This window comes from Anabrus simplex, chromosome 14 (assembly GCF_040414725.1).
Source record: "Anabrus simplex isolate iqAnaSimp1 chromosome 14, ASM4041472v1, whole genome shotgun sequence".
Classification (NCBI taxonomy): Eukaryota; Metazoa; Arthropoda; class Insecta; order Orthoptera; family Tettigoniidae; genus Anabrus; species Anabrus simplex.
Genome location: NC_090278.1, coordinates 54590859 through 54662947, shown reverse-complemented (window position 1 = coordinate 54662947; position 72089 = coordinate 54590859). Strand labels below are relative to the sequence as shown.

At 40.3% G+C, this 72089-nt stretch overlaps 1 protein-coding gene across 1 annotated transcript; it reads right to left on the bottom strand.

Moving 5' to 3' along the window:
* Positions 1-18324: 18324 nt before the first annotated feature.
* repo (reversed polarity) lies at positions 18325-47719 on the bottom strand. Its single transcript, XM_067158470.2, has 4 exons — positions 47308-47719; positions 39267-39351; positions 26617-26813; positions 18325-21611 (listed from the first exon to the last, which is right to left on the bottom strand). The coding sequence occupies exons 1-4, from the start codon at positions 47717-47719 to the stop codon at positions 20815-20817; spliced, it is 1491 nt and encodes a 496-aa protein (XP_067014571.2). The 3' UTR covers positions 18325-20814.
* Between the last annotated feature and the right edge of the window lie 24370 nt (positions 47720-72089).

Below are 72089 nucleotides of genomic sequence, written 5' to 3'. Positions count from 1 at the left end.
GGAGCAATTATAGATAATTTCGAGTTCCTGGAAACTGTCGGCTTTCTTCGCTTTATCTCTGTATTCCTTTGATGAGACATCCCACAAACAAGGCCTTTCTGTTATATCATTAATTAAGTCTAGAGTAATCTCCTTGCTCCACCCCATTTCGGGCTATTAATTTTAGTACCAGTATAGTGCAGAGAGAACGACATACGTGCGCGTACTGTATTTGTAGGTTATAACATAATAAAGAGAATGAGTATTGCGGAGTGTTGTAACTATAATCCTACTTCGCAAGAAGTACATTGTTTGTGTCGTTTAGGCTATCTGTTGGGTTGGAAACAGCACGGAAGTTGCTGAAGCTGTGCCGACATCTCACAAACAACAGCATGTTAAAAGTGTTAACCTCAACATTCTGAGTTAACATGCAATGTCAGTTGGAAGAAACAATCACAATATGCATGTCAATTGTAACATTGTTAAATTTAACATGTTGGTGTTAAATGTTAATCAGTGGAGACCGACCTTTTCAGTGTTTGTTGTGAGAAATTATATTGCCAAGGGAATCTAATATACAAAGATAAGCGAGACACTGTGTCATTGCGAGCTGAGCTCGTAATTTGATTCATGCGCCCAGACACAGCGTGTGACCACAGGTTGTCACATGACACGAATGGGGTAATGGGGCAAGAGTGGGTCCACGTATTCAATACACAATTATTATTAGTGACAATATAACTGTATTTTTATTCAAAAATCATTGTCTATATTCTCGTTAAAAAAAATCAATGGGACTAGTTTCGACCTAAAATATGGGATCATCCTCAGCCATTACATTAATTGGCAAACATTTTTAAAAACACTGAAAAAACACAAAATATCTAAAATATGTAATGAAATAAAACACTTTGAATGTTCATAAGTCTTTGATATCAGTGGAAAAGATGTAAAAAAAAATGACACCAATATCTGTCAGTTATTATATAATTTTGAAGATAATATTTTATCAATTTAGATGGTGTTTTGTCATTTTGTAGGCGTAGAATACAACCAGTCGTAATCTTGATGGCAGTAACTTATAATAAGTGTTCATGGGATGTGATATTTAACAGTCTTATGGAGTTAGCGGAGGGGGACACCTACGAATATTAACCCCTCAAGCCGGCAATTTAATCCAGAGCTGCTCACTTCTCAGGCGGTATTTAAATTGAAGCTCAGCAGAGGTTTAGACACCATCAAGTTAAAGAATTCATAATGTTAAATCTACGAAATATAACAATGAAAATTTTAGGACTACTTATCGAGATCAAGTCCAATGTTTCTGAGCAATATATGTGACGGCTGCTGTTCTGGGTTGTCCGTAATCACATGCATTATTTACAAAAATATATAAGGGAATATCACTTTTTATTCTAAGGTTGCCTTTCCAGAGTGTAAGGGACTCATCCACAGAAATATTTTCGGTGGGGATGTAGGCCATCTGAAAATTTCCGTTTATAATTTCCAGGAAAGGCTGAATTTTGAAAAGCTTTTTAGGTCCCATGTATGTATCCCGTGTAGAATTATCAACAAAATGGAAATATCGCAAGATGAGTTCAAACCTGTCCCTTGCCATTGTTTGCGGGAATGTGAAATCATATGAATGCCTTTTTTGTACGATAAGCATTTTAGCTATTTTTTGTCTTCATGCCAATGCCGAACATTGTCTTCAGTTATGCTGCATTTTCTTGCAGGTGCACAATTATTCTTTATTTCTGTGTGGTTTAATAACCATTAGCTTAAATTGGAACCATAATATCGACAAGAACCTGTTGAAAATTTGTCGGCAACACCAGATCCACATGTCTTTACAATACAATGATCCCATTACGAAAACCTATGTGTCAGGTACAGAACGTTGTACCTCTGCCACTGAGTAGCTGTGGCCTTTCTAAGAATTCGAAGGCTCACACGTTTTGATGCCATTCTGTGGATTTGGAAAACATTTTTGTAGAGGCTAATACAGGGACATTTTTATCTATTCAGGGGATTGTCGGACGGCCACGTTGCGAGCCTGTCTCCTGCCAAGTAGAATGTTATTCTCTCTTTGCCATTTCCCGAGAATCAGTGACATCACACAAAGGCACTGTACAACCTGTTGCTGCATGTAACGATGTAGCCTAATAAAGATGTGGATGTTGAAGGTCGAGTTTTATGCTCGTGGTGCGGGTGAAGGGAAGCAATATGATTACCATGGTAGCGGCCAGTGGAGTTCATTACTGTTAGATTGCGAATGCAAGATGACCCTTGATTTTTCACATGAGATTCAGAGAAAAAAGTGTCGTATTGAATTCGGAGAACTACAGTAGATCAGATCGATTTTACTGCAGAGTTATATTGCTAGTACAGTTTCATTTTACGGTATCGTACTGTACAGTACCCTCTCGCCAGGTTTCAGACAAGGTCATGAAGTACTGTTACTTGGTGCAGGCATGCCATAATTAGCTGGAGTTTCCCTCTTATTGTCATTGCCTGAGGCGTATATTGACCCCTAGTCTGCTCTGGAATGTAGCAGACCATACAGTACAATACTGACAGAAATAACTTCCCCAGGTACCGTACCCAAGGTGAACACGAAGTCTCGACTCAAGTATTCAAGCCAACTGTATTTTCAACCGAACTTCCAGATAAAGATAAATATTTTACATGTGAAATATTCCTCGAGTTATCAAAATTTTTGAGTAATAGAACTGCAAATATAACATAAAATAGATACGATACTGCCAGATAATTAAAATTCCATTGAGATATTGAAAATTCAACATTTGAAATTCGATTGTATTACTGCAGATATTTTCACAACTTTCTGAGCTCCTTTTTTTTTCAGTCTTTTGCATTATTTTCCTTTTCCACAGATTCATGTAAACATCAAGGAAAAATAAAGGTAATATGTGATGAACATTCATAAAAGGTTATAGGATTGTTGAAGATAATGCTAGTGTGGTAATTTCTGTTATCAAACCTAACAGTCTGCTTTGTGTTTCTCATTAGCGCTGTAAAAGCAAGCTGCAACACTTGTAAATATGTAATAATGTATAAAACACAATTTGTTACTGGATGTTTTAGAACACGTATGTACATAGTTGTTATATTAAATTAATTTTAATCCATTAGTTAACGTCATCTTTTTCTTCATTATTTCCTGTTTCCAGTCTCGGGGTCGAGTTGTGAAAAAAGGACCTCCGCAGTTTCCTATCTCTCCTCCGCTCCCTTCCTTTCTCCAATGTTTCTTCTACTTTTACCAAGCTTGGTAGTTGCAGTCGCTTAAGTGCGGTCAGTATACAATATTCGGGAGATAGTGGGTTTGAAGCCCACTGTCAGCAATCCTGAAGATGATTTTCCGTGGTTTCCCGTTTTCACATCAGGCAAATGCTGGGGCTGTACCTTAATTAAGGCCACAGCCGCTTCCTTCCCATTCCTAGGCCTTTCCTATCCCATCGTCGCCTGTCTCTGTCAGAGGTAAAGCCAATTGTAATTTACAAGGACAAAAGGTCAATTCAGATCAAAGCTTGCTGATAAAGAATTGTGGAAAAAATGTTAACCTCAAAACCCTTTTAACAAGGCCAGTGCTTTCAGCATAAATCTAGTTCAGAAATTTATGAAGAGGCCTGGAGACAGTTATAATGAAGAATCATGTATTCTAAAGCTCAGATATTTCAGTATTTATAAAAATATGGATAAGAGAAATGACATAATTGAGTAGTGTAATGTGTTCATTATTCTTCAAACTTACGTATTTAATGATGTGTCTTAAAATGGTGGGATATGCCACAAGAAAATCTCCTGATTTTTGGCTTTTGAAAATTGGCAAGCCTGTAATTATTGAATGAAAATGAAAAATTAGAGAGAAGTCCTGCTTGTGAATGGATGAGATTTCCTTCTGGGGACGCAGAGTTAATGAATAACTTGGTCTTTTTTCTTTTTTTTTTTTTTTTTTTTTTTTTTTTGCTAGTGGCTAGGTATATGATGGTAGGAAGGTAGAGGGTGAAACCTGGTTCCAGCACATCGTCTACTCCTGTTGAATAGCATCAAAGGGTTTGCTCAAGGCTTAACGTTCCCATCTGCCGGACGAATCACCATCACTAGCGTCATATGCACTAACTCCATATGAGCACTGCAGAGAGATTCGGGATTTAATCCAGGCTCTTGGCACATAATTTAGTGATTAGAAATTGTATACCACCAGCTCCCCTAACCTGGTGGTCAACATTTTTCTTTTCGATGAACGGGAATTGAACTGGCTAACCATGGTGTCAAGCAATATGGACTTCATACCTTAACAGTTCTGGCCACCAGGTGGGTATTATTATTATTATTATTATTGATAAAAATTTATTGAGGGGATGAACAAATTTAAAGTGTATTAAATAGAATCATTGGATAGTCCAGCAACTGGAGAAAGAAGAAAGAAAGAAAGATACTGGGACCAAAAAGAGGATGTGAAAAATGGGGACGAAGATCAAGGAACGAATCGTACCAAAACATGAGGACGATCTCCGAAGACATACATTTCAAAAGAACAAGATTTGCTGGGCATGTGATCAGGATGGACATCGAGAGAATATTTATAAAATCCTCCTATCAATACAAGTCAAGTCATCTGTTAGATGAAGCAAAGTCTATACATGTTTCAGCCTAATCTCAAGGCCATCTTCAGTAGTAAAACAATGATTACATAATATACAAACATTAAAAATCGTAATGATGTGAAGTGACAGTGATCATGATGACAGATGACTTGACTTGACTTGTATTGATAGGAGGATTTTATAAATATTTTCTTTTGTAAAGTGATAACCGTCAATACGGAATGAGATTCATAACTTGCAATTGAGAGAATGACCAGGAGAGTGTAGGAGACAACAGGGAGTACGAGAGGAAAGATGGGAACTAAGTAGGTTGTCGAACTCCGGAAGGACTGGTCTGAGATGGGGATCAAGGTGGAAGGGAGAGAGAACTTGAGAAATATGCATCAACCAATATACCAGAACTCAATGACAGAGAAGGTACAGGAATGGGTAAAGAAGCACCAGTGGGGGGGACAAGAGAAAAGGATATTGAAAACATCAGCTGAAGAATGGAAGAGAAGGAGAGAGAGGATGAAGAGGTTCTGGGAGGAGAAGGAAACAGCTGCCTGTGGTTCTACAGAGACCATAATGGAAGAAGAAGTTGATTACTTTAGCTTGTGGGTTATTATTTATGTTCATCCCTGCCCTTTCTTCTGTCATCTGCGGCTGTAGCATTTCCATCTGTAATTCTGCCATGTCGAAGTTACACAGTTAGGTTGCTTTGGTACATCCTCCTCCTGGAGAATTGACATAAAGTAGTTTTTCCATAGCCTACTGTGCCAGTTTGTTGAACTGCATGAATTGTTCATCAGATTCTCTCTTCAATTGATACAAAAAAATAAATTTTTTGCAAAGAACCTTCATAACAAGATACCAGAGGAAGTTTGGGAAAATGAATTCCTTCCTCCTTCAAGTCTTAGAGAGGTCTAAGTTAGCTGTTACTTGTTCCACACACTAATTCACAAAATATGCTAACTACTAACTGAAACAGAGAAGAGGCTGCGGACTAGAGAAGAATCAAGCAAACACTCATTGCCATCTTAGGAGCAAACGTTGTAGGCCAGTGGTCTCATAAGTCGTACATTACTCTAAAATATATGTACTATTTTAATCATAATTTATTTTCTTTCTATCTTACTCTTGACATCATATAAACCACGCATGTCCAGGGATTAAAAAAGAAAATGACGCAGATCCAGACTGGAGTCCGCCATTTGAAGTCCCTTGTGCTACATCATGCATTTAAGTGTTATTTAATGTTGTTAACTCTAAACATGTTTTAACATGTGAATAGTTTTAACATTTATTTTTGTGGTGTGGGTAACCCTATGCGAGCAAAAGTGTTTTATGTCCGTATGCGGATCAAAAATATGGCAAATTAAAACTCATCCAGAATTATTGAACACTAGCTATAAACATGCATATGTACTTAATATTAATGACTTACCTTGAATACTGGATGTACTCTGTCGCAGAAGTGTGTAGGAAATTATCTAATTCTTTTGTGGCACCACGTTACTGCTTAAAAGGCATAAGGGTCATTACACGAATAAGTTATTAGGGATTATGCCAATCAAAGCCCTTATATCAGATAGTGCTGGAGATGACCAATCTTTGATTCTAAATGTAGTAGGAGGTGATGCCTGTTGTTTCCGTTTGTTTCCCTGAATTACTGTTGTATGTCAAAAGTTTTGGTATCAAAAAATAGTGAAAAGTACTCTGTAGGCCTAGTTGCCATGTATTCGTTCTTGAATAATAATATTATATATCAGAATGTTACGGTCCTGGGTGTAAGTTACTTACGTCACTCCATTCATCAGCTGTTTCGTTCCCTGGGGCACTTGAGTCGCTCTTTCACTGAGAAGACTCGCTACTTGAATTTCCATCTTTGGACTCTCCAGATGAAAAAACACTTTCATCTTCATCCATGGAGTCCAAAATTAAAGCAGTCTCTTGCTCTCGGACTCTCCGCTTATTAAACCTGTTGCAGAATAACTTTATAAATCACAAAAAGCCGCTCCCAAAACTCATGACGCATGCTTAACTGAAAATGAACTAATTTCACCATTTTTTGGCCTTACATTGGTCTGTATTGGCTGAGATCATCAAATAAACACGACGGGTTGTTTAATGGGTCTGCTTTGTCAATATAGTGGAACCTTGGAATGCGAGCACAATTCGTTCCAGCAACATACTTGTAAACCAAAGCGCTCGTATATCAAAGCATGTTTTCCCATAAGAAACTATTGAAACGTGGATGATTCGTCCACAACACAAAAATATTTATTCGCATACCATTTCTAAAACAAAATATAATATAAAACAAATTAAAGTGCACTTTTCCTTACAATAGAATCATTGCTGGTGTGAGGGAAACGAGAGATGACATGAGAAGAGTTACTGTGTAGCACGAATTTCACTAACGGAATCACTGCTATCTGTTGGCTCACTGGAATTTTGTTCTTTTCGTGCAACTTTAACGACGAACATGTCCAATGACTTGCATTTGCCTCTTTTTGAGGATTTCACGAAAATGAGACATTGCATTGTCATTGAACTGATTCATCGCTCGCACTGCTACAACCTTATTCGGGTGGTGTTTTCTAAAGAAATTTGCATCGTTTCCCAATTTGCACTTCTCCCGAATATCAGTTAAAGTGAGAGATTCCATTTACTCCTCCTCTTCCCCGGACGAGATCTCCATAACCTCCTCCTGTTGTTCGCGAAGCAGGTCCATCAGTTCCTGGCTATGTTGTTCCACCAACTCTGGAATGTCGATGTCATTCACTTCCAGCCCCATAGTCTTCTCTAAGGACACAATTTCATAGACAATCGGCGACGCATTTTCACCGATAATCCCCTCAAAGTCATGTTGAAGAATAAAGTCAGGTCACAGCTTTCCCCAAGCAGAAGTGAGAGTTCCCTTGGTGACTCCATCCCAGGCTTTATTGATGATCTTCAGGCAGTTCACGTTGGGAAAATGATTCCTCATAAACTCTCGGAGGATAAGGTTTGTTCCTTCGGTCACGTTGAAGCATCGTTGAAATAATGCTTTGGTGTATAGTTTCTTGATGTTCGAAATGACTTGCTGATTCATAGGCTGGAGTAGTGTTGAGAGGAAGCAACTTAACCTTAACGAACTTGAATTCCTCCAGTAAGTCGTCCTCAAGGCCTCAAGGCCTGGATGATGAGCAGGAGCATTGTCCATAACCAGCAAGACTTTGAGCGGCAGATTATTTTCTGAAAGGTATTTCTTTACTACAGGACCAAAGACCTTGTTCATCCATTCAATAAATGAAAAGGGGAGGGGAAAACGTAGGCACACGTGACGTATTGCGGAACTTCACTCGCTTATCAAGTTACAATTTATTTAAAATCTTTGCTCGTCTTGCGAAGCACTCGTAGACGAAGTTACTCGCATTCCGAGGTTTCACTGTATTTATTAAAACATAGTTGGTCTAATTTATTCATTCTTCGTACATGTTTCGAGAACTGTGCCTTTATCTTCATCAGCGATATTACCAGCATGCAAAAGTTCCTTACGTTCTAAGATCCAATTTAAATAATTACAGTGATTAAACATACACTGTTACAAATCTTTGAAAACTTAGTACTAAAAACTTCTTTATATTGATATTGAAAAAACACACTAAAATGTTTATATAAAGCAGCACTAGTATGACAGGGATGAAGTCAGCAGATATTGAATGTACTAAAATACATGGCAATGATTTCTTTTAGTTATTAAAATCTTATACAGGGTCTTCCTTATAAACCCAGACCGTCCGGCGGCGTTTTTTTACTCTCCCACACCTAAGCAACTGTACGGGAGGTGCGCGCATAGTTCTTGAACTTGCAAGGAATGTGCATGTGTTTGATCTAGCATCAGTTGTCAGTCTAAATCTCAGCTGTTAACATGGTGAGACAGTTATCATTCAGCACCATATTTTCGTGGGTAAAAGTTATGTACAAATGTAAAAGGTCCACCAGTTCAGTACACTTATATTTAGTAATGTCAATATGGAACCAAAATGAAATTTTTAACATGTAATGTAAAAGTTCTTTTTTAGTTAGCTCGACAGGGATGCAATTCATTTGTTCAGCAATTTCCTGGAGAAATGCTACCTTCAAGAGCACAGATTCATGTAATTTTAAATAAATGCGAAACTACTGGCTCAGTGCTTAACAAAAGCATGCAAGCACATGAACAGTTTTAACAGAGGATAAGCTAGATGACATTGGTGCGAATCTTGAACGGTCACCAAATAAATCACTCACAAAATTAACACAAGTAGGGGGTTTCGGTTTCTTCTGCACACAGAGCTACAAAGCTGTTACACTTCAAACCGTACAGGTTTACACGGGCCCGTTGTTTAAAACCTGCTGGTTCAGCCACAAGAGTGAGATATTGAGAGTGGTATCTTGCATCACTGAATGATCGTTTATTCGACCCATAGCTTGTGTTCTTTCCGGATGAGGCCTGGTTTTATCTTAACAGTCATAACTCTCACTATTGGTGTGCAGAAAATCCTAATGGTGTTTATGAAGGATGACACTTCCAGGATCTTTTATAAGGTAAGATTTCATATGAGATTGTATACACGCTTAAAGAAGGGCGGCCGCGTGTGCTCTAAATTGGCCTGTGGCAGCTGCTGTAGCGCAGAGTACAAACACCGTGTGCTCGGTCTGGTTATATAAGAGAAACCCTGTAGCCCTGCTATAATGAGTTAAAACCATTTTTTTCTCCAGAAAAATGCAAGCCTGTATTCAGGCTGTCTATGTTTTATACTGTATGTGCTGCCCCTTTCAACCAGCTTACATATACATTAGTAGAGCGACTTCGCAGAGTGCGTGTCTGGCCGCAGAGCGACGTGAAACTTGCTCCCTTACTAAATAATAAATAACAGAACATCTCCTGGCAGACTCACCATAAATGATATTACAACGGGACTTTTTGGATCCGTACTTTTCTTATATTCGGCTAATAACATCACAGAACAAAGTCGCTCTACTAATGTATGTATAAGCGAGTTAAAAGGGGCAGCATATACAAGTATGGTAAAAAAACATAGATGGCCTGGTTCAGGCTCGAATTTTTGTGGAGAAAAAATTGTTTCATCTCATTATAGCTGGACTATAAAATTTTAATAATATCAAGAAATTGCTGGGGTGATTGGCTCAGACAGTTGAGGTGCTGGCTTTCTGGCCCCAACTTGATAGGCTCGATCCTGGCTCAGTCCGGTGGTATTTGAGGGTGCTCAGATATATCAACCCCGTGTGTGTAGATTAACTGGCACGTAAAAGAACTCCTGCGAGACTAAATTCTGGCACTTCGGCATCTCCAAAATCTGTAAAAGTAGTTCGTGGGACATAAGAGCGATAACAAAATTATTATTTATAACATCAAGAAATCATTACCATGTATTTAAATACGTTCAATATCTGGTGACTTAATGCACATCATATTGGTCCTACTTTATATATAAACATTTTAGTGTGTTTTTCAGTATTAATATTTAGAACAGTCGCAGCAACAATTAAGGAATATCCTAAAAGAATAATTAAGAATAAAATTTTTAGTGTTTAGTTTTTAAGATTTAGAACAATCTTAGAAATTAAGAAAATTTAGCATGCTGGTGATATCGGCACAGTTCTCGAAACATGTGAATGAATAATTGGACTTAATATGTTTTAATACATCTGGACCCATTAAACAACCTGTTGTGTTTATTTGACACTTAACTGAACACAATAGCCTCTCATAGCTTGTAAAATGCTAGCAGGTAGGTAACCCAACTCTATTTGAGGATTTCCCTCTCAGTCAGACCTTAAAAGTGTCATTTATTGCCATCTGTTGAGATTTTTGAGTACCATGTGCAAGAGCATAACGTTAGAGCCTGCAGTGCAGGTGGGCCCGGGCCTTTAAGGATCTCCGCAGACTCCTCACAAATAAATAAAAAATGATAAATATCTAGCCTAATGTCACTCTGCACACAAATGATTAGGGCAGTTTTGTAGAATCAGTTGAATTTTAAAAATTGTACATAGAGGAATTGTCGCTTGGTTGCATCTAGCTGCAATTTATTGTACTAACTGTAACACAGCACAGTACATCTCTCGAAAACTGCGACAAAAGACCTGTACCACATTATTGGAAAATAATTTCAGCAATGAAAATTGACATCCAAATATCATATTTTAGTTAGAACATTATACTTTGTGGATGTGTAGTGCATCTGGCATTGTATTATGCACAAATTTTGCTGAACATTTAACCTTTGACACACATTTATTAGACAAAATATAAATGTCAATAAGAAGTTGGTGTAGCAACAGTCGACTCAGTTTCGAACGAGCTCTCTCTGCACAAAGTTAATAATAGTCTAGACTTATCATTTGTACATTTTGATATCTCCACAAACTTTATTTGAACAGCTTTTTTTAAATTGAATTTTGTTCTGTTTTTTTTAATCAAATAAACGTTTATAACCAAGACTTCAGTATTATCAGCTACAGAGATTAGTTTTATAGTTACTAAAAAAAGAAACTAATTAAAGATAAGTACGAATATATTACGTGGCGCATGGTTGGTAGTTCAGCAACTTAGCCGTTAAACCGCAGAGACAGTCAAATAATAGTACATTATGCAACAAACCTATAATGGCAATAATTAAGACACGGGTATGTTTATAAAACGAGTGAAGCGAGTTTTATAATTTCCATACAAGTGTCTTAATTACCATTCTAGGCGAGTTGCATACGACTGTTTGTGCTCAACGATAATTGAGGAGCTAGATGCAATAACAGCGTAAGTCTACTTACTCTGTTATTGCATGAATACTATTTTCGAATTTCCTGGTCCCTTTACTACAACCCAGTCCTGGTCTTATTTCGCTAGGGTGCCGCTAGAGGTCAGGAGCTCACTATAACCGGTACAATGCGCTACGCTGTTATTGCATGAGGCATGCTTCACGAGCGGCACGTTCAGTTGCCACCAGTTCTTTGGCTGGAGAAGATGTCACCGAGTGGAAGAGAAGGTTTTGTGGCTGGTGCAGACAAAAGGGTTGATGTTCTTTTGCTAATGAAATACTTAAAACCTGAAAATGTTGAGTGGTATGTGAAAGTCATGTCTGTGTGTAATGATTCCTTAGAGTCTGCTAATGCAGCATGTGAAGATGAATCATCCTTATTTTAGTCAATGATGCGGTATTTGAGTATTTCAAGAAAGTCAGACACAAATGTCTAAATCCAAATTATATACTTTGTGATCTGTTTTTTGTTTCTTTTCTTTTCTTTTCTTTTCTTTTCTTTTCTTTTCTTTTAGGTTTAGAGGATCACTTTGTAAATGAAAACAGGAATAAAAGTTGTTCAGAAAGGAATGTTTCTAATTTTATATCATTTCAAATATTTGTTGGGGAGGGGGGGGAGGGCAATTACCTTAGCCTAATACCATAGTTGGGGAGAGCACTGTAACAAACATCTCTCGGCCTTTTACGCAATAAAGAACGAAAAAGGTGAATATAAAATAAAGAATAAACTTAATTTTTTTACCTTTCTTAGTTGAATTTTTTTTTTTTTTTTTTTACGAGTTTGTTCTTAATTTTAGTAAGTTTAGACATTTTGGAGAACTGAGGTGGGATAACCTGCCATTTTTATTCCTCTATAGTGGGCGATCATGCTTTCCTAACTCCTTGATCAATACTAGTGTATGGCAAAATATAATATTCCTGCTCTTCATGCAATAACAGCGTATAAAACGAAATTTTAAATCACTCTGTCTTTCTTATTAGCTAACAGATCAATACAATTCTTTGGGGAATACATTTCCTGGCTCTTTTAAATGTCTTTAAATGAAGTTCAGATTGATTCCTAATATTGCTTTTAACTCAGAACATTTATAAACTTCAAGCTCCTGTTTCTCAAAATAACGTAAATCTACTTGCGCTGTTATTGCATCCAACTCCTCAATTGTAACTCGATTTTTTAAATGTTCATAAATTTCTGTCGAGATGTCGCCTGACAGTTGAGTTGCTGAACAGAGCGCATGCGCTGGGTTATTGATTTTGCATGAGTGGATCAGAGACCTTCATGATTTCATATGTTTTCAAAGCTTTGATAGAAGATTATCATAACCTAGCTTTATTTCGAATCCAAATTGTTTATTGTACAGTTGGTGAAGTGAATCTGCGGGAATGTGCTGGGTGGTTGTGCATTGATGTTAATATGTGTGTCCGACATGTTTGATTTTGCTATCCTTACCTAATTATTATTACAAGATATTAGAATCATTCCGTATTGACGGTTTTCACTTTACAATGGCGAAAAATGAAAGTATCCTCCTATTCAATACATCATGTATTCCGTCATTAGACGGAGTAAACAAGTTCAGACATGTTTCGGCTCGTTTGAGCCATCTTCAGTGAAAAAATTAGGGGGGTTGGAAAAATTTACATAATATGAGTTGAAAAAATGCTATAAAACATAATGAAAGCGCAAATGAAAAAACAAACAAAAGAGAGCCTAGACGGAAACAAAATAGTACAAATATACAATATTTACATCAATATGCAGAGCAAAAAACAACTTAATGCGACAAAATTCAGTGAAACAGGTGTTAATTTGAAATAATAATTGATACTAAAAACTGCGTTAACCTAAGAAACAAGGGAATGAGAAAACAAATGATGCAGATGGAAATGAATAATAGTAGCACATGGTGAGGTTGTGGACCTCATAGTTTACAAATTATTAGTTTATAAAAACGACAAAACAGTTTGAAATCGCTGTCAAAATCCTAGTGGAAACCCATCACATAAAATTGGTCAGGAGGAGAGCGGGAGCAAACATTTTGAGAGAAACCAAGCCTGAATTAACCTGCAGGCGAAAAGCCTGTGATAAGGAGAAAAAACACCTTAAATTTAAGGCTTCAGAAATAGCAGCATTCTTAATATCTTCTCAATCTAGCGGTCCCTTTCTTCATTATTGTTTCATAATGTTGGCTGGTGTTTTGCCTTATTATAGAGGGGTCGGAAGGGCCGCATATAAAAATATGAGAAGCTGTGTTAGGTAGAAGACAGATGCATAGTAAATTGTAGTAATCTAGTGGAAACCGTCAATGAAGTTCTAATGGTGTGCAGTAGGTGGTTGTCCTCTCTAGTGGCCTGGCTTTCTCAAAGTAACAGTTTTTAGTATCAATTATTATTTCAAATTAACACCTGTTTCACTGAATTTTGTCGCATTAAGTTGTTTTTTGCTCTGCATATTGATGTAAATATTGTATATTTGTACTATTTTGTTTCCGTCTAGGCTCTCTTTTGTTTGTTTTTTCATTTGCGCTTTCATTATGTTTTATAGCATTTTTTCAACTCATATTATGTAAATTTTTCCAACCCCCCTAATTTTTTCACTGAAGATGGCTCAAACGAGCCGAAACATGTCTGAACTTGTTTACTCCGTCTAATGACGGAATACATGATGTATTGAATAGGAGGATACTTTCATTTTTCGCCATTGTAAAGTGATCCTTACCTAATTCATCAAACAGTTGAATCATAATGGAAATCTGAACTCCGATTGGTGGCGAACCTGTATCATAATGAAAAACTGAACTCCGATTGGTGGAGAACCTGTATCATCATGAAACTTGAATTGTAATGAGTCTCATTAAGATTCAGTTTTCTGGCATATAATATTTATATTTCAGCATCATTGAGCACAAAACCTATTAAACATTAATTTTTATTAATCTTAAAATAACTAATAATTCCTCTGTTTGTATAACATGACAATTACTTCTGCCTGCTGTAATTAAATTTATATTAGTTATTTGGAGATTTTTACACTTAATTGAGGGGGACTTGAATTTTTATTTTAGTAGGCGGGCCCGTATCGCATTCATTACGCCCCTGACTACATGCACCGGTAATGCTAGATTTCTGATCATTTAATATATTAAATTCTACCCTATAAGAGTTAAGTTGCAGCCTAGTCAAAAATCCTCCCCTTTGGAGAAGTAGCATAAAGGCACAAACTTGGCTAAAGCCAGACGAGGGGAAATGATGGAGGTGTTTAACATACTGGCAAAATAAATGACAAATATACAGGATGGTCAGAAACAACATGAACCAGGTATATGAGCATTAGAGCGTTGGTCATACGGATAAGTAATTTGAAAAAAATATGTCTATAACTTGCGTCATTATAATTTTATCTGCTACTGAAGCTAGACAATCAGATTGCTTTGCGGGCGATTTCAGATGGGCTTTGCAAGGCATTGTTGCTAAACCTGAGCATGGCTTATGACCGGCTTAAGAGCACCAATAGAAGAAATAAACTTCTCCAGGGGAGGGACTTCAACAACGACCTCCTTCTCGGCATGGCTCTCAAGCCATGTGCTGATTTAGCAACACCGCCTTGTAAAGCCCATTTGAATTTGCCCGCAAAGCGACCTGATCAACCAACTTCAACAGCTGTTAAAATGGCAACGGCGCAAGATATTACTTATCAGCACGACCAACGCTTTAATGCTCATATACTCGGTTCACGTTGTTTCCGACCAGCCTGTATGTTCATTCTTGAGTATGTATTATTCATTTCTTATTCTTTTTCAAGATTTTAAAAAATATTCAGAACATGGTTTGTGTTATAATGAATGCTCATGTTATATTTACATGGAATGCTGCAGTAGTACAATTACACACATAAACTTCTCTCTGTGTATGCAGTATTGCATATTATGTCACTGCTGCTATAAAAATATTTCTTTTAAAAATATAGAACAAATATAAAAGAAGAGCTTACAATTACAATATTTTATATAAAATAGTAAGGCACAAAGAATGCAACACACATACATAGTACACGAGGAAACGGAAAGTGTTTCCTTTAAAATATACAGTACAAGTATTCCAGTATAATCTTGGATAAAATACACATTAAATTATACCTTTAGTTTCTAATATCCATATCAGTTGAAAGTTGTGTGGTAGTGGTCGTTGTTTTAAGAGGGAAGGTACATTAACTCTTTCTCTAATTGTTTTTTGAAAATTAAATCATTCATGAACATATTCATGTAAATAAGGTTTGTACACTATTACATAGAAAGGTATTTAATACTATTTGCATTATGTTGAAAACTATGTGCAAAAATGAAAGTTACTAATTGTTTTTTCCCACCGCATTAAAGACGAAAGTACATTCTATAAAGAAAAATAGAAAAATGCAAATTTCTGACCCATAAAGGTGTACCTTCCCTCTTAAGGGATTATCAGCCCGTTCTGAAGAAAGGGAGAGCAGTAGGGTGAAGGTATCAGTTAAAGAAAGAGAAGGGCCTTGTTAAGCATGAAAATGAAGAGAATAACAGTTGGCCAATGAAGGTCAGGAAAGTCAAATAAAAGTATGAATGGAGACAATGCCAGAATTTGCTTGCATTATGTCTCGCAAGATTGCTTTACTCTACCTGAATTTTCAACTGATATGCAGTTTGGTGTTCTTAATTGACTTTGTAAGGATTTGAGAAATACAGCTTAGAGAAAATGCAATTATTTACAATATAAGGAAATATTTCTATGTAATATACAGTTTGATTCAAAAATAAACTGACAACTTCACTGTGCTCATTGTCATCCATAGAAATATGAAGCAGTGGGAGACGTTCGGTACTGCCTTGAATTTTTTCGGAGGTCGAATTTGGAATAATCTCTTAATCAAGGAATGATATACATTTTGTAATCTAGAAAGGCATTCCCTATAGTCTGATTCTTCTGCTCAAAATTTCTGCCTTACACTTATGAAAAACATAAGTGTGACTGAAGCAGTATGCCATATTTCATCTTGGGAGTGTGCTGTCATCTGATCAACTGGTCTGATTGTTAAAGACCAGCACATTCACCAGATTTTAATTTTTTTTTTTTTTTCTCTCTGGGGTCTTATATAGACAGTATGAAAATGTAGAGGACCATTTGAAACAATTTGTGAAACATTTCCATTTGGTAACACCTGATAAGACGTTAATGTCAACTGCGCTGCAAAGTTGGAGACAAACTTTTGTTGAACAACCCAGACTGGAGACACCAACCCGTTGCATAACCAGAAATAATGTTTAATATGTAGTTTGAAGACAATTTGAATTAAGTGCATAGAACATTTTACATTTGTGTTTTACTGGAATAAAGAACATTACAAATAATTGGGTCAGTTTGGTTTTGAATCACCTGTATAAGTCAGTTTGGCACTTAATATAAATGGCACAAGTTTATCAAACTTTTTACAGAAGTACAGTTTATAACATTCTAGAAAAAGGCCCTATAATTTAGCAAATTACAACTATAATTTTTAAAAATGAGTACATAGAATTGTCTCTTATCCATTAGATTTTTAGGTGAATATAAAATACATTTAGTATATCACCATACAACAAATGAATAATAATAGGCTCTTGTAAGAAGTGTACATCAATGCTGGGATCTAATTTCTTTTCCTAGCAAGTTAAGGAACACAAACACAACTCCATCAAATAATATTTCTTATTAGGCCATGTCCTGTTCTCAGTAGGAAGATTAGGACTTTCTGTGATCTTATTTTATACCCTTCTAGGTGACCTGTCCCAACCCTTCAGGGTGGGGAATGGAAACGTCTTTACTAATCCTCTGACTCAGGGTCTAGGTGTTTTGTGTTCATCTTAATAATCATCTCTTCAGCAACACAACCCACACTACCAACCATTAAAGACAGACACAAAAGTGAATACTGGGTCATATCCAAATCAATAGAGACTCCAGTAAATTGGGGAAAGAGCCAAGAGGATAAAGTAATTTATAAACACATTGATGTTCATATGTTACAAAACAAAAAAAATATATACAGTAGAGTCTCGCTTATCCGACATTCCGTGTTATCCGACACTGTTAGACTTACTTTCAACTTTTGGTGGAGACTAAATTCAGGCACACCCGCTGTGGAGGGTGCGACCATGAGACAAGCACTGGCCTGAACGCTGGCGGTAGGAGTGGGTATTTCTCAAGGACAGGTGCAGTGAGTCTTCAGTCATTGTAGTATTGGTTGGGTGCGGATGTTATAGTTTTCATATCCTCTGTGAGTATGGCGAGTAAATGGAAGAAAGTGACTGTTTCTATGGAACACAAATTGAGTGCATTAAAGAGACTGGACAAAGGGGAAATTCTTCAAAATGTGGCTTCAGATTATGGTACTGGACGTGTTACAGTGGGAGACTGGGAAAAAACAGAGGGAAGAAATTGAAAAGTTGTGCTCTACCAGAGCAGAGAAAAACAATGAAAAAATGTCAGTACGAAAAAAAGTGAAGCACTATTTCTTTGGTATCTGAACACCGGGAAAAGGGCCTGCCAATATCTGGCACCATTCTGCAGGAAAAGGCTGTGTATTTACAGAAGGAGTTTAATGAAGGGGACCCTAATTTTCCTGCCAGTGCTGGGTGGCGTGATCGGTGGCAAAAACGGTACGGTATTAGGTAGCTTAATATCTGTGGAGAAAAGTTTCTTTTCTTAAGACATCTGGGATGTTTTCGTTTAATACTGCATGTACTGTACAATTGAATTGGTAATTCAATAAATAGAGCACCGTAAAACATGTCATTATTTTAGCCTTCCTGTTGGTTTCAGTTCATTTTCAAAGTTATTCTGTATTATCCGACATTTTCGGTGATCCGACGCACTCCAGGTCCCGTTTACGTCGGATAATCGAGACTCTACTGTATACAGAAAAGCATAGAATCATGGCTATGTTTTTGGGCTTAAAATGGGGGGAAACCGAGTACAGATTCTTTGGTTGTTTCCCTCTTAACAGCCTCTTATGACATGCAGGGGGTAGAGATAATGCATCCTTTCACTCCACCCACAGGGGAGATAAAGAAATATGTAGCATCATACTGAACCAGCACACAACATTCCCATACCATGTCACAGCCCCACCTATCAAGATCTACGTCCAACAAAATGGTCCCTAATTTAACGTAACGCACGTATTATGAAAAATGAAAAGAAAAAAAAAATCTGCAGCCTTGAGTGACGTTACTGCGTGTAAAGCAACGACCTATATTATACTACATAGACTGGCGGATGACCTACCATATTTGATGAAGGTTGAAAGCTGTTCCGCCATATTTCCTGGGGGCAGAAAAAAGGATGTGCAGGGGCAACGTAATGTAGAACATAGGTCGTTGAATGCGTTACCACCTGCATCGCCAACATTTACGTGTGGTATTACTGTCGTATGTTTATGTATGTTTATTTCCCGCGTACGACGACTTGAGGCATCTTTCTATTTTTTTTGACAGCTAACAGCTGACGAGTGTCCCCAGGAAACATGGCGGACGTGTTGCAACTTTCCTCAGCTAGGAGCGTTGTATGAGCCCGTTCAGCCAGTCTGTGTAGTAAAATATAGGTCGTTGGTGTAAGGGGCTTTGCTGTGACCGAGGCGGAACGCCAGTCAAAGACAGTGGAAACTCGTTTAAAAGACGTTGCTAGTTATACCTGCTGTATATAGAAGGCGGAGTTCTGGCACACGGTAGTAACGTGAGGAAGATGATGACGAAGACTTAGTATAGATAGATGACGAACTGTTTTCCTGGATAGGACCACGGTGTCGGTTTTCAGTCCACGTACAATTGTCTATGCTAATTCCTGACAGACACTTAGTCCAAAAAATATCCATATTAATAATGATTTGCACTTGATTTCTCTTTTGGTTACATACCGAGAAATCTGGAGAATATTGAGAACTAACGGAGTACCCATAACTGACGAGCAAGGATGGGAAACAAGAACGCTGTCTCACTTCCAACTTTTTCCCCACAGCTACTTATGGCTGCGAAATATAACTTATCCGGGATCAAGCTGACAAGAGAAAGATCGATACATTTTAGGTTCGGTATTCGCGGCGTCTGCCGGCCCCGTGGTGTAGGGGTAGCGTGCCTGCCTCTCGCCCGGAGGCACCGGGTTTCTATTCCCGGCCAAGTCAGGGATTTTTACCTGGACCTGAGGGTTGGTTCGAGGTCCACTCAGCCTACGTGATTAGAATTGAGGAGCTATCTGACGGTGAGATAGCGGCCCCGGTCTAGAAAGCCAAGAATAACGGCCGAGAGGATTTGTCGTCCTGACCACACGACACCTCGTAATCTGCAGGCCTTCGGTCTGACCAGCGGTCGCTTGGTAGGCCAAGGCCCTTCAAGGGCTGTAGTGTCATGGGGTTTAGTTTGGTTTTATTCGCGGCGTCTGATGAGAATACAGTGGGCAGCCAGAAATAGTAATAAGAAAATCTTCGATCACATCGAGCCAAAATTTTCCTTGGAAGACAGTATTGTGAGACAAAGGATGCCCTACACAATGAGAAGTACTTCCCTCGGAAAGGTTGTAATGTTCGGAATTGGAATTCCAAGATCATGTTGGTTGGATTACGGCAGAGTAGACCATGGCATGACGATCGCTGAACTGGAAGAAGTTGCCTGGAATAGGGGTACAGTAATTGGAGGCACATGTTCCATGGAATGGCCGAGAACCGTTCTGGACTGAATGGCTGAAATCAGGGAGAGAGATCATTTAACGTGAAATGGATACTAAAGAAAACATGTTTTGCTGAAATAGGCCATTTGTTGTGTTCGGCTGACTAACGTCCTCGTTGTATACTGTATGGTCAGTGTCGGTTAGGTAGCTGTTTCTATTGCAATCGTACTTATCAAATAAACATATTTGGGCGCAAGGGATATTTAACACAGTTAAATTGCTGTAGGCCTACAAAGCACAACGCATTCAGTGGATGGAATAACACGACAGTATAACAGTTGCTTGTTTGGACAATTCTGAGTAGCCTTTCGGGGACAAAACATTTCCCATTTGACACAGGCTATAGTGGACATTCAAAAGTATTCTGCAGTAAGGGAGAATTACAAACGAACGTTCGCCACCACAAAGTGAGAACAGCTTTGGCCTCTACAATGCGGGAATCAGGTTGGCAAAGCCATGAAGAACTTCGCTATCTTCTACTAGTTCTATAAGAAGAGTAGACGTCGTTGCAGGAAAGTTTGCTACGCTACTGCTTATGATGTTCCCATTTCTCTACGTTGTATGATCATTTGTCGTTCTATGCTTTCCCTTAATCATCCTCAAGAGAACCTGTATATTCTTTACGATGTCATGCATTAGGTGAAAACTATGTCTCTAATTGATTTCCCAGCATTGATGCGTGCTTCAAGTCAGCCGAGGAAAGGCGGTAATGTTACAAAATTTTGATTTGGTTCTGTTTTAATGTTATCTCCTTTCCTACTACCACCGTTGTTGGCGCCGTTGGTCGGTGGTCCTACGGAATACTCTCGTTTATCGTGTACGAGAATATCATCTTGATACTTCTGCGGGGACATATCTCCGACATCGATGTATTCCATCTTGCCGCCTTGACCCTCTGCAGCCATGGCCGCTAGCTGCTGCTGCTGTGTCGGGGAATGTGAGGTTACTATGGTTTGATATTCTCTCATTGGTGGGCTGTGGGGGTTGGTAACGTATTCTTGGTGGGTACGCATTGATGTTGGAGGACTGTTGCTGCCAGCAGTGACGTAATCTGGATGAGCACGCATGCTCGGCGGACTGTTTGTGTTTGTAACATATTCATTATGCGCACGCATCGATGTGGGAGGACTGTTACTTCCGGTAGTGACGTAGTCTTGGTGGCGCATGCTGGATGGAGGACTATTACTCCCGTAATCTTGATGCGAACGCAGGGTTGCTGTTGGCTGGAATAGTGATGCTCCTGTCGTCGTGTCGTGTTGAGGAAGCATCGTTGCATATGCTGGTGAATAACTATTGTTAGGTGCACTGAAAGATGTCGAATAAGGACTGTTTGAAGGCGTCAAAAGGTTCAGGTGAGGCGACAAGTCGTAAGCTGTGGAATACGCCCAAGTATCCGGAGTTTGTGTTGATGGTGCTGGACTAGCGAAGGGGCTTAGACTGTTGTTGAGAGCGCTGAATGTTGAACCGAGAGCAGAGCTTGGTGAACCTGGAAAAGAAAATCAACGATATATTCAAAAGACTTGTATAAAAGGAGACAACAGTTTACAATTTCCTTGATTAAAAATTTGAAATATGCACAGCAATTAATATTAAACATTGACTTGTATCCCCTACAGAAAAAGATACGAATACAGTTGTATAACACGATAAACCCGCATTAAGTGATATTTTAGTACGGTGCAGCAAATTTCCTATCTTAAAATGGTGATTATTATTCATTACAGCGATGGAGTCGTTTCAAAAATACTATATTGTAATCAATGGTGGCACATAACAAGATTTTCAGGGCGTTCACAATAACCTTTTTGTTCACGTCTCAGATGTACCGAGGTATTGTATAACGCAAATCAGAAAGAAAAAAAATAACACAGTCTACTTCAATCATTTCACTAAAAGTTCCTCGCGCAGTTTCTTCTCCACTCATACACTGGCGGAAAATGAAATCCCAACACTAGGAAGACGTTATTGTAGAGGGATGCAATGAATAAGCAATTGTTTAGGTAACATATTTATTTGATTAAAGTTCCCAGGCCACAGGTGGGCGAAAGATCTGGTGGTCTTGCAGGCCAAGGCAGCTGGTCGAAACTCTAGAGTACGTTGGGTAACAGCAGCGGCATGAGGACGAGCATTATCCTGTTGGAAAACGCCCCCATGAATATTTCGAATAAATGAAAGCACAACCGATTCGATCTCCAGTGTGACGTACAAATTTACTGCCAATGTTCCTGGAATAATGACGAGAGGGCTCTTGCTGTCAAAGAAAATCGCTCCCCATACTGATACCGGGCCGATGACCTTCGATGTTGGGCCCCTTTAAACAACAAGTAGCAAGCATACTGATACTGCCTTCTTCGTCTCCTTAGTGGCATGTTTGACTCACACCTACCTCACAACGTCAACACCGGACGATGACTAACGCTCACCAAGTGTACAGCGCTTATTTATAAAGTAAACTTGCTTTGCAAGGTCATAGTAGCGCTACTCTTCGTCGACGAGCGCGCAAATTTGAATAAGTGTCATCTTTCAGATGTGCAAACACGTTTCCCGAATTTCGTTTATCTAGCACAACTCTTTGGTGTTTAGATTTCATTTTCCACCAGTGTAATATGGTACAACCTCTATAACCGAAGATCCATTTCATCCGAGACTCATTTATGAGTGTATAACAAAACTAAAATTACTACTGCTACTAAAATGTCCTCATTTCGTACCATGGTGGGGGTAAAGCGGATCTCCTAGATGGTGACTTCTTGTCTCAGGCCAAGGACATGTGTTATGGTGATTCGAGGTGCGATGAAGGTGGGAGAGGAGCGGCAGTGGTCCACAAAAGGAACTGTCCCGGAATTCGCCTCAGTGAGGAAAATGGAAAAGCACTCAAAACCATTCCCAGGGCAGCCGTCGGTTGGACCAGCCTCTCGAAGAGCAACGGTAAAGGCTTAGCTACTGTTAGTCGTAACTACTCTGCTCCGTGAAAGTAAAATTCACAGGAACTTTGCTACCATGCCATATTGTAGTGAATATTAAAGGATGCGAGCATTATTCTTGGGTTTACATAGCACGAAGTTGACAATAAGCATAGTAATAATGTGTACAGTCCTTGGAATTTCCTCGTTAACGACCGGCACGCTTTTGAAGCCTAGCTGGTCGGATGTGTGTACATTCGTTGTCCATGGAGTGCCAGGGATTCCCCAACTCGAGAGACAGCGTTGTCAGTTCTCCGTTTTAACTGTATAGACTCCGAGAGCGAGCAGCGAGATTAGACATAACTCCAGGACCGGCACGCATTAGAAGTGCTCCACCTGGACTGTCACTGGTCAAGAGTCATCTGCTACTGATCACAGCAGAGGCGATTGCAGACAGTCATAACGAGGAAATCAAGAGAAACGTATACATTTACCTGTACTGAAACTAATTTCACTTGAAACACGATTCTTCCCGCGATTACAAACACCTATTCAAAATTACTAGGAAATTATTATTCTTATTTACATTATGGTGACAATGGCATAGGAAAGAGCTAGAAGTGGGGAAAAAAGCGGCCGTAGCCTTAATTAAGGTACAGCCCCAGCTTTTACCTGGTGTAAAAATGGGAAACCACGAAAAATCATCTTCAGGGCTACCGTCAGTGGGATTCGAACCCACTATCTCCCGGATGCAAGCTCACAGCTCCGCGCCCCTAAGCGCACGGCCAACTCGCCCGATATTAGCGAAATCTTCTGGCAATGTAATGCAATAGTAACTTCTGGGAGGTGGCGGCTAACAGTGTCAGGGGAGGTGGCAGACCCTTGTGTTCAACTGTAATACTGCCCTTGTTTTTAGCTCTGATTCGAGGGTGGTTGCAGAAGGGTAGGCACTTAAAGTTGGTTGGGCCAACGGACTACTACTACAAAAGAAGTGTTTTCATTCCTCCCCTGAAGAGGGAAGCGGACCTCTTAGACGGTAACGCAGTCTCTCAGGCCGGGGGATTTGTTACGGTGAAGGAAATGCCCGGAGAAGGTGAGAGGGTTGGCGGCCGTGGCCTATTCTAGGAACTGTCCCGGCATTCGCCTCAGTGCAGGAGAACGGAAAACCACGGAAAACAATTCTCAGGACTGCCGACGGTGGGAACCAGCCGTGAGGCCCAGTCCTTTCCCGTCTCCCGAATGCAGAGGCGTAGAGCCACGTTAGAGCGTGGTTACCCATCCTCTGCTCGGTTGGCCGGTCGGAGTGCACAGCTGTTGCACCACGGACCAGCCGTGGCCACTTGTGAACCGAGTGCTCGAGGCGTGCTCGGTTCCCCGGAAGGAGGTGGGTTCGAATCCCCATCAGGAAGTCGTAAAACTTAAGAAACGATATTTTCACTTCTGGAGGCGCTTATGGTCCTGAGATTCACTCAGCCTACACAAAAAATGAGTACCAGGTTGATTCCGGGGCGCAAAGGCGGCTGGACATAGAGCTAACCACTCTACCCCATCACGTGCCGAGGTTACGAATAGTAGAAGCCTTTACTTTACACCCCTCCAAGGGCGTTCATGGCCTGTACGTAGATGACTTCACTTTTTGATTAATACGAAGAGATACTTCTGTCCAAATGGGAAAACCTTCTGCATTCTGTTCCCCTTCACACACGTGATATAAGATCGTTATTCTCCATGAATTTTCACACTTATCGCAAAATTCTGTTTAAACAGCCCTTGTCCCTTTAATTCGCTGTAATTCACAAAAGCAAAGCAATAATTTCTTAACTAGAATCATATGATTCGTTCAGATATTTCATAATCGCTTCAAAATATATTTTGTCGCGTTTACGTTAATGCGAAAAAATCATGCCTCTACTAATGGATATCTATAAGAGTAAGGGTGGAAGAGAAAAAATGAACAGAGTTGTTTGTTATGTGGAGAATTAATGGAAGAGGCACTTCTGTGACTCCCCGCCTCTACTCGGTCGGCCGGTCAGAGTGCAGAGCTATCGGACCAAGGACCAGTTGTTTGTTATAGTAAAAAAGAATGTAGTCCGCCTCTGTGGTGTAGTGGTTATAGCTCATTCCACGTTAAGGAAACAGTATTGCTCTTATGGACCTACAAAGAGTGAACACACACCCTCTGAGACACCCATAATTCCTCCTGATTAAGGGATATTATAATGTATTTTGTAATGTATTATAAAAGATAGATAAAAAGGGATGCATTTTTGCTCGTGAGTTATTAAAATAACTACATAACATTTTCTTTTTCATAAATACATTAGTAGGGAGGAAGCTCAATGGGGGGAACAGCCATCGCTTCGTTGACTTCCTTCATTTTCCTCCTTCTGTGTTGCTCTGGTACAACCCTCGTGCAGTCGCGCGCTCTGTGAACCCCCGGCAGCTCACTTCTGTAGTGAATTCATCTATAGTGTTTATTTGCTGCATGTGTGTTTTTAGGCTTTAGATCAGTGCGTAATTGTATTGTGTTGAGTGAGAGTTATGCGATAAGCCTACGTGTGTGATTTCGTTCTTTAACATTAATACCGTGATCTTTTGTAAGGCCGTCTACAGTATTTATTTGTTGCGTCGGTTTCGTAGCTTTTATTGTCTGGACAATTTTATTAAATGCATCCCTCACCCCTCGAGGCTGTAAACATTTCTGTACATTTTCTCTCCCAGTTTGTCTTACACTTCAATGCTGAGGTTTTATGTGCCGTGGCTCCCCCCCCCCCCCCCCTCCCGTCCCGTTTAGTTCATAAAATTAATTTGTAGCGTAGTTTCTTCCGCTTTTTGTCTTGAACTTAAATACTGAATTTCACAAATTTATGTGCCGCCGTTTTCCCGTGATGGTGTTGAGCAGAGCCGTTCGATATGGCAACTCTGTTGTCATCAGAGCAATACTGGTTTCTTCACATGGAATGAGCTATAGTGTGATTAGGTGCCATCCACGGAGGCCCGGGTTTGTTTCTCGGCTCTGCTGCGAAATTTGAAAAGTTGTACGAGGGATGGAATGGGGTTCACTCAGCCTCGGGAGGTCAGCTGAGTAGAGCGGGGTTCGATTCCCACCTCAACCATCCTAGATGTGGCTTTCCGCGGTTTCCTATTTCTCCAGGAAAATGCCGGGATGGTATCTATCTTAAGGCCACGACCGCTTCCTTCCCTCTGCCTTGTCTATCCTTTCCAGTCTTCCCATCCCTTCACAAGGCCCCTGTTCAGCGTAGCAGGTGAGGCCGCCTGGGCGAGGTACAGTTCCTCCACCCCAGTTGTATCCCTCGACCCAAAAGTCTCGCGCTCCAGGACACTGCCCTTGAGGCGGTAGATGTGGGATCCCTAGTTGAGTCCGAGGGAAAGAACAACCCTGGAGGGTAATCGGATTAAGAAAGAAAGAAGGAGAAAAAATATGTGATAGAAGAGAAGAAAATAAAGAAAGTAAGCACTAATTCAACTTATGACTGTAAATAACCCTTCATTCTTGGCACTGGGTCACGAACATCCTCATCCTGGTCCAATCAACTTGCAGATAGGTTTAACAAGCAATACACTTACCTGTGGTCATGTAGCCGGTCTTGCGGGGTGGTTCCCTCTTGCGCCACTTGGCGCGCCTGTTCTGGAACCACACTTGTACCCTGGACTCACTCAAGTTCAGTTTGAGAGCCAGCTCCTCTCGTGCAAATACGTCCGGGTAAGGTGCTCTCTCGAAGGCGCGCTCTAGCTCCTCCAGTTGATAGGCCGTGAACGTCGTCCTGGAATCGGAGATAATTTACTTAAGCCGGCATTACTCGCTAGTGAGTGCAGCGCTCACCTTTGTGTTTAAAGGGCATAATAAGCCCGTGTAAAGTTGGAGGCATTTTTAATACGTCATTTTGAGATAGTTATTTTACACTACCTGACAAAAAATGTTAAGCACGCAAAAGGAGTGGTTGAAAGTGAATGAAACTACATATGCTGAAATACCATGTGCCTTTATTGAACTGATTACAATATGGGATGGAATAGACGAGGCCGTTGGCGCCAGGGGCTTATTCCACGAACGAACTTTGCAACTTTTCACTTTGCACTTTTCAGTTCAGATTTTGTTCCACCATCACTTTTCAGATTTAACTTGCAAAGTGAAAAGTGAAAAGTTAGGAATCTTTTCACTTTTCAAGCCTGTTATGTTCCTCCATTGGTACAGAAATGCAAAGTGCAAAGAAATGAAGTGAAAAGTTTTCATAAATCTTGCAAAGAGATGATTCCCTTTTCATATGTTAATTAACAAGTATGTACACTAGTTTCTCGGCGTAGAATTTGGTTTAGTGATATAAACACGTTACGACGTGACCTTTATTAGCATCAAGTGAGGGCAGTGATGAAGAATCCAATAAGAGAACGTACAAAGACGAGATTAATTTTCATAACCTCACTTCGACGGACTTTCGCGAGTGATTTCGTATTACCCCAACACAGGCTCATTAAATTCTTGAAATGATCGGACATTTATTGAAACATGTAACAAAAAGAAGTCAATCCCTTTCCGGAAAAGAACAAATTCTTATATGCTTACATCGGTTAGTAAATGGTGCCCAGCTGCACGGTGTAACACCAATGCATGGGACATCAAAACAATTATTTGCGAACTGTTACCAAAGTCGTAGATTTTATAGTGAATGTAATATTTCCTAACAGTACGTTGGCCTGATAATCCACTCAATATAGCGACGGCATTTCTAATGAAGGGTGAATTTCCTTCTGTGTGTGAATGTGTTGACGGCAGCCTACTCTCGTTAATATTGATGTGTCATAATTTAGAGGTTATCTTTAAAGTTGTCGAAAAAGTATGTCACGTTTCTCCTTGACAACTTCCAGCACAGCCAGCTACTTGTAATAACCTTTTTTCCCATGATAAAAATGTAAACTGTACGACAATTATACCGTCAAATTCGCCGCGAAAAGTAAAGCATTAAAATCGTAGAGTATTAGGCCTATACAGTTTGCTCATGGAATAAACTCGATCGTATCACTCATTCGCAAAGACTTTTCACTTTGCGAAAAAATTGAAAAGTACAACCTAGACCATGGTGGAACAGAAAGACTTTGCACTTTGCAAAATTTTAAAAGTGAAAAGTGCAAAGTTGAAAAGTTGCAAAGTTCGTTCGTGGAACAGGCCCCTTGTCAGTAGGGTGATGCCCCCCCCCCCCCCGGCCTCAATGCATGCCCTCATGCGGTTCGGAATGGTGTCAAATAGCCTTTGGATCCTCTCCTGTGGTAAATTCGTCCACAGTTGTTTGCAGCTGTCCCCCCAGATCCCGCAGGCTGTTATTGGGATGGTCTCGTTCCAATGTCATCCCACACCTGTTCAATGATGGAGAGTCCGGCGATCTTGCTGGCCACGAGAGAACCTCATCATGCTCTAGGCAACCCATACACACGTGCTGTGTGTGGACAAGCATTATCTTGTTGGAACACTGTTCAGGGTGCTGCGCCATAAGGGGTAGGACTTGCGGACGCAGAATGTCTGTGACGTATCGCTGTACCGTCAAAGGTGCCGAAGCACTATTAGAAGTGACCTGAACGAATATCCTATGACTCCCCACACCATGATGCCAGGGATTACGCCTGTGTGTCTTTCCACTATATGAGCCCACGATGGTCATCGGAGGTTATGGAGAAGCGGGACTCATCACGCCAGTCGTTGTCTGTTCATACCTCTCGTGCAAGGCACCACTCTAAACGCAGGCGTTGGTCTTCTGGTGTCAATAGCAACCGACGCATGGGGCGCTTGGATTTCAATCCGGTGAATGCAAGTCGTCGAGGCACTGTGCGGAAACTCACAGGATGTTGTAAAGCCTCCAGTACGTGTTCGCGGATGGCGGGTGCCAAAGTTATAGCATTCCGCAATGCTTGGCGCACCATACGACGGTCCTCCCTCGGGGTGGTGATTCTTGGTCGGCCCGAACCTGCAGGACGTGATTGGGTGCCCTCATGTACCCACTGAGTCCAACATCGGGCTACTGTAACATCTGAATGGCCCACATGCCTGGCAGTTGCACGATACAACCAATCAGCCTCATGCAGTCCCACAATGCGGCCTCTGTCAAATGCTGTCAGTTGGTGAATAGGCTGTCTAACGTGTCTGTGAGGCATCGCGGGTGCTTCGTATTGTTTGTAGTCGACCTCGACGTCTTGCTTAACTGTCTGACCCACACCAGTTGACCGGTAACAACTTCAAGACGGTGCACTCTGGTGGACGTTCTACACATTATAGATCCTTCTAAATCTAATCATTTACTCACACATCAATGGTATGCATGTATACCGAAATGGGATAATATTGGACCACTCCTTCTGGGTGCTTAACTTTTTTTTTTTTGTCAGGCTCTGTATTTAGGAACACGAGCGAATGGAGTGGCCGCACGGCTATGGAGCCAAGCTCTGCATTCGGGAGACGCGCGGGTTCGAACCCCACCATCAGCTCTCATGAGAATGGTTTTCTATGGCTTCCCCGTTTACACTTCCACGCAAATGCTGGGGCAGTTCCTTTTCATAGGCCACAGATGATTCCTTCCACCTCGTTACCCATTCACCATCATTCATCTTCATTAGCTCCTCAACTGAGGTTGGAAAGAGGAAGGGCATCCAGCCGTAAAACATCCATATAAATTCATCTGACCTCATCCCCGACCCCATACCAAAAATGGGACTAATGGATACACAAGCAAACAAATTTAAGATAGGAGTATACTTAATATGAAGTAAATAATGCGAACATATAATCCAGCATAATAGGAAATAAACATTTTACACATTCAGTCATCCACTCCTGTTGCTTTCAGCATCTTTCCTGGAACAATGTTTGCAAATCAATTAATCAGTCGCTACTGATCTGCATTTAGGGCAGTCGCCCACGTGGCAGATTCCCTATCTGTTGTTTTCCTAGCCTTTTCTTCAACTATTTCAAAGAATTTGGAAATTTATTGAACATCTCCCTTGGTAAGTTATTCCAATCCCTAACTCCCCTTCCTATAAACGAATATTTGCCCCAATTTGTCATTTTGAATTCCAGCTTTATCTTCATATTGTGATATTTTGTTTCCGGGTTCGAACATTTGTAACGGGACCATGGAGGCCCCACTTGGTAATGAATGGAATACGTCCTTCAATCAACGAAAGGCCGATATATTGGCTAAATGCTCAGCGTACTGGCCTTCGGTTCAGGTTCGATTCCCGCTCGGGTCGGGGATTTTAACCTTCATTGGGGCTGGGTGTTTGTGCTGTCCCCAACATCCCTTCAACTTACCATACATAACACTATTCTCCACCACAATAACACGCAGTTTCCTACACATGGCAGATGCCACCCACGCTCATCGGAGGGTCTGCCTTACAAGGGCTGCAACACGAAATTATTATTATTATTAATTAACGAAAGTATCTCTCCTTTCTTAGGGAAAAAAGAAAAACAAATCGCACTCGTACACTTTCACCCTCCGTGGGTGGGGGCTGTAGAATAACACCTACGGTATCCCCGGCCTGTCGTAAGAGACGACTAAAAGGGGCCCCAGGGACTCTTAACTTCGGACCGTAGGTTGGCGATCACGGGGCGCTTAACTGAGTTCTGGCATTGCTTCTACTTACTTATGCCATGCTCCTCACTTTCATCTATCCTATCCGACCTCCCTTGGTCAACTTTTGTTCTTTTTGACCCCGATGGTTTAGGTTGCGAAGCGTAGGGAGTCTTTCATTTTCATACCCTTCGTGCCTCTCTTATAACAATCACCACCACCACCACCTTGTCTTTCTTTGACTGATACCTTCATTTTTCGAAGTGGCGGATCCCTTCCTTTTTCCCTCTGATTAATGTTATATAGAGTATGGTTGCCCAGTTGTACTTTCTCTTAAAACAATAATCACCACCACCACCTCCAGCAGTAGCACCACCACCTTGTCTTTCTTTGATCGATACCTTCATTTTTCGAAGTGGTGGTTCGCTTCCTTTTTCCCTCTAATTATTAGAGGATGATTGCTCCGTTGTCCTTCCTCTTAAAACAATAAACACCACAACCACTTTGGCGCAAGAACCCCAAAGGGCCGTGGTCTACCAAGAGACCGCTGCTCAGCCCGAAACCTGCAGTTTACACGGTCTCGAATCCTCTCTGCCGTTATTCTTGGCTTTCTGGACCGGGGCCGCCGTCTCTCCGTCAGATGGCTCCTCAATTGTAATCACGTAGGCTGAGTGGACTTCGAACCAGCCTTTAGATTCTGGTAAAAAAAATCCTGACCTGGCCGGGAATCGAACCTGGCGCCTCCGGCAGACACGCTAGCCTACACCGCGAGGCCGGGTTTCCTAACACTAGGCGTGATCATATTGCAAATTGGAAAGATGTTTCCACTGGTGGCCTCGTGTATGACATCATTGGAATAATTTATTCGAGAATGTAAAAAACAAATATTACGTCAGCAACAATAAATTGTTTTCAGACATTTCCGTTTATAGCAGTTGTTTGTTGACTGTTAGTAATTTCAGTTTCTGAAATAATCTGGCATGTCATTAAATAATCGAATATCCACTTTTTTAGAATTCCAAAGGGGGAATTACAAATGTAGGTTAATTAATTCCTCGTATTTTCAATCATTGATTTCTGCCACGACACGCTACCATACCCAAGAAATTTCATTTCATTATCGGCGTACCCTGCAGGGTTGGTTTTTCCCTCGGACTCAGCGGACTTCTGCCGCCTCAAGGGCGGTGTCCTGGAGAGTGAGACATTTGGTCGGGGATACAGCTGGGGAGGAGGACCAATACCTTGCCCAGGCCGCCTCACCTGCTATGCTGAACAGGGGCTTTGTGGAGGATGGGAGAATTGGAAGGAATAGGCAAGAAGGAGGGAAGGAAGCGGCCGTGGCCTTAAGTTAGGTACCATCCCAGCATTTGCCTGTAGAAGAAGCGGAAAACCACTTCGAGGATGGCTGAGGTGGGAATCCAACCCTCTTATACTCAGTTGACCTCCCGAGGCTGAGTGGACCCCGTTCCAGTCTTCGTGTCACTTTTCAAATTTCGTGGCAGAGCCGGAAATCGATCCCGGACCTGCGGGGGTGGCAGATAGTCACACTAAGCACTACATCAAAGGGGCGGAGTACCAAAGAAATGCTGGGAGAAAATTGTCTCTTACTGACAAATTCGGTAACTCCCCAATAATTTTGCACTTCATTTGTCTTTTCTTCTAATTTTCTACTTTAATAAAACTAACATATATTCTAAAATATGTTAAAATCAACAAACTTTGGTCGTTCCATGCACTAACTTTACGCAAAGGACCAATAAATTCTGCCGGCTTCGAATCAAACTCAGGGTGTTTGCTTTCTTACGGCAACTCCCAAGCGGACAGCGCGGCGCAATGTAGTTTCAGAAGGGATTAACGTAAGCATCAGGTAGCACTCTCACTACTATCGGTCCTTGGATGTTGCACGAGGCAAGCAAGCCCCCTATAGTGAAACAATTCCAAATGTCCCCGTTAGATTGCACCACTCTGCGGAGATGACTTCATGCCTGCTTTCTCTCCTCTCGCAACGTTAATTTGTTTTCCACGCCACTGGAGTACACCATCCCAAACCACCCACAATGTTACCAACATTTTTCATCAATGATAAACAGGAGGATAGATTTTCAATTCAGGAATAACTGTACCGTAATTATACTGCATAATTAATCTCTTACTTCCTGTATTTTAATTGCCGGATATATTTCAGTTTTAATAGGAATGTAGTTCATTACGTAACGTTAGTAAAGTTTCTCGTTATTTCTGTGACGCTGAAAATGTTGGAGCAACACCCAGATACAACCAGCCGCCACTGATGTCAACAGGATTTTTTTTTTTTTTTTTCTAACGTTTAAAGGCTGATGAAAAATTCTATATTTGTTGCTTGAAATCCCGAGAGTATAAACTCATTGTACATCTTCGAGCCTGCGTCAAACGGTGGTAGAATAGTCCCTTGCATACTTGTGTTCTGTGATCTCTTGTTGTGATTGACATGTTTATTGGAATGATGCCTTATCTGCAAATAATACGTGAAGCGTTACCGGTACACGCTCGACTACCAGAACTATAAAATGGGCATTTCCAAAGTCATGCACTACAGTTGCAGGATTGTGAGCGACTGTAGGAGGCCGAGACACTGTTGTGAGATGGGCAGCGGACAGTGGTATGACGGTATAAGGGATGAAAAGTCAGGTTGAAAGTTTTACCAAGAGGAAAAGTCTCCTGAGTTTTAATGAAAGTATTGACAGAGTGATTGTTCCCCATCGGGGTTACTGTAAGTACCTAGGTGTTAATATAAGGACATATGAGGCGTATAGTTTCAAACACGACCAAGTCCATCTTTTTTACGTTCTGATATTTTGACTTCCATGGATTCCTCTTTACAAGATGAATACAACGGGAACGAAAGTAGGTTTCAAATCCGGTCAGATCACATTTAAAATTGCAGCAAAGAATGAGGTTTCATATCAAAGTCTGCCAAGTCCCTGTTAACCCGCACGGGCCAATAATCCTGCGCTATACAGTCACGTGTTTTCTTCCGGTAATATGGCGGCCTGACGTTTGTTCGAGTCACATGTGGTGGTTTTGTTTGCGTGTATTTTAATAAATATTTTATAAATTATAAATATATACATAATTAATTGGTCGTTTTTAATAGTATTCTTATTTGCTGTGCAATAAAATGGAGGAAATTTATAAACGCCACACCAGAAACCGGCAACGTGATCTTTCACCGGAAGCGCACGAGGGAAAGACAGCTGAGATGAGTACAATCAACAACGTGTTGTTAGTGGTGATTTAATCAAGGCTCGGTGATGTATTTTCAAAGGCGCGATGGTATTGAATAGGTATAATATGAAGAATATACATTGAAGTAGCTACATGAATCCATATATTTGCAAAATATACGCTATTTAAATGTTAATTAGCCTCTACATTGGTTACAATGTTGGGTAATTTTACACGAACATAGTGTTTAAAATAATAGTCTTTATAAAGATTTTTCACTAAATCTTATATCATTTTTAATCATATTTGTTCTAAATAAAGTCAAGATGAACACAGTTGGAAAATAGGCCTAATCTAGATTTCCTTTTTCTTTAGGTATTAGGCCAAATTTTCTAATCTAAGTTTCAAAGATGGCCAAGTCCTCTTACGTAAGTTTCAAAATCGGCCAAGTCCCACAGTTAGTTTCAAACATGGTCAAGTCCAAATTTTAAATACATTTTTCAATTCATGTAATAGGCCTATATTTAGACTGTAAAAATTGTATGGTAGTGAATCAGAAGCCTCTGCTAAGCAACATAAAGATTAATGTATCTGAATATATATGAATTAATACCCTAAACGAGTTTTTTGCTTCTCCTGAAAAAAACAGCTCAACGGACTTGGCCATGTTTGAAACTATACGGCTCATATATTCATTGGGGTAATCATATTAACGAGGTTTTCAAGAAAGGTTACAGATCATATCACATGGTTATGTGATATTTAGGGATTGTAGTAAGGATGTAAAGGAGAGGGAGTATAAGTCTCTGGTAAGACCGCATTTGGAGTATGGCTCCAGTGTATGAGAAACTCAGCAGGACTGCTTAATACGAAAACTGGAGTAGATCCAAAGGAAAGCGGCATGATTTGTTCTGGATAATTTCCGACAAAGGAGCGGTGTTACGAAAATTTGGGCAAGGATGAATTGGGAATAACTACACGAGATACTCGACTATTTGATATGTATAGACTATAGATGGTAATTCTAAATTCCCATGGAGGGAATTAGATATTTTTCCACCAATAGAGCATATCAAAAATCAGATCAAAAATTAGTTGTATGGCTTTTCAGGCGTTTGCTCTATTAACCAGCATTTCGTCTTAGGTCTGACACTAGACTCGTCAGAGTGGGATGTGTCAGACCCTACCCACTTATGCTGGGGTGTATGCAGGTGAACTTATCAGAAGCCTCTTATGTGGCACAGTCTGATAACTGCATACGGGAGATAAAACTCCACAATGGAATCAATGCCCGCCTAGCAATTCCAAATGGTAATTCTAAATTCCCATGGAGGGAATTAGATATTTTTCCACCAATAGAGCATATCAAAAATCAGATCAAAAATTAGTTGTATGGCTTTTCAGGCGTTTGCTCTATTAACCAGCATTTCGTCTTAGGTCTGACACTAGACTCGTCAGAGTGGGATGTGTCAGACCCTACCCACTTATGCTGGGGTGTATGCAGGTGAACTTATCAGAAGCCTCTTATGTGGCACAGTCTGATAACTGCATACGGGAGATAAAACTCCACAATGGAATCAATGCCCGCCTAGCAATTCCAAATGGTAATTCTAAATTCCCATGTGGAGTTTTATCTCCCGTATGCAGTTATCAGACTGTGCCACATAAGAGGCTTCTGATAAGTTCACCTGCATACACCCCAGCATAAGTGGGTAGGGTCTGACACATCCCACTCTGACGAGTCTAGTGTCAGACCTAAGACGAAATGCTGGTTAATAGAGCAAACGCCTGAAAAGCCATACAACTAATTTTTGATCTGATTTTTGATATGCTCTATTGGTGGAAAAATATCTAATTCCCTCCATGGGAATTTAGAATTACCATTTGGAATTGCTAGGCGGGCATTGATTCCATTGTGGAGTTTTATCTCCCGTATGCAGTTATCAGACTGTGCCACATAAGAGGCTTCTGATAAGTTCACCTGCATACACCCCAGCATAAGTGGGTAGGGTCTGACACATCCCACTCTGACGAGTCTAGTGTCAGACCTAAGACGAAATGCTGGTTAATAGAGCAAACGCCTGAAAAGCCATACAACTAATTTTTGATCTGATAGACTATAGATGTCAGTGGAGAGATGCCGTAGATGAATAAGCTGGAACGTAGCTTTTTAAAGTAAAAGATAATATAAAGTTTGAATTCAAGAGGACAAATTGCGGCATTTATTCTTTTATAGGACGAGGAGTTAGAGACTGGAATAAATTATCAAGGGAATTGTTCTATAAATTTCCAAGTTCATTGAAAACGTTTAGGAAAAGGCTAGGTAAACAACCGATGGGGAATCTTCCAGCTGGGCACCTGCCCTAAATTCAGATCATTCATTCACTCATGATTGATTGATCTCGGAGTTCAAGCGTGAGGCATTTGGCATATGACATGTAGCTATAAGAGGAGCTAGCCTACATGGCATTGTGACTCGGCGCCATTCGCCCCTGAATCTGCTTCTTCCCGCATTACACCCTCACTTTTATTAAAGACGTCATCAGGTTTAATCCAGGTGACCATGCTTTATAATTCGCTACGACATGCCATCGTCTGCGCGTGCCATTGTCTATCGCATGCCAGGAGGGTGAAGTAATCTCCATATTATTACACTAATTTCAGATGTAACGCCTGGATACCCACTTGATAGATAACCCTATGGTGATTTCTATCTAAAGCGGTACCATCTGTCAGGGCGAAACTGCGTGAGGGCGTGTTGATGCGATTAATGATATTACTCACACATGTGATGTATGGCGTGTGGTCAGATGTTTAAAAAGCCATCCTTTTGTAAACTCAAGGACTGTGGAGAATTGTGATGTTCCAGTATTCGTTCCCTGCAATACGGTTCGAAAGCCGACCTTTACCTTGAGTGGGAATAATATTGCAGGCGATGCAGTTAGGTCTTAGTAAGGGAACATTTTGGTTTGGTTTTGGTTATTGCTTATTACAGGCTTTGCATTGCTCTGTTTTTTGTGTTGTACGTTTTGGTTATTGCTTATTACAGGCTTTTTAATTTTTATGAAGATATTTCGCATAAACAAGGTTAACTGGAGTGATAAGCCGAATAAATCGTAATTACATTAGGCCTATTACTGTGTAACGACCCGCCGGAGACCACGGGTCCCTTATACCAATATACTCAGAAGGTATCCCTGAACAACCTCTGAGATTTCCCGATGATATTGTTATTGATCTGAGAATGTAGGTGAGGCCGACTAGCAACAAACTGGGCACATTCCTAACATTATTTTGACAACTTACTGCACACGAAACAGATTACCATCAAACTTCGTCTATGTATATAAAATAAGAGTTTTGTCTGTACATTGCTCAGAATTTGAAAAGAGTGGCATTTCTGTATCGGTCATGTCCACAGTAACAAGGAAATGCACTTTTTACTTTTCCGTAATTCGTCTGTCTGTCTGTCTGTCTGTCTGTCTGTCTGTCTGTCTGTATGTATGTAGATGCATCACTAGAAAACGGCTATGGAGAATTTAATAAAAATCTATATGCAAAGTCGGGGAATAAACCAATCTAAGCCATAAATAATTTTATTCACGCTAATAGAAATTGTAGTTTAGGGGAAGGCCTAAAATTAAATTCTCAAATATTTATATTATTATATGTGATCGTATCGATAAATACAACATAACCAAAGTTCTATAGAATTAAATTTCCGACCACTTATGTCTTATACGTTTTTACCGTACCGGCTGTGTTAACACAGATATTCATGAATTTGTATTTTTGTTGCTAAGTCCATAACGACGCCTAGCCACGAGAAGATGGGTTGAGAGAATTTAATGAAAATCGGTATATAGAGTCGGAGAAGAGGAAACTGCAGTCTAAGCTATAAAAAATTTTATTCACCCTGGATGAAATTGTAGTTTAGGGGAAGGTACCTAAATTTTAATTTTTAAATACGTATGTTTTTAGTCATATCGAAAAGTGCTAGATAACAAAAGTTACAGACAATACAATTTCCGATTATTTATGTTTTATTCAGTTTTACTGTACCGACTATGATGAGTGGTATTTCAGATGATCTGGAGAAATTGCTGAATGGTACGGACAGCACTTGGTGAAGGAGTAGAAGATGAAAATAAATACATCTAAAAGAAAACTGTCAAGTGTTTTAAACATCTGTTTTGTCAGCCATTTCTCATTCATTCTAAACTGATGTCCATAAAATCGGAGTTTCTATTCCTCATTGGTAGCCGGCCCAGCAGTGTGGAGGTAGCGCGCCTCCCTCTTATCCGGAGGCCCCGGGTTCGATTCCCGGCCAGGTCAGGGATTTTTACCCGGATGTGAGGACTGGTTCGAGGTCGACTTAGCCTACGTAATTACAATTGAGCAGCTATCTGACGGTGAGACAGGGGCCCCGGTCTAGAAATGCAAGAATAACGGCCGAGAGGCTGTTGCGCCATGGGGTTTGGTTTTTGTTTTCCTCATTGACTCAAACAGTTTTTCGCTTTCCCCATTATTATTATTATTATTATTATTATTATTATTATTATTATTATTATTATTATTATTATTATTATTATTATTATTATTATTCGGGTGAGAAAAATGGAAATTTACAAGGAACACCTGCAACAAAACGTTTCTATATTCTTTCTTTCTTTCTCTCTCTCTTTCTTCGTGTGTTTACCCTCCAGGGTTGGTTTTTCCCTCGGACTCAGCGAGGGATCCCATCTCTCCCACCTTAAGGGCAGTGTCCTGGACCTTGCGGCATTGGGTTTGGGGGGATACAGCTTGGGAGGAAGACCAGTACCTCGCCCAGGCGGCCTTACCTGCTATGCTGAACAGGGCCCTTGTAGCGGGATGGGAAGATTGGAACGGATAGAGAAGGAAGAGGGAAGGAACCGGCCGTGGCCTTAAATTAGGTACCATCCCAGCGTTTTCCTCGAGGAGATGTGGGAGACTACGGAAAACCACTTCCAGGACGGCTGAGGTGGGAATTTAATCCCCCATCTAGTCACTTGACCTCCCCAGGCTGAGTGGACCCCGTTCCAGCCCTCGTACCACTTTCCAAATTTCGTGGCAGAGGCGGGAATAGAACAAAATATCACGAGAGAAATTGAGGCTATCTCGGTAGATGAACTAATTCGTATGATTGAAAATTTCCTTAGGCGAAGCCAAAAATGTCCTTGTGGAGGACACTTTCAACATCTTCTGTGACAAGGTGAGGAATTATTTTACTCTGATTATGCGTTATTTGTGTGCTTGTTATGTACATGCGATTCATACGGGCGCTCTCCCGGCCCCAAGCTCAGCGTGTTGCCACGTGCCCGTCTGACGAGCTCGCCCATCTACCCGCTGCGCTGTGCCCGCCGGCCCCACTTTGAGTGAAAGACCCTGTAGAACGCACGATTTCATAATCAAATGAAAATATTCACTCACCTGGTCTTCTTCTTTTTAACTCCATTGTTGTCGTTCTTCTTGCTTTTCGAGTCGGATTTCTTCCCTCCTTGCTGTTCCAGACCAACTGAAAAGGAAAAATATGATGTTATAGAGATATTCAAATGCGTTAAAACTTTGTGAATGTAATTGCCTGTCTTTAGTATTAACTTATCAAGGCGCAAATATATGATGCCTTGCTAATAAAATGTGGATTAGCTACGGAAGAATAAGGAGAAGAAGATGATTAGGAATAAAAGTACTCGTACATTCCTGCTACATGGAAACGCATAGAATCATGGGTATGATTCTTGGCTTAGGAGACGAGAAAGTGAGTTTGAGAAAAATCAAATGATCATAAATATATCAAATAGATAAGGATTCATTTATTTGCAATTATTTCACAAAGATAGGTACAGAACCTTCTATACGTCTCTCAGTCATGGTCATCCATCAGTATTTCACATCACAACCTGCAAGATCACATCGACCATCTGTACTCAAACGCTCCTCTTCAATACTATGTCTCTTAGTCATGGCCATCCATCAATACTTCACATCACAGCCTGCAATATTACATCAATTATCTGTACTCTAACGCCCCTCTTTGATGATATGTCTCTTAGTCATGGCCATCCATCAATACTTCACATCACAGCCTGCAATATCACATCAGCCTTCTGTACTCTAACGCCCCTCTTTGATGATATGTCTCTTAGTCATGGCCATCCATCAATACTTCACATCACAACCTGCAATATTACATCAATTATCTGTACTCTAACGCCCCTCTTTGATGATATGTCTCTTAGTCATGGCCATCCATCAATACTTCACATCACAGCCTGCAATATCACATCAGCCTTCTGTACTCTAACGCCCCTCTTTGATGATATGTCTCTTAGTCATGGCCATCCATCAATACTTCATATCACAGCCTGCAATATTACATCAATTATCTGTACTCTAACGCCCCTCTTTGATGATATGTCTCTTAGTCATGGCCATCCATCAATACTTCACATCACAGCCTGCAATATCACATCAGCCTTCTATACTCCAACGTCTCTCTTTGATAATATGTATCTCAATCATGGCCATCCTATAATACTTCACATCACAGCCTGCAATATCACATCAGCCTTCTATACTCCAACGCCTCTCTTTGATATAATATGTCTCTCAATCATGGTCATCCATCAGTACTTCACATCACAGCCTGCAAGATTACATCGGCCTTCTATACTTCAACGCCTCTCTTTGATAATATGTCTCTCAATCATGGCCATCCATCAATACTTCACATCACAGCCTGCAAGATCACATCGACCACCTGTGCTCTAACGCCCCTCTCTGATAATATGTCTCTCAGTCATGGTCATCCATCAATACTTCACATCACAGCCTGCACGGTTGCTAGGCAACATCGCGCCATACATTTTGTATCCCAAGTTTTCGGATGACCCCCAGTCGAAAGACAGATTTAGTAACGTTCTTATAGCAACATATACGCGTAGATGACGAACAGTGGTTACCATGGTTACGATAGTGTCGGTAAATTAATGACCCTAATGCCAGATAGACACCCCCTCCCCAGGGGAACAACAATTCCATCTTAATAAGCGCGTGAATGTTATTCCCTCGGCGATTACGAAATATTTTACTCTGTATTGAACGATTCCTGCAATGCATTTCTTACCAGAATTTGATGAGACATGCAGGAGTCTTTAAAAGGTTGGCCTACAAGGATTTCAGTTTAATCTGTAATTTTTTACATGCACAATATTTTTAGCATAAATCCTCCTTTGCACATTTTGAGTAATGTAGCCGATTCAGATGTATTTTTCAGATATGTCTTTAATTGTCTTGGAGTGGAGAAACTTCTTTTCTGCAAAAAATGTCGATGCTGGTACGTAGAAGAGCTGATCTTAAACATAACCATGATTTTATTTAGAGCTTATCCATGACTGTGAATTAATTCTTTATGAAATCAACAAGTAGACTACAAACTCTAAATATCGCCGCCTCTACTCATAGCTTAGAATCAAAATAAAACAACTGATAGGATTTGGAAGAAAAGAAGAAATGAGGGGGTCTACAATTACACTGAACAGATCGCGGAAATGAAGGCTGAACTTCTACAGACACCTGGTAAGAATGGATGAAAAACGACTGACCAAAAACATATTCAGATACACCACGGGGTTAAAGGCCACTTCCAAGTTGGTAGGAGAGGTCAAAAGAGAAGCAGAATAAGTAGGAATTACACTAAAGATGATCCACAATAGATGAGAGAGCTCAGAAAAAGAGTCGACAGTCCAAAATCATTTGAAGGGAAACCACTCTAAAAGGTGACCCAAACGGATCATTTGTGAAGAGAAGAAAAAGATGAGAAGCGAAAGTATGAAGAAGTTCTGGAAAGGTAAAAGAAGAAAGACCAAGAAATCTGAAGTTCCATGAGGTCCAAAGTTGTACAAATTCGAAAAATAATAATAATAATAATAATAATAATAATAATAATAATAATAATAATAATAATAATAAGAAGAAGAAGAAGAAGAAGAAGAAGAAGAAGAATGGAACTTGCACGATTCTTGAACAGGATCTTTACCTATTTTAAAGATAAGAAGACCCAGCCAACTTGGTTCAAAGAGGTGGAAAGGGACCTACAGGAGGTGGGGATCACTTATTAAGATATACAAGAACGCAACCCACTCAGGAGGAAACTAAAAGACCACCAGGGTTTTAAAGAAAGGCCAAAGTTGAAGACGGGAAAGACGTGGACGGAGGAAAGAAAAGAGGAACACCGGTAACGAATGAAGGAGCACTGGGCAAAGATCAAAGCCCAGAGAAGAAATAACGTGGTCATTAGTAGGCCGGTACGAAATAAAAAAAAAAACTAAAAACTAAATAAAATAGTAATAATAATAATGTCCGCCTCTGTGGTGTAGTGGCTAGTGTGATTAGTTGCCACCCCCGAAGGCCTGGGTTCGATTCCCGGCTCTGCCACGAAATTTGAAAAAGTGGTACGAGGGCTGGAACGGGGTCCACTCAGCCTCGGGAGGTCAACTGAGTAGAGGTGGGTTTGGTTCGCACCTCAGCCATCCTGGAAGTGGTTTTCCGTGGTTCACCACTTCTCCTCCAGGCAAATGCCGGGATGGTACCTAACTTAAGGCCACGGCCGCTTCCTTCCCTCTTCTTTGTCTATCCCTTACAATATTCCCATCCCCCCGCAAGGCCCCTGTTCAACATAGCAGGTGAGACCGCCTGGGCGAGGTACTGGTCATCTTCCCCAGTTGTATCCCCGAACCGGAGTTTGAAGCTCCAGGACACTGCCCTTGAGGCAGTAGAGATGGGATCCCTCGCTGAGTCCGAGGGAAAAACCAACCCTGGAGGGTAAACAGATTAAGAAAGAAAATAATAATAATAATAATAATAATAATAATAATAATAATAATAATAATAATAATACTCGGTATAAACATATAAGGATACGTGTAGGTTTTCTATAAATATAGATTATGAAAACAGTAATGCCGGTGCTCTTAACGATGTTACCCACTACTTTCTCAGACTTTGCAGAACTGAGAAACTCATTAAAAATTATATCGGTAACTTTTTAAGCTGTAGTGATAAACTCTTCCAAGTCTGAAATCCTGTTTCAGATACTTAAAGCTGTGCCACATTAAAATAACTTATTATCACATTCGGATGATGCGTTTTGATGTGACGCCGTTTTATTTCGAAGTTTGCCCGTAGAATGCCAAGGAAAATTTTCCTTTTTACGCTCCGATTACAACAGCTGCAGAAATGAATACGGCAAAAATGTCGTATACCCCTGTTAAACGCAGAAGGAATGTAGCTGACCCTTTAATTTTTTTAATAGAAGTTTATTTTCGAGTATCCATACTTTTAATCCGAGAATACGACATCCATAACAGCCGATGGTGGACGAGTTGTTGAGGATCAAACCGGCCTTCGGGTTGACTACTCACATAGGTCTATAGGCCCGTTAGGGTAATGCACAGTATTACTAGCAGTTCTCACGAATCCGTCCGCCTTAAGGAACTTTCTCTCACAGAGTGAAATAGTATAATGATTGTAGGATTTGGACCACTAATGGATATGAGTAACGATTTTCACCCTAATTCACCCAGCTGTAATACGCTCGATGTATCAGCACACTTAGATGCGTGTTACAAATTCTCCTTTAATACTTAGAAGAGCACTTTTCTGGAAATCCGTTATAGTTGCAAAGAAAACGCACATGAATATTACCGGGCGAGTTGGCCGTGCGGTTAGGGGCGCGCAATTGTGAGCCTGCATCCGAGAGATGGTGGGTTTGAACCCCACTGTGGGCATCCCTGAAGATGGTTTTCCGTTGTTTCCCATTTTCTCAGCTGGCAAATGCTGGGGCTGTACCTTGGTGAAGGCCACGGCCGCTTCCTTCCCATTCCTAGGCCTTTCCTATCCCATCGTCGCCATAAGACCTATCTGTGTCGGTGCAACGTAAAGCATATGGCAAAAAATCATATGAATGTTCTTAAAGGAAATTGAATTCTAAATCCTGTGGGTTTGCTCCAACAATCGTATCAATAGAAGTAGATGATAAGGTTCTGGAACAAGAAGAAGGTGAAATATAAGACCCAACTTTGAGGTCAGAATTCGACAGAGCTTTGAGAGAACCTAAATAGGAACTAACCACCTGGAATTGATAACATGCCCTCAGAATATTACTGATTGCCTTAAGTGAAACCAGCATGGGGAGGTTATTCCATTCTATGTCTAAGATATATGATACAGGAGAAGTGTCATCCGATTTTAGACATAATACTGTTGTACTAATTCCCAGGAAATCAGATGTTGACAAGGGTGAAAACTACCGTACCATTAATTTAGTATCTCACACCTAAAATATGTTAACACTGATTATTTATCTACAGAAGAATGGAAAAACAAGTAGAAGCTGAAGAGGTGAACCCGCCAAATGTAACACCCCGATTTCCCAGAAACTCCGCTCAGTGAAACAGGAGCCGAAACAAGCGAAAATATGTTTCGACTTATCCGTAGACACTCGACCATTTCCGAGTAAATAACTGTGGAAGTTTTCCTGTTATTTTTTTTAAAATCGGATAATGAACTCGCCAAAACGCAGAATTTTTGTTTCTCCCAAAGAAAATTGCTAGGTCCATATATCTACATAAAACATCATCGTTGTTCCTACAAAAACCGCTATGTCATGATATTTCAGCTTAGAACTCTGACCAGAAAGGATCTGTCATCTAAGGTTCAGTATTGTATGAACTACACTATATCATCAAGAGCTGACCTTCACTCCTCAGGTACAGAAAGTGGTCACTGAAGCATGTGGAACTTTAGGATGTGTGGTAAGAAATGTGAAACCAATTAAAAACATAAAAACGTGTATTAAGTTATACAACACCTTGGTCAGGCCAAAACTGGAATACGCAAGCCCTAGGTGCAAAATGTATGTGTAATCAACTTGAAAGAGTGCAAAAGAATATCCTCAAATGGTTTCTTACAGCGAGCTTTTGTTAAATTTAGAAATAAATTCGCAAATTGATAATCCTGAGTCCCTTTCCCTCCTGAATTTCCATGTGCCTCGCCCAAATTCAAGATTTCATTTAATATTTTCAAATAAAAAATGTAGAACATCTGCCCATCAAAATTCACCACTTTACAGACTATGTAGTATCTATAACAGTGCATCTCGGAAAAATAATTATGTTTATTTCAGTACAACCATAACAATATTTTTAAAAGAATTCATGACAGCAAGAAAGGCCATGTAATTGATCCCACAGTCAGAATGGAGCATCACACCGGCCAGCCTTTATATTTCCGTGAATGTAATAATAAGCAATGTAGCCTATTGTTCTTTTGAATGTGTGTTTCCAAATGTTTATACTGTAGACTGTATACTGTGTTATTAATTGTGAGACTTTTTATTTATGTAGTTAAACTTAGTTATGGCAATGCGAAATGTCTAGAAAGTCGTGTTCTTCGGTAAAAAGGATTAGATTAAGTTTAGTTTAGAATAGATTTAAGTTAGGAGAGGTAATATTAAGTAATATTTATTTGTAATTTCTCTGTATATGCCTATCACAAAAAGATGCTGCTGTAATTGGGATGAAAATCCTGTCGCGAGCATTAAATTAAATACAATTAAAATAGATATCAACGAATTTTCTAAGTTATACATGCGCTGCGGGACAGTATTTCTCCCCTGAACTTTTTTTCAAAACGGAGACACTGTATAAACTGTGACATAGCCCGCTGTCGCGTTCTATGCCTCAGACCTACACCATTATGTTAGGTATACATGGGTACATATTAATATTGTAGCATATTAGATTAAGGCATGGCCCTTGTTTGAAAATGGCTTGTCATCCTAATTTTGTCATGAAATGCACTTCATCTAAGTTCACCGTTTAATTTACAGATCAGTAGGGGAGATCACTGCAAATTTATGCATATAATGCTTGAACATCACAGTAGTGTAGTGGTTAGTGTGATTAGCTGCCACCCTCGGAGGTCGGGTTCGATTCCTGGCTCTGCCACGTAATTTAAAAAAGACGGTGGGATCACCTAATAGGCCATATACTCAGACATGATGGGTTATTGAAGAAAATAATAGAGGGTTCCATAGAGGGAAAACATATAGAGGACAGCCAAGATTAGAGTACAAGACGCAAATATTAGATGACATGAGATGTAACTCCTACAACGAACTGAAAATGAAGGCAGAGAAACGTGAAGAATGGAGAGTTGCTGCCAACCACCCTTACGGCGGATGACTAGATAGAGAGAGAGAGAGAGACCGGGAATCGAACCCGGGCCCCCGAGGACGGCAGCTAGTAAGTCTAACACTAACCATTAGGTTACGGCCGAGAAAGTGGTTCACCATTCCATTTCTGCCGTTAGCACATATTTAGTTCATTTCATGCATATGAAAGAAAACCTACACCCCGTTTTCCAGTCAGTGACCGGGTCAGGATAGGATAGGATAGGAATTGTGCCGGCTGCCGAAGCCTGTCGCACTCCTCTGGGGCAATGCTTAGTGACTGACAATGAAATGATATTGGAGAGTGTTCCTGGAATGAAAAATGACAGGGAAAACCGGAATACCCGGAGAAAAACCTGTCCCGCCTCCGCTTTGTCCAGCACACATCTCACATGGAGTGACAGGGATTTGAACCACGGAACCCAACGGTGAGAGGCCGACGCGCTGCCGCCTGAGCCACGGAGGCTTCACACTAATTTCATGCATAATAACATTCAACCTGGAACGCATGGTAAGCCTAGAAATTTGGGTGGATTATTTCACTCATCCCGGGGAAAAACCAGATAGATAATTTGTTTGATTTCAGTAACTTACTCAGGTCAGTGCTCGCTATCCTTTGACAGTAACAAGATAAGTCATTTCGTCATAATATTGAAAAATAAAAGGCCGAATTTTACTTTAGAAAACAGTCGCCGTTGAGTTATCTTGTTAATATTCTGAATATTGTTAATAAAAGTGGCTTCAAACAGATAAGTCAGTTTGTCTTACGTGTAATGTATTTTCTGTGGTTGTGGTGGACGTAGACATTATCATCTTGTAAATTAATTATTGACAGTGAATTTACACAGCTGCCTTTGTTAAAGATAGGCTAACTATTAAATCTTATTAGCTAACAATACACAAATGTGACTTACACACGCTTTTGGTTTTCACTGGTCCACATAAGAAAATAATGCCTGGTCAATATAGGGCAACTCAGTGTCATTTATCACGATCAAAACAGATACTTTATTAATATTTTGAATGAAATAAAATAAAATTAAAATTAAATAAAATCCAACCAAAACCGTTCCGTTTCATATAACGGAAAATGACTTGACAACATTTGATGAATCGATAATTTCATATTGTTTAAAAACCAAACAATGCTTCCCCTGAGAACTTTAATTTTTTGACTTATCTTGTTATTCCCTGAGATGAGTGATTTTAAAACTGGAAGAGAGAGTGATATTTTCTGACCTTGGTGCTGTAGGTTCCCGGTGAGACCTCCATCATCCTGCTTCCTTTTCGCTCCGTTGGTTCCTGTCCCGAGGTGTTGATCTCCTGCCGTTCCTCCGGGTGTAGTCGCCGTCTGTGGGAACAAGGAGCCCATCTCGTGATGTTGTTGCTGTTGACCTCCCATGTGTTGTTGTTGCTGTTGCTGCTGCTGTTGTTGCTGCTGTTGATGGCACTGAGAACCGTCCATTTTCCCTTGACCCATGCCCGGCACACCCAACATCATATCAGAATGTTGTAAACCTAACATAACCTGTATTGAATGGACATTCCCCCTGGAATCCGCATGAGCTTTGGCACTCAGTAAGGTACTGGTGCCTGAACCACAGCCCGTAAAGTCCGAGAACAGGTTATCGTCAAATGGTCCTCCTTCCATTGTGATGTAATTCCCGATTGGGAACAGTTTTGCTTCGTCACTTACTTGTTTGGGATTAATTTTGATGTTGAAAATGAACACTTTGTCTCAATAGAATTTATTAAGTTGTCATTCCACAATTTATAAAATGGAGAGTGGAAATTATTTTAATAAGACAGAAAAAAACGTAGCCTTTCTCTTCCGAATTTTATTTGAAATTCAAATTTATATTCGAGTCCTCAAATGCAGTGAATTAAGAATTATACGAACGCTTTCTCTTTTATTAAAGATCTTCTTTCAGAATGTCAAGTGTGAGGTTAATGAAAAATTGTTGTTTCTCTTTGTCATTCGACGATCTTTGGTAGGAAATAATTCAAAACAGAGCCCCCTATTGTTTACTTATTAACTCGTCCAGTTTATGTTAGAGTACGAAGGAGGCTTTGGAATATGCCACAATAATCACTCTGATTTGAATAAAATACGTATTACACATTCACAATCAGGTTTGGTAGTATAAGGCAAAACAGTACTTTATTCTGTTTACGTATTAAATCGTCCTATTTATGCCAGAGTATCTGTAGGCTTTGAAAAATTAAAACCTCTTTGATTTGAAGAAGTACGCAATAAAGATTCAGATAGGTGCGGATAAATTGTTGAAAAACAAAATAAATATATTATAAAAACCCAGTGTTTAGAACAGAAAACATTGCAATAAACCTCTGCTTCAGATCAGAAATATTCGCAATGATAATGAAATGAACAATTTTGCTTTGGATTGAAGAGTACTTTTGCTTCAAACAATATTTCGAAGTTATTTACCCTCTTCTTTCTCTAAATCGTATAAACATTTCACTTTATTTTTCTAATTTATTTGTACGTCTTGATAGTATTAAATGGTTGGCGTATTATTGTTCCATACAGTTCGCTATTAAATCGTTTCTCTTTGACACTTAAGTCTTAATCGAGTTTATTGAACGAAACCTTTATAATCAAATCACTGTTGATGAAAAGATTCCTCCTTAATCGTATTATACTGTTAATGTTTTTATTCGGTTAATCAGAACAATTTCGACGCACACACACATACAACACAATTCGTTTTAACAAGCTGTTATACCACTTATTACAGACGATTGGTTTTAACACAGAAAATTAACTTGACGAACCACAACAAGACCCATAGATTAAAGCAAATTGTATTAAATTGTCCGTAATGTTGTCGTCCCGTCCTTGCTCCGTTTTATCCCCAAAAAACACACACACGTTCAAACCAATTACTAGTGAAAGAAAAAAAGAAAGTCGACTAATCTTGGTATTTCCTGATTGCTGCCAATGAGCTGTTATTAATTGATAGAAATTATATACTCGTTTCCAAGTTTAGAATAAATATTCGCTGGGTGTATGAAATGTCCTCGCGCCGATGATCTAACACACTCTTGGTAATAGAATTTCTTGATCAAAGATTTCGTTTGTTGTAATTTCACTCAATGATTGGAAAGAATCAAGTCTTTTTAGCGTTAAACAAGGTCTGATCTATATATATGAGAGTTAATCGAATGAATTGTAAGCCGACGTACTGGAGTGCAAGCGGGGATTCGGCCCAATTTATATTAAGTAATATCTATACGGAGTTGGAGCCCTGTTCCCCCACTCCATGGCTGGCCTGCGAGCCAATCTGGAGCCGTGGAAGGTCCCCTGAAAGGCGGGACCTTCAGCGTGAGAACGGCCAATAGTGCGAAGTCTCTCCCCCTTGTTGCCATGGAGACACATTTCTATTTTGTATTCCCAATGGCAGATGAAGAGCTTCATCTAACACAGTGGTGTGTTTTACACAAACGTTTTGTTTTTTATTTCAAAGTGTCTTATTTTGGCATTGTGAACTTACGTATATTTTTTAAATATAAGTTTTCTGTTCTGGGCGGTTTTCAGCATGAGGATGGAATTTTTTTGGTACCCTCTCTTTGCAGTACCATAATTTGGTCAATGAAGTGCGATCTAACAGAAAAAGAAGATAGACGTTGTATCATCAAAGCCTGCAATCTAATATCTTTGTATTGGAAAACTTGCAAAAAATATGATTTTGAAAATTAACACTTCCAAAACACAGGTTAAGTGATGTCTGTTGGGAAGAAAACCTTGTATCAGGTAGGATATACAAGTTTGGAACAGGCGGATAATTTCAAGAATTTAGGATGGGAATTCTCCGAAGATTGTAGCATGTTGTTGTTGTTGTTGTTGTGGTATTGTTGTTTTGGTCATCAATCTGTACACTGGTTTGATGCAGCTGTCCATGCCATCCTATCCTGTCCTAAGCCAAATCGTTCCCTAGATTCAGTATCACTTCATTCGTGATTCGTTCTACCCACATCACCATCAGCATTCTTATGTAACACCGCATTTCAAAAGCTTGTATTCTCTTTCTTTCTGTGCTAATTCTTGTCCATGTTTCACTCCCATATAATACCACACTCCAGATGAAAGTCTTCAAAAACATGTTTCTAATTCGCAGTCTAGGCCTATATCAATGTTCGAAATGAGCAAATTAAGGCCTTCCTTGCTTGTGCTAGTCTGCATTTTATGTCCTCCTTACTTCTGCCATCGTTAGTTATTTTACTACCCAAGTAACTATATTCATCTCCTTCCTTTAAGACTTCATTTAGTAATCTAATATTTTCTGTATCATCTGACTTTGTTCGACTGCACTCCATTACTTTTGTTTCAGATATTACCGAGCTCGATAGCTGAAGTCGCTTAAGTGCGGCCAGTATGCAGTATTCGGGAGATAATAGGTTCGAATCCTACTGTCGGCAGCCCTGAAAATGGTTTTCCGTGGTTTCCCCATTTTCACACCAGGCAAATGCTGGGGCTGTACCTTAATTAAGGCCACGGCCGCTTCCTTCCCACTCCTAGCCCTTTCCTGTCCCATCGTCGCCGTAAGACCTATCTGTGTCGGTGCGACGTAAAACAACTAAAACAACAACAACAACTGTTTCAGATATTTATGTATTCTCATCTTGTACCTATTCCTTCTTGAAGACTGTGTTCATACCATCCAGCAATGTCTCCAGATCTTCTGCGGACTCAAGATAAAATAACAATATCGTCGGCAAATCTCAGGGTTTTGACTCCATCTCCTTGGATTGTGATTCCGTTTCCAAATTCCTCTTCGATTTCCTTTACCGGCTGTTGTATATAAACGTTGAAGAGCAGAGAGCAGAGAGGGCAAATTCCAGCCTTGCCTCACTCTTTTCTGGATTGCTGCTTCTTTTTCAGAGCCTTCGATTCTTATCATTGGAGATTGTTTTTTGTACAGATTGTAGATACGTTTTTTTCTGGGTATCTGATCCCGATATCTTCAGAATTAATGCCCCATACGAGGACTTGTCGTTCTTAACTGGACTTTCTAGGGTCGGACTTAAAGTCAGGATTGCTTCACGTGTTCTTAAATTCCTTTTGAAGCCAATCTGATAGTTTTTTCCCAGGATAGTAGTGTAGTAAGTGAATATGAATCAAAATGTATCACACCCAATACAGCGAGTTCTCAGAGGAAATTATCTTTACATCGGCCTGGTTTCAAACTAACTTTCCTGTATGGGAGTGAAAGCTGGGTGGCCTCAGGATATCTTATTCATTAGTTGGAAATAACAGGCGAGAATTACCGCTGGTACAAACAAGTGGGAACACTGGCAGGAGGGTAGTCTATTCGGAGTGAGGAGGTAGAGGTTAGAGATGAACTGAATGGGTGGAGATTTGAAGCGAATGGAACAGGATAAGCTAGCTAGGAGAATAATGGACTATCGCGAAAGTGCCTTCGCGGTTGCGTCACGTAGCTGTTAGCAGCCCTGAAGATGGTTTCCGTGGTTTCCTATTTTCACACCAGGCATGATTTATGCTACTGTTGATTCCTTCCCACTCCTACCCTTTTTCTATCCTATAGTCGCGATAAGACTTAGGGCTATATGTGCCGGTGCGACGTAAAGTAAAATAATAATAATAATCATAGTAATAATAATAATAATAATAATAATAATAATAATAATAATAATAATAATGGACTCGGCTATTGATGGAAAGAGTAACAGAGGGCGGCGAAGATAACGATGCGTAGACTCCGTTTTTAATGAATTAAAGATACCAGATATGGAACTAAAGAGCCTCCGTGGCTCAGGCGGCAGCGCGCTGGCCTCTCACCGCTGGGTTCCGTGGTTCAAATCCCGGTCACTCCACGTGAGATTTGTACTGGACAAAGCGAAGGCGGGACAGGTTTTCCTCCGGGTACTCCGGTTTTCCCTGTCATCTTTCGTCCCAGCAACACTTTCCACTATCATTTAATTTCATCTGTCAGTCATTAATCATTGCCCCAGTGGAGTGCGACAGGCCTCGGCAGCGGGGACAATTCCTATCCTCGCCGCAAGTTGGGGGCTTCATTCTCCCATCCCTGACCCGGCCATTGACTGGAAAACAGGTTGTAGGTTTTCATTCAGATCTGGAACTAAACGAGGCAACAGAGCTAAATACAAATAGTGGCTTCCAGAAAGACCTAATCTATGTATGCCTGTATTCATGCTTGTAAATGGTGGTAGTTATTGTTTTAAGAGGATGTGGGCTGCAACTGGAAATAATTAAATTCGCACTCGTATGTGCTTTAGCTACACAGAGAAGCATGTCCGACTCGTTGGCTGAATGGTCAGCGTACTGGCCTTCGGTTCAGAGGGGTTCGATTCCCGGTTGGGTCGGGTATTTTAACCTTCATTGGTTAATTCCAATGGCCCGGGGGCTGGTTGTTTGTGCTGTCCCCAACATCCCTGCAACTCTCACACCACACATAACACTATCCTCCACCACAATAACACGCAGTTACCTACACATGGCAGATGCCGCCCACCCTCATCGGAGGGTCTGCCTTACAAGGGCTGCACTCGGCTAGAAATAGCCACACGAAAAAAATACAGAGAAGCTTGGAATCATGGATATAAGACGAGGGAGCGAGTACAGATTCTTTGGTTGTTCCCTCTTAGTAGCCTTTTACGACAAGCAGGGGGTACGGATAATGCATCCTTTGACTCCCCCCATAGGGAAGATACGGAGCTCCGATAAATGGAAAGAAAAATGAGTGTATCAACAAAATAATAATAACTATTTTCTTCTTCTCCTTCTTCGATCCACGCCTTGCCTGTCTTCATTTTAGGTTTTGTTCGAAAAATGTGTAGACCTTCATGTTCAAAGAGTCACGTTGTAAGATGTCCGGCTCCGTGGCAAAATAGTTAGCGTGCTGGCCTTTGGTCACAGGGGTTCCGGGTTCGATTCCCGGCAGGGTCGGGAAATTTAACCATCATTGGATAATTTCGCTGGCACGGGGACTAGGTGTATGTGTCGCCTCCATCATCATTTCAACCTCATCATGACGCGCAGGTCGCCTACGGGGGTCAACCGAAAGATCTGCACCTGGTGAACCGAACATGCCCTAGGACAGTCCCGGCACTAAAAGCCATAGCCTACGCCATCTCATTCCTTCACGTAAGATCCCCAATTTTTGTAAATCCTTTTTCAACTCTGTGAACCAGAGCACTTTAGTTTTCTTCCAAGTTATTATGGAGATTGTTTCTGATGTCGAAGATAATCGAAAATCAAAATTAAGACAGTGTAACTGAAAGTCATGGCATTGGAGCGAGTAACTCATGAGGATTTCTGGGAGTGGTGATGGTTGTGGTGGTGATTTATTTACTTACAACGATTTTTAGAGATATCTGTCGTATGAGTAATTACTGTATATTTTACTTGAAAATATTCGCCTAAAAATGTCTTGAACGGGGTTGAGACAGTCTATAGAAAGTAGACAAAGATTCGAGTGAACAATCTTTCTGGTCTCAGTCCTGTTAAGTGACCATAGAAAGAAATTCTGCTTTTCCTAAAAGTGTCTGTTATTTTCTAGATATGAAGATATTGTTCATGATTGTGCCTTGTCCCATATTCTCCAGTTTCCTTTACTGGGTCCAAGATCTTCCTTAGAATCTTCAAGTCGAATTACTGTGCAGTAATGTCTAAGCTTGGATTTGAAATATATCGAGAGTTTGTTATATATGTTATTATTATTATTATTATTATTATTATTATTATTATTATTATTATTATTATTATTATTATTATTATTATTAGCCAGCTCTGTGGTGTAGAGGTAGAGTGTCTCTCTTTTATTTCAAGGCCCTGGATTTGTTTTCCCGCCAGTTCAAGGATTTTAATTCTGGACCGAAGAGTAGAACAGGGTTCACTTGATACGCGATTTTCTCGAGCTTTTAGTTACAGGAAGAAAACGCACAGTGAGAAGATGACGCTACTGACCGAGTATACAGAGACGAACAGTGGTTGCTATGGTTACAACGGTATCGGGAAATATGACGCTAATTCCATATAGACCAAAACATCTCCACGTTATAATAATTTCGTGTGGCTATTTCTAGCCGAGTGCAGCCCTTGTAAGGCAGACCCTCCGATGAGGGTGGGCGGCATCTGCCATTTGTAGGTAACTACGTGTTATTGTGGTGGAGGATAGTGTTATGTGTGGTGTGTGAGTTGCAGATATGTTGGGGACAGCACAAACACCCAGCCCCCGGGCCATTGGAATTAACCAATGAAGGTTAAAGTCCCCGACCCGGCCGGGAATCGAACTCGGGACCCTCTGAACCGAAGGCCAGTACGCTGACCATTCAGCCAACGAGTCGGACATCTCCACGTTAAAAATAGCACTATTCCATTAATATTCGAATGAACATTCATCCTTCATCAAGCAAAGCTGCAGAACGACCAGAATGAAAGATCTAGTATATAGCGATCCCATCCTGCACATTGTGTATTTTTATCGTGCCAAAGATCGATACTCATGATCTGGCAACCTAGCTTGGATCTGTGGACCACAGCACATTAGGATGAAAGCATGCAAGGACTGTAGTAAAGAGTCGCCCATAAGGTTCTGTATGATCTGCACGGTTTGCAGCTGTTTGGCCTATTCTTGTGTATTGGAGGAGTTGTGACGCTCAGACGTGTCCCAATTCTTGGAATCATTGACACTTCCTCCCACAGTGCGTGGATGTAAATCACACCGTCGCCTCTCCTGGACTATCACCCTTGTCTTGCAAGATCTGAAAGGAAAGAAAAGCTTTCAGATCTGGCCTGACGATTTGTATTGAATTCAATTTTTTCTAGATCCTGATAGATTTCTTTCACCCATCGGACTTCCGTTTTCCTGTTCTCTTGGAAAGTGAGAAGAATTCTGTTAACGATGTTTTCTGGTTACATCCTTTTAATATGTCCACAGAAAGACAATCTCCTTTTCCTTATTGTGGTTGTGATATTTTCAAATCTTTGGTATAATTCTTTGTTTGGTCTTAAGCGAAAAGTAAATCCATCTCTTGGTTTCCTGGCTCCAAGAATCTTTCTAAGGAGCTTCATTTCTTTCTTTTCCACGTCTGAGAGTCCCTTCCTGACTATTATCTCAGCTGCATTTTTTAAGCATTCAGGATTCACAACACTTCTGTAATCCCTACATTTGGAGAGTGATTTCTATTTTCATGTGTTCTGACATAGTCTGAATGCCGTCTCCAACTTATTTCACCCGCTCTTCAATTGCCGCTTTTTTACTGATATTTGGAGTCAGAATCTCACCCAGGCACTTGAATTTCTTACCTATTTTGATGTCACCACACTTGGTGTTCATTGTCCAGGATGGATCTCTGACATTTGTGTTCATATAGGCTACTCCGGCATCTCAAAAGATATTTGCAATCCTGTTTTCTACGCTGTTTCCTTGAGGACTTCAATCCGCTTAGTTGCAGTATGTAGACTCTCAGCAAAAAACACTCCATCATCAGCAAATGCGAGGCTTCATTCATTCATTACCGAGCTCGATAGCTGCAGTCGCTTAAGTGCGGCCAGCACCCAGTATTCGGGAGTCCCGTTGTCGGCAGCCCTGAACTTGGTTTTTCGTGGTTTTCCATTTTCACACCAGGCAAATGCTGAGGCTGTACCTTATTAAGGCCACGGCCGATTCCTTCCCACTCCTAGCCATTTCCTGTCCTGTTGTTGTTGTTTGAGTAATCAGTCCATAGACTGGTTTGATGCAGCTCTACATGCCACCCTATCCTGTGCTAACCTTTTCATTTCCACGTAACTATTGCATCCTACATCTGCTCTAATCTGCTTGTCATATTCATACCTTGGTGTACTCCTACCGTTCTTACCACCTACACTTCCTTCAAAAAACAACTGAACAAGTCCTGGGTGTTTTAAGATGTGTCCTATCATTCTATCTCTTCTTCTTGTCAAATTTAGCCAAATCAATCTCCTCTCACCAATTCGATTCAGTATCTCTTCATTCGTGATTCGATCTATCCATCTCACCTTCAGCATTCTTCTGTAACACCACATTTCAAAAGCTTCTATTCTCTTTCTTTCTGAACTAGTTATCGTCCATGTTTCACTTCCGTACAATGCCACGCTCCACACAAAAGTCTTCAAAAGCATCTTTCTAATTCCGATATCAATGTTTGAAGTGAGCAAATTTCTTTTCTTAAGAAAGCTCTTCCTTGCTTGTGCTAGTCTGCATTTTATGTCCTCCTTACTTCTGCCATCGTTAGTTATTTTACTACCCAAATAACAATATTCATCTACTTCCTTTAAGACTTCATTTCCTAATCTAATATTTCCTACATCACCTGCCTTCGTTCGACTGCACTCCATTACTTTTGTTTTGGACTTATTTATTTTCATCTTGTACTCCTTACCCAAGACTTCATCCATACCATTCAGCAACTTCTCGAGATCTTCTGCAGTCTCAGATAAAATAACAATATCATCGGCAAATCTCAAGGTTTTGATTTCCTCTCCTTGGACTGTGATTCCCTTTCCAAATTTCTCTTTGATTTCCTTTACTGCCTGTTCTTTGTAAACATTGAAAAGGAGAGGGGACAAACTGCAGCCTTGCCTCACTCCTTTCTGGATTGCTGCTTCTTTTTCAATGCCCTCGATTCTTATCACTGCAGACTGATTTTTATACAGATTGTAGATAATTCTTCGTTCTCGGTATCTGATCCCTATCATCTTCAGAATCATAAATAGCTTGGTCCAATCAACATTATCGAATGCCTTTTCTAGATCTACGAATGCCATGTACGTGGGCTTGTCCTTCTTGATTCGATCCTCTAAGATCAGACGTAAAGTCAGGATTGCTTCACATGTTCCTACATTTCTTCTGAATCCAAATTGATCTTCTCCCAACTCAGCTTCAACTTGTTTTTCCATTCTTGTGTAAATAATACGTGTTAAAATTTTGCAGGCATGAGATACTAAACTAATGGTGCGGTAGTTTTCACGCCTGTCAGCACCGGCTTTCTTGGGAATAGGTATAACAACATTCTGCCGAAAATCGGATGGGACTTCTCCTGTCTCATACATCTTGCACACTAAATGAAATAACCTTGCCATGCTGGTTTCTCCTAAGGCAGTCAGTAATTCAGAGGGAATATCATCAATTCCAGATGCCTTGTTCCTATTTAGGTCACTCACAGCTCTGTTAAACTCTGACCTCAAAATTGGGTCTCCCATTTCATCAGCATCAACAGCCTCTTCATGTTCCAGAACCAAATTATCTACATCTTTACCTTGATACAACTGTTGGATATGCTCCTGCCATCTTTCTGCTTTGTCTTCTTTCCCTAGAAGTGGCTTTCCATCTGAGCTCTTAATATTCATGCACCTAGATTTCCTTTCTCCAAAGGTTTCCTTGATTTTCCTGTATGCAACATCTACCTTTCCAAGGACCATAGAGCCTTCGACATCCTTGCACTTCTCCTTCAGCCATTCTTCCTTAGCTACCTTGCACTTTCTATCCACTTGATTCTTTAATCGCCTGTATTCTCTTCTGCCCTCTTCATTTCTAGCGTTCTTGTATTTTCGTCGTTCATCAATCAGGTCTAGTATCTCCTGAGTTATCCACTGATTCTTAGCTGATCTTTTCTTCCTTCCTAACATTTCTTCAGCAGCGCTACTGACTTCATTTTTCATTACTCTCCACTCTTCCTCTATAGTGTTTTCTTCAGCCTTTTCATTTAGTCCTTGTGCAACATGTTCCTTGAAACAATCCCTCACACTCTTTTCTTTCAACTTGTCTAGATCCCATCTTTTTGCATTCTTTCCTTTCTTCAATTTCTTCAACTTCAGATGGCATTTCATGACCAACAAGTTGTGGTCAGAGTCCACGACTGCTCCTGGGAAAGTTTTGCAATCCAACACCTGGTTTCTGAATCTCTGCCTAATCATAATGAAGTCTATTTGATACCTTCCAGTGTCTCCAGGTCTCGTCCACGTATACAGCCGTCGTTTGTGGTGTTTGAACCAAGTATTGGCAAGGACTAAATTATGATCAGTGCAGAATTCAACCAGCCGACTTCCTCTTTCTTTCCTTTGTCCCAATCCAAATTCTCCTACTGTACTACCTTCTCTTCCTTGGCCTACCACTGCATTCCAGTCTCCCATCACAATTAGATCCTCATCACCTTTTACATATTGTATTAAATCTTCTATCTCCTCATATATTCTTTCAATTTCTTCATCATCCGCTGAACTAGTAGGCATATAGACCTGCACTATTGTGGTGGGCATTGGTTTGGTGTCTATCTTGACGACAATAATTCTTTCACTATGCTGGTCGTAGTAGCTTACCCGCTGCCCTATTTTCTTTTTCATTATTAAACCAACTCCTGCATTTCCCCTGTTTGATTTCGTGTTGATAATTCGGTAGTCGCCTGACCAAAAATCCTGTTCTTCCTGCCAACGTACTTCACTTATACCAACTACATCTAACTTTAGCCTATCCATCTCCCTTTTCAGATTCTATAACCTACCACAACGATTCAAACTTCTAACATTCCACGCTCCAACTCGCAGAATGTCAGTATCCATCTTCCTGATGATCGCCCCCTCTCGTGTAGTCCCCACCTGGAGATCCGAATGGGGGACTAGTTTACCTCCGGAATATTTTACCCGGGAGGAAGCCATCATCAGTACATCATTCATACAGAGAGAGCTGCATGTCCTCGAGAGGTAGTTACGGCTGTAGTTTCCCGTTGCTTTCAGCCGTGTAGCAGCATCAACACAGCTAAGCCATGTTGAGTATTATTACAAGGCCGTATCAGTCAATCATCTAGGCTGCCGCCCTTGCAACTACCGAAAGGCTGCTACCCCCCTTTCGATGAACTGTCCTATCGTCGCCATAAGACCTATCTGTTTCGGTGCGACGTAAAACAACTTGTAAAAAAACATTCATTCATTCATTCATTCGGAGTATGGTTCTAGTGCATGGGACCCTCAGCAGGATTACTTGATTCGAGAACTGGAAAAAATTCAAGGAAACGCACCTCGATTTTTTCTGGGTGATATCCGACAAAAGAGTAGCGTTACAAAAATGTTGCGGAATTTGAACTGGGAAGACTTGGGAGAAAGGAGACGAGCTGCTCGACTAAGTGGTATGTTCCGAGCTGTCAGTGGAGAGATCGCGTGGAATGACATTAGTAGACGAGTACGTTTGAGTGATGTTAAAAGTAGGAAAGATCAAGAGGACAAATTGGGGCAAATATGTAGAGGAGATAAGGGTTGGAATAATTTACCAAGGGAGATGTTCAATAAGTTTCCAAATTCTTTGTAGTCATTTAAGAAAAGTCTAGGAAAACAGATCGGGAATCTGCCACCTGGGCGACTGCCCTAAATGCAGATAAATGTTGATGGTTGACCATCTTAGGACCACATGTGCCGGGCCGAGTGGCTCAGACGGTTGACGCGCTGGCCTTCTGACTGCAACTTGGCAGGTTCGATCCTGGCTCAATCCGGTGGTATTTGAAGGTGCTCAAATACATCAGCCTCGTGTCGGTAGATGTACTGGCATGCAAAAGCAATAACATTATTATCAGGACCATATGGAACAGTCTCTTCTTGTCTTCCCAAAACTTCCTCATCTTTTCTCGGTGTTGTTTTCTTTCTTCCTTCCTTCCTTCCTTCCTTCCATTTACTGCCTCATTCCGTCTTGGATTTCTCTGGAAATTTACCATAAAATAATATTGCTTTCCTAAATCCTTTTCTATTTGCAAATTGTTCTTTTTTTAATGTTGAATAAATCATCTTCTGTTTCTTTGAAAAATGCTGTTTTGGATTAATTTTTATAGTGTGCAGAATTTTTTGTTAATCTGTTTTTGTCCATTTTGTACAGGTGACCAAGGAATCTTCTTTTTGTGAAAGCATGATCTATTTTTCTGATACTGTGTATAGCCTAAATAATGTTCTGGTCTCAGTTTGTATAAGTTATATCATTCTCCCAAATAGGTCCCATAATTTTTCTTAGGATTCTTGTTTCTCTCTATCCCAGAAGGTATTCGAACACTCTGTTGCATACTGTATAAACCTGCTGGAAGGATTACAGTTTTGTAGTGTCTAATTAGTATCCTTGGCTTTTTCTTGTATACTTATATTCGTCGTTGCGTGATAAGATTTTTCTATTTTGTAAATTGGTACCTTCATGCTTTCTTTCTCTACCGCTGTGACTGTTATTGCTCCACTTAAGTCTTTGAATTGGCTGATTCTCTCGATTCTTTTGTTTTTGGATATTTGTATTTGGGCAGGTCCATTGTCGGTACTAGTGATCCGTTCTGTTTTCTCGTAGGGAACTTGTAATCATATTTTGTCCGCACACTTTTCAAGGACTTCTAATTTTATCCTTCCCTCCTCTGGGGTTTTATTATTATTATTATTATTATTATTATTATTATTATTATTATTATTATTATTATTATTATTATTATTATTATTATTATTATTATTATTATTATTATTATTATAGATCCGGTTCCATAGCTAAATGGTTAGCGTGCTGGCCTTTGATCACAGAGGTCCCGAGTTCGATTTCCGGCAGGGTCGGGAATTTTAACCATCATTGGTTAATTTCGCTGGCACGGGGGCTGGGTGTATGTGTCGTCTTCATCATCATTTCATCCTCATCACAACGCGCAGTTCGCCTACGGGAGTCAAATCAAAAGATATGCATCTGGCGAGCCGAACATGTCATCGGACACTCCTAGCACTAAAAGCCATACGCAATTTTATTATTATTATTATTATTATTATTATTATTATTATTATTATTATTATTATTATTATTATTATTATTATTATTCGTGGTATTGTCCAGTTGTTTCCGGTTCAGTAGACAGATGAATGTTTCAGGAGCGATTCACTCACCCCGTGAATAGGCATCACATCCTGACATTCTGCTCTCTCCTTTACCGAGAAAGTTTAAATGCATCATGAGATCAGACGTGATTCATTCAGCCACCTCGTCGGCTGCGAAATGAAAAGGAAGTAGAATCGTGGAGGAGGTAACATTTCTCGAAGGAAAAAGAAAGTCTGGATTATTGTCTTCTTCTTCTTCTCCTTCTTCTTCCAAAGAGCATCACTATACAGACTTATATTCTGAAATCAATGTGTGAATGAGTATGCTTACCTCAATATTGTATTGGCACCAGGAAAGACATCAAGCCGAAAGAATGAGGTAAATACATATAAACTGGCAATCCCAGATGATTGAGAAAAGGCCTATAATAATATAATAATAATAATAATAATAATAATAATAATAATAATAATAATAATAATAATAATAATAATAATAATTAGTAGAGTCTACCTGCGCGATGGTAATGTTGTCAGGTTTGCATAAACATTAGGGGTTCTAATGGGCCGAACTCCTATTGTTTATGCAAACCTCATAACACTACCGTCATGCAGGTAGACTCTACTTGTTACTCGCTTCAGAAAGTTTGCATTCTACCCTATTACTGCATAAACATCCTCACCCTAATAATAATAATAATAATAATAATAATAATAATAATAATAATAATAATAATAATAATAATAATAATAATAATAATAAATTGAAACCTTAGAAAACAGTTATCCTACTGCAAGCTCTGTATACATCAGAAACCTTAACTTCAGGAGATTATTCTAAAATTGCAGATATTGAAAAATAAGTATGTACAATTTTTAGGAAAATTTTCGGCCCCATAAAAGAAAATGGAATTTGGATCAAAAGGCGAACTGCAGTCCTCTATAGTTACACAGATAGTTTCATCAACACTGTACGGAGAGACGTTCAAATATTTTGGACACATTTTTAGGATGGATAACAGTAGACTCCCAAGAAGAGTATTCAGTGTAATAAATTCCCAAAATACGATAAGTTAATTAATTGGCTGGAGGAAACAAGAAGGAACCTGAATTGAATGAACATCAGGGGATACATCTTGAAATATCGCGAAGTCTGTAAATAAGCACACATTTGTGGTGAAAACTAGCAGCAGGACTGGTGCAAAGTGGTCAGAAGAACGGAAGAGGCAACACAGTGAGTTGATGAAGAGAGTTGGAAGAATAGGAAGGCGAGAGTCATCAAGCCAATGCACACTTTCCAACGTGCTCTATGAATGGGTATAAGAGAAATAATAATAATAATAATAATAATAATAATAATAATAATAATAATAATAATAATAATAATAATGTAATCAGTGTGTTACTGGAGGGAAAGCATTAAGGCTATGTCGATAGCCACCCTTTTGTTACAGAATCTGCGAATAAGAATTCCTGCAGGGATATAGCCTACACAATCTCCAGTGTATTTTAATAATAATAATAATAATAATAATAATAATAATAATAATAATAATAATAATAATAATAATAATAATAATAATAATAATAATAATAATAATAATAATAATGTAATCAGTGTGTTACTGGAGGGAAAGCATTAAGGCTATGTCGATAGCCACCCTTTTGTTACAGAATCTGTGAATAAGAATTCCTATAGGGATATAGCCCACACAATCTCCAGTGTATTTTAATAATAATAATAATAATAATAATAATAATAATAATAATAATAATAATAATAATAATGTAATCAGTGTGTTACTGGAGGGAAAGCATTAAGGCTATGTCGATAGCCACCCTTTTGTTACAGAATCTGCGAATAATAATTCCTGCAGGGATATGCACAATTTCCAATGTATTTTAATAATAATAATAATAATAATAATAATAATAATAATAATAATAATAAGAAGAAGAAGAAGAAGAAGAAGAAGAAGGCTAGCAGCGTGTTGCTGGGGTGAAAGCATTAACGCTGTGTCGATAGCCACCCTTTTGTTACAGAATCTGTGAATAAGAATTCCTATAGGGATATAGCCTACACAATCTCCAGTGTATTTTAATAATAATAATAATAATAATAATAATAATAATAATAATAATAATAATAATAATAATAATAATAATAATAATAATAATAATAACATATATTAAAATTTAGTCAGTGTACCGTCCAGAGTTGGCTTCTCCCCCGGATTGAGCGAACCGAGCTCGATAGCTGCAGTCGCTTAAGTGCGGCCAGTATCCAGTATTCGGGAGGTAGTGGGTTCGAACCCCACTGTCGGCAGCCCTGAAAATGGTTTTCCGTGGTTAATTAAGGCCACGGCCGCTTCCTTCCCGCGCCTAGCCCTTTCCTGTCCCATCGTCGCCATAAGACTTACTGTGTCGGTGCGACGTAAAGTAAATAGCGGACTGAACGATTGATCACACCTCTACCATCTCAATGGCAGTGTCCTGGAGCGTGAGACATTTTTTTTTTTTTTTTTTTTTTTTTGCTAGTTACTTTACATCGCCACCGACACAGATAGGTATTATGGCAACGATAGAATAGGAAAGGCCTAGGAGTTGGAAGGAAGTGACTGTGACCTTCATTAAGGTACAGCCCCAGCATTTGCCTGGTGTGAAAATGGGAAACTACGGAAAACCATCTTCAGTGAGATTCGAACCCACTATCTCCCATCCGCGTGACCCTGCAGCACGGGCAACTCGCCCGGTTGTGAGACATTTGGTTGGGGATACAACTCGCGAGGAGGACCAGTACCTCGCCCAGGCAGCCTCACCTGCTATGCTGAACACGGGGATGGGAAGATTGGGAGAGATAGACAAGGAAGAAGGAAGGAAGTGGCCAAGACCTTACGTTAGATAGCATCCCGGCATTTTCCTGGAGAAGTGGGAAACCACGAAATCTAACCCTCTCTACTGAGTTGACCTCCCGATGCTGAGTGGACCCCATTCCAGCCCTCGTACCACTTTTTCTCATTTCTTGGCCGAAATACAGTTCGTTAGAATGCAAACTCATTTGCCGCCTAACCCGCTCTTCGGTAATGTAGCGAGGGTAACATAACTTGTAGGGATTCTAAACCGCTGGGCTCCTAATATTTATGCAAATCTCAAAGCTGAACTGTTGTCCGGGCTACCGTATACTTGTTAATCGCCCTGTCTCTAATAATAATAATTGTTCCGGGGTATCTGTGGAACGCAGAGAGCTGAAAGAAGGTGTGATCTTGAATGGCTCTAACTACAATATCAAGAACTGAATGAAAGGGTTAAATAAAGTTTATATTTCTTGTAGAATTTCAAAAGTAACAAATTTGTGGATTAAAATAGAGAACTCCAGAATAGGGTATTTAACAATTGTAGGCTTCAAGCCCTCAAATTTACAAGTATTGAGCTTCAGGCTCTAAATTTACAATTTTTGCATATGTTTCGTTGATCAGATCAGGGGAGATGTCTCCCAAATACAGGAGCATTTGCTCCAAAGTTTACAATCTTTAGCCTCCCAGAGGAAGAGATTACATGCTCTCAGTTCGTTACAGCCTACTCAAGGCAACATTACATCAGAATCGTACACTCTCTGGCTTCAGAAGGCACGATTTACAAGTGAAAATAGTTTTACACAGGGGTATCTAGTACCCAACCTACTGGGCCTTTGCGGAAAAAGAACAGGTTAAATAAATGGCCCGAACACAAACTTAATGGAGGCATACACTTGCGCTCCTAAATAATGAAGAATAAAAATCCTACCAGGGCTCTCGGCCCGATGATACAGGGGCTAATTCCAAGCTACTGAGGTGACTCGAATGAAAGTTAATTTAATACATTACAGGAAAGAAAACAATTATGAAATCGTAGTCACCTCAAAGCAAGTTGAAGGGGAGCTCGAGAGGGTAACTCACTCTCTATCCCCGATTTACAGTTAAGGACTTAACGAAATTTTACATTAGTTGAACGAAAATTTACATTTAGAAAAAAGGTTTGTTACATAGTTAAAAATTTGGACCTTCCCTCGGATAAGTCTGCAGAGATACCTACAGGAAACTAAGTCTGGTGGTCATTTACCTGGCTGATGTTCCCCCTGCCGAAGAATGCGGGGTCCCGCCTCCTGCCTTAACACACACACTCAGGACGACGATCAATGAGACAAGGTAGCTAGAGCAGCCGCAGTTTATATACCCTCAGAGAAGGTTAGAGAGGATTCTGGACTAGTCCGGACACACCCTCTCAATTTTATTGGCAGACACAAAAGTTACACCCAAAGAACTAAAAAGAAGCCTGTGATAGGTTAAAAAATAATTACAGAAAATTTTAATTGGCTAACTTCAAAATTGGTGGAATGAGAAATAAGTGTTGCAAACCTTGGAATGTATCAGAAAAACAAATGAAATTTACTAAAGAAAACCCATGAACACAAAATTTCTTTCAAAAAACAACTTCCTTTACCTTGCACCAGAGTGCATGAGCATAGCTTTTTGGTAGTGACATCTGTGGAAAAGTATCCAAACTTCTTGATGTAGAGAAAAACCAAAACCAAAAGAAATTCAATCAGTTTAGGAAACTTCAGAATAACACAGTTACTTAAAATATTAGTAGTGACATCTTCTGATTAAAGCTCCAAATTCCTGTAGTAGCAATTTCACGTTTTGGTCGATAGAGGAGTTTATAAGGCGCTTCTTTTGAATGTGCGGAGTTGAGGTGTACCTCCAGGTACAATAATAATAATAATAATAATAATAATAATAATAATAATAATAATAATAATAATAATAGTTTTATTTGGCCGAATATGGATCGCATAGAACTTACGAATTCCTGATTTTTCTTCTTTTCTGATATTTTCCTCCTCTTCGGAAATGATCCTTTCTTGGTATCCTTTTTTAGTCGTTTCTCTTAAAATGATTTTAGACTGTCCACATTTCTTCTGAACTCTCTTCCAGGGTGGATCATCTCTAGTGTAATTCCAAATTCTTCCCTGCCCCTCTTGACCTCCTCTACCTACTTAGAGGTGGCTTTTAATTCCATGATGTAACTTACCTGAAGATCTTTTTTTTTCTCTTGCTTGTGGCTTTAGGTCTCACCGACACAGATGGGTCTTATGGCGGCGATGGAATAGAAAAGGCCTAGGAATTGGAAGGAAGCGGTCGTGGCCTTAATTAAGGTCCAGCTTCAGCATTTGCCTGATGTGAAAATGGGAAAGCAGGGGAAACCATCTTCAGGGCTGCTGACAGTGGGATTCGAACCCACTATCTTCCGTATGCAAGCTCACAGCCGCGCGCCCCTAACCGCATGGAGTAGAATTTCAGTCTTCGTTTCCGCATTGAGTCCGCGATTTTTCACAGTAGGCTACTTGTAGAGGTAATAATAATAATAATAATAATAATAATAATAATAATAATAATAATGTGGGTGGGGAAGGACTTTCCTGCTGGGCTTTCGTGACAGCATCGCAAGTCGTCTTCTGCTTCTTAAGCCGTCGCCTCCAAACGGAGGTAGACGATCCACACGGCCAGCTCTGATCTTGACGTTGCAGCCATGCCATGTGGATTTATTGGAATATCTCTCAGGATATTTAATGCAGTGGTTTCCCGTTGCCTTCTGCATCCTAATGCCGTTGACCAAACTGGTTCCTCCGCCTTTGGGAACGATTTCTTATCCCCAGGACAATAGAGTGCCCTTACTCAAAGAGACTGTTGGCACTTGGTATAGGGGATCTCCTTATACCGGGAGATAATCGGTCCCTTCTTTCGTTAGCCGCCTGCATATAATTTTTTTTTTTTTTTTTTTTTTATGCAGTCGTTGCCCCTTCTGTACCGCGGGGAGGTGAATGTCTGACTTGGCTGAAATGAAACACATGTTAGATGGTCACTTCAGTATAAACTCATCTTACTTTTACGGTTGTTATATTATTGATGTAATGTATTAGCGAACTTATAAATAATTAATTGAATAAAAAGTAAATAAAAAATGAAAATCCACAGCCTGTTTCCAGTCATTCGACCGGGTCGAATGGAATGAATGAAGCCTCCATCTAACGGCGAGGATAGGAAATGTGCCGGCTGCCGAAGCCTGTCGCACTCCTCTGGGGCAATTATTAATGACTGACAGATGAAATGAAATGATAGTGGAGAGTGTTGCTCGAATGAAATATGACAGGGAAAACCGGAGTACCCTGAGAAAAACCTGTCCCGCCTCCGTTTTGTCCAACACAAATCTCACATGGAGTGACCGGGATTTGAACCACGGTATCCAGCAGTGATAGGCGGGCGCGCTGCCGTCTGAACCACGGAGGCAAATACATATATAAATAAATAAGTAAATAAAAGAATCATTGATATGCATCGGCTGTAGTCCATGTGGCAGATTTCGACCAAATTATTTACCTAATCTTTTCTTAAATGATTTGAAAGAAATTGGAAATTTATTGAACATTTCCCTTGGTAAGTTATTCCAATCCCTAAATCCCCTTCCTATAAACGAATATTTGCCCCAATTTGTCTTCTTGAATTCCAACTTTACCTTCACAATGATATCTTTCCTACTTTTAAAAACTCCAGTCAAGCATTTTCGTCTTCTGATGTCACTCCACACCATCTCTCCACTGACAACTCGGAACATACCACTTATTCCAGAAGCTCTTCTCCTTTCTCCGAAGTCTTCCCCGCGCAAAGTTTGCAACATGTTTGTAACACTACTCTTTTGTCATAAATCACCCAGAACAAATCGTACTGCTTTCCCTGTTTGGATCTTTTCCAGTTCTCCATTCAAGTACTTCTAGCATGGTCCCATATTGCACTGGAAGCATACTCTAATCGAGGTTTTACCAGAGTTTTGTTTATGCCCTCTCATTTAAATCCTTACTACAACCCCTAATTACCCTCTGATTTTTGAAAGTACGAATTTACTAATCCCGGGGAAAACCAGGTAAGTCCATTTTTTTCAGTTTTTACAGTTTTGCTGTAACCTATTCGCTATTCTTTGACACATAAGTCATTTCGTCATAATATTGAAAATGAAATGGCGTATGGCTTTTAGTGCCGAGAGTGTCCGAGGACAAGTTTGGCTCGCCAGATGCAGGTCTTTTGATTTGACACCCGTAGGTGACCTGCGCGTCGTGATGAGGATGAAATGATGATGAAGACGACACATACACCCAGTCCCCGTGCCAGAGAAATTAACCAATTAAGGTTAAAATTCCCGACCCTGCCGGGAATCGAACCCGGGACCCCTGTGGCCAAAGGCCAGCACGCTAACCATTTAGCCATGGAGCCGGACATAATATTGAAGAAATAGCCGAAGTTTACTTCTAGATTATTCAAGAATACACCGGTAAGAACCAGATAAGTTGAGTTATCTCGTTAATATTCTGAATATTGTTAATGAAAGTGGCTTCAACCAGAAAAATGTTTGTCTTGTGTGTAATGTATTTTATGTGGTTATTGTGGATGTGGGCATTATTATCTTGTAAATGAATTAATGGCAGTGAATTTACACAGCTGCCTCGGTTAACGAGAACTACACAGTTAAAAAAATTAGGGGAACATGTTTTGTAACGTCTGGTATGTGAACGTTAATTTGGTAGATGGGGTTCCAATGGTCGTACAGCACACCTTGAGACCTTAGCTACTCAGGGTATGTCAAATAGAGGTTATACTCCAGCTGTAGACGTAGCCATGCATTAAACTGTTAGGTGACCCCTGAAAACGTCCGTGTGTCGTTGTGAGGTACACAGACTACTGCGGTCATCTGAGCATGTTGTACGTCAACCAGCACATCCCATGAGACATCTTAACGGGGTTCAAGTCGCAAGGACCGTCACCTTGATCCAGGAAGGATGCACTTCTCGTCCTGTTGCTGTGGATCTCAATGTCTCTCCGTCAATTATTCAACGCTTGTAGAATCGCTACAATGAGACAAGCCAGTTCACAAGGAGGGTTGGACGAGGTCGTGGGCGCATGACAACCCCACAGGGTGTGCGTTGCGGCGTCGTTCAGCAACTGCCAGAGAACTGCAACAAGACCTCAGGAGGGTCACTGGAGTCACGGTGTCTGACCAGACAGTAAGGAACAGGTTAAGGGAAGTGTCCTTACGACCCAGACGCCCTGTTCGAGAGCCCCATTTAACGCAGCAACATCGTGCAGCTGGCTTCTGTTTGCGGGTACCCACGTCAACTGGGAACTTCGCCAATGGAGACCTGTGTTGTTCACAGACGAGTCCAGATTGCCCCTGACACAGCGTGATGAACGTCAGCGTGTATGGAGACGCCGTGATGAGCAGTACATGCCAAATATTGTCCAGGAAGGCGACCGATTCGGACAAGGTTCTGTGATGCTGTGGGGTGACATCAGTAATGATGGCCGTAAGGATCTTGTCGTCGCCGGTGGCAATCTTACCGCTGCGGGGTACATCGAGCAGATACTGCTACAGCATTTCTTAGTTGCTGCATTCGGTGTTGGCCCTGAATTCGTACTCATGCACGACAATGCCAGGGCTCATGTAGCGCGAATCACCAGAGCTGTCTTGCGAGAACTGGAATTCAAGAAATGGAATGACCAGCAGTGAGTCACAACCTTAATCCCATCGAGCATATGTGGGATAGGCTTGACACAAGTGTTCGTGGACGTCCTGTTCCAGCACAGACTCTCCAAGACCTCGAACAGGCACCTGATACCACAACGTGACCTCCGTCGACTTATACGGGACATGCCACGTAGAGGACGAACACCATATTGAAGCTCTCCAAATGTGATAAAAATCCACCCTGGAGGACTGTTATCACTTTGTTTTTGCCCCTATTTGGACATTTCCGTTTGTGTTCTGAAAATGAATGCGAATCCATCGATGTTCTTTTGTATACTTCAATGGTAAATAATAAAGGTTTAATCGGTAATCGTGTTCCCCTCAGTTTTTGAATTGTGATTTAAATCTCATTAGCTAGCAATATACAAACGTAACTTACACGCTTTGGTTACTGGTTAATATAAAGTCACTTTCATTCACGACAGACCACTGGGGAGAGAAGAATGAAAGCGGTGTTGTTTGCACATGATCTACTAATAGGGCCTATGGGGAAAGAGTGAGAGTGAAGTGGAGGAACAGCTACATATATGGGAAGAAGTTGTGTCATCTTATGGAATGAAGTTCTCAGCACAAAAGAGTGAAGTGCTGGTAACGATACGAAACTAAAATCGAGCGTGGCAGGGGAGCAGTTGAAAAGAGTTGAAAGCTTTAAATGCCCGAGAAGTGTAATTGAAAAAAATTAAGGAAATCGGATGGAAACCAATGATTGGAAGGTGTGCAAATTGATTCTCTAAGAGTGTGGAAGGATTGATATGGAACAGAAATGTAAAGGAATTATCTAGAAGACTTATTTTGTGCCGATTTTTACGTATGGATCAGAAACGTGGGTGAGGAAGGAGAGGGATACAAGTAGAATACAAGAAGTGGAAAAGAAATTTCAAAGGCGTCGAGTAGATTTGACAAGAATGGACAGTATACAATATTAAACAGATGGAAGGATGCACCTTTTCAATACTCTGTTATTAAGTTGAACCGAATATAAGTTACAACCTGTTCATTTGGAACAGGTTTCAACACATTTCAACTGTCATCATCAGCCAATTAGCAAGGCAGAGCAAATATTAAATCATAAAGTTCTTTTTACTCTTTTGACTGTGATCATTGTGTTATGTGTTTTTAGAACTCTGTGATTTAATTTTTGCTCTGCGTTGCTAATTGGCTGATGATGACAGTTGAAATGTGTTGAAACCTGTCCCAAATGAACAGGTTGTAACTTATATTTGGTCCAACTTAATAACAGAGTATTGAAAAGGTGCATCCTTCCTTCTATTTAATACTGTATATTTCTCTATTGAATACGGAGCAATCATGAAATTTTTAATTTAAAAATAATGGACAGAGTAAGAAATGGGAGAGTTCGGGAAATGGTAAATGAAAAACCCCTACAGGAAAGGATAGAAAAATCAAGGACATGTTAAGAGCATGGGAGAGGAGAGGATAGCAAGGAAGATGTTAGGAATGGAGTTGAAGGGCAGGAGCCATTGAGGAAGACCGAGGGACACATGGCTGAAAGGCGTAAGGTAGAGCATCGAGACAAGAGAAGGGAACTGGACTAGAGTGAGAGAAGAGAATTGGTGGATGGACAGAAAACGACGGAGAGGCAGACCCAGCCTGTGGTTGGAAACTGATCCAGATGATGATGATGATGATGATAAAATCCAACCAAAATCATTATTTAAAAAGCTGTTTTATGTAACATCATTTGATGAATCGCTGATTTCGTATTGTTTAATAACAAAAAAAAAATATGCTTCTCCCTGAGATCTTCAATTTTTTTACTTATCTTGTTATTCCGTGGGATGGTTCGAACCCCACTGTCGGCAGCCCTGAAGATGGTTTTCTGTGGTTTCCCATTTTCACACCAGGCAAATGCTGGGGCTACACCTTAATTAAGGCCACGGCCACTTCCTTCCCATTCCTAGGCCTTTCCTATCCCATCGTCGCTACAAGACCTACTTGTGTCGTAGCGACGTAAAGCAAATAACAAAATTCCGTGGGATGAGTGAAGTATTCATATTAATAACATTTTACGGTAAATCTTTTAGTTATACGAGATTTTTTATTTCATTGTAGCTGGATAAATTGAAGACTATATTCATGCTGTTGGTGATGTGTCCAATCAAGATGGCTGCACCCGGGATGGAATAAGATTTGTGTGTCTAGTGTTGAGTGCTAAAAGCTTTGTGCAAACAAAAGAAGACGACGACTTCCCATAGCCTGCAGGTGGCCATGCCTTTCCTCTTGGTCATTGCAGCATCAGGCAGCCATGGACCCGTATGCCCTCCAACACTGCCGCTTCAATTAAGTGTATGGCAGCTTAGCGGCACAACGGACTAACTCACTACCGGCTGTTTCGGAAAATATTGTACTGTACTCGTGAGACTTGAAGACTTCACCACTTGCTACTGAATGAATCTGAGATGCCCTCACAGGGTCTGTTTGCAGTTGCTTTGTGGCACTTGGAAATGTCACAGCAAGTAATATTTTACGTTACGAGTGAGATGTTTACGGAATTTCCAAACTAGTAAAGTAAACTTATCACTTTAGTGGCTTCAGTGTACAATATTTC

Bases quoted from the DNA above. Each gene is read 5' to 3' on its own strand.
- repo (XM_067158470.2), bottom strand. From the start codon at position 47,719: ATGGAAGGAGGACCATTTGACGATAACCTGTTCTCGGACTTTACGGGC. The intron at 39,352-47,307 runs GTCAGAAAATAT...TTTCCTTTTCAG, and splicing joins CGGGAACCTACAGCACCAAG to TTGGTCTGGAACAGCAAGGA. The intron at 26,814-39,266 runs GTGAGTGAATAT...CTCCGATTCCAG, and splicing joins GTTAAAAAGAAGAAGACCAG to GACGACGTTCACGGCCTATC.